We start from the raw sequence: 69,884 nt of genomic DNA on the forward strand, positions 1-69,884 counted from the left end.
GCCAAACAGGAAATAGGCCAAACAGGAAATAGGCGAAAAAGAAATAGGCGGAACAGGAATAGGCGGAACAGGAATAGGCGAATCAGGAATAGGCGAAACAGGAATTTAATAGGCGAAACAGGAATAGGCGAAACAGGAATAGGCGAAACAGGCATAAACCTAGAGAACACCGCCTCGCTTTTGACTATAATGGGCTGGTTTATAATAGCTGTTTTGTAGTAAGGAAGTTATTTCATAGCCAGTTATATAACTGGTTGTGATAACAGAGGCCTATTCACAGGTTGAAACCTTATTACATGCGCTAGTGTGTGCTTTGCGCCTTGAATTCCTTGTCTTCTTATACTGAGATCAGTAATAAATTTGGTTCAGTTTGAAGTGTGGTGTGCATCAGAACTCAAAATGTTGACTTTGAAGAGGTTTTTTTTACAAAAACTCGAGGGCTCCAGCCACTTCATATTTTAAGCTGTGGCTTTGAAAATTTCACAGCTTGCTGTAATAACCCTTCTGCCTCGGCAGCTAATGGGAATTCTTCGAGTTGAAATTATTTCTTTGAGAAAATAAGTATTTTTGATATTGGCATGAATTTCTAGCATACAAGACCAGCAATATTTCAATACGTTTGGGCAGGGAATATTACAACTCCCTGTTTCGGGGAAAATCTGTAGCCCGTTATGTATGGTTGTGATAACAGAGGCCTATTCACAGTTTTGAATCTTTATACATGCTCTAGTGTGTGCATTGTGCATTGTAGCCCTTGTCTTCTTATCCTGAGATGAACCAAAGAGTTTGAAGTGTGGTGTAACGTCGGCGTCGTTTTCTCTGCAGCTCTACAGCATCCATTGTCGCACAGGTTGTCTGCAATGTGGGTACCTCAGTGGGGCTTCATTTATAGGCCTAAGAGGCCTTAGAATTACACAAGAAAACCACAACTCTTAGAAACTTCGATTCTGTTTTCTGCCACGTAGGCCTAGGGAGTCTAAATCTACAAAGTTCAACAAAAAAGAGGGTTGTAGGAAAACAGTGGATGAGCTCCTCGTTTTTCTTCGGAATTTCATGACTACGATCATTGCCTAAATCTCATTTTGCTTTACTTATATGCAAGCGTTTGTAGATTTTCCTTCAGAGTTTCAAAAAGGACTGTTCTGTTTTTGGGGGGGGGGGGGGGTTGGATCAATATAAAAAGTTCTTCAGTTTTATGTGACAAGCTGTATAAACGGTCGGCGAGTGGCCTTACCATTTACCATTCCACATGCGCACTCATTGACCAGTAGGCCCACAACACTTCGAATCAATAGGGCTGCGGTAATAAGCGGTTTAACGTAACCGTGACAGCCAGGCTGAGCCGTCACGAGTTACCGACCGACTGCAAGGGCCAGCGAAGTCACTCATTGGTTACCTCTGGTGAATAGACTCGTGAGAAGAGGCCGATGTAACATCTGTGGTTGTTCCCCATGTGTCAGTGTTTCCAAACAATAGGCAGCTAGAGAGACCACGACTTTTCAATAGGGGGGATACACAGAAAAACTTGTCAATCTATTTTTGAGCGTTCCCAAACAATGAGGGGAAACACTCAAAAACAGAAACACTCAAAAACATTACACCGGGCCTTGAATATCCCGAAGTGGTGTTATTTTCCCGAACATACAGTATCATCCGACGGACTTATTCTGTCCACAGATAAATTTGAAACAAGATTTCGAAATGGAGGAGGGAGATTCAGATTGATTAAATGTTTTAAAACTAATCTCGAAAAGTTATTGTCCAAACAGAAATTTGGGAAAAGAATGCGCTTAAGGAAAGAGACAAAAATTGATGAGAGATGTCTTGTCTATAAGAATTTCGTTTAAAATACAGTTTGATATATCATTCAACTTATAATGTCCACAGAGAATTTTCGGAGAAGGTTTCGAAATGAGAGCGATTACGATTTTATTACAACATATCGGAGCTCTTTATTGTGCAAATTAGTTAAATAACTGAAAAAAACCACATGACAACTTCAACATATCACCTGTTATTCCTGAAAGTTTTAGTTCTCTCTACCAAGCGGTTACGGAGAAGTTGTCAAAATTTGGCTAAAATTAGCCATAAAACATTCGATTTCAATCAAATTACATAATCAATGATAAAAAGGACAATGCCATTTTCGTTCATATCCCCCCCCCCCCCCCAAACTGATACGTTTGTCAAATTTCCTTGAAAAGCTCATAACCGTTTGGGCCCAAGAAGTGATGATACGAATAATAATAAAAAGAAGAAGAAATATTTTTTGGTTGAGTAATTAAAATAACAGTCTTCCCCAGCTTGTTGGCTGGAGAAGCTTGAATACATTTTTCGGAAACTAAACTAGAGGCCTGGCGGCCGAATAGCTACGCTGGCGGAATTTAATAGCAAGGAATGAGATGAATGACAAGAAAATGTAGCAAGTAGTATGCGAGTACCAGAATGTAGGTTTATGGTAGATAGGGAGATGTGGACAGACTAGATGGAATCAAGCTTAGACAAATGGGGCCAAATTCATGAAGGGCGTTCAGCTTAAAACAGCGTTTAACTACTGAATAGACAGATTCAGTTCCTTCATGTAAATCTTCACAGAATATGAATAGGCCCTATAACTAATCAGGGAGAAGTTACACACGTCTAATGAATTTGGCCCCTAGGGTGGATGACAGTTGTGAAGGTTTTATTTGAACTGCAGTGAATGAAGTAGTTGAGGGGTACTTTTGTCACATCCGCTCTTCAATACCTAAGGTGCCTTTGCTCCAACTGTGTTTAAGCAGGCCAGCGCAAAACTGCTCTTTCAATACCTTTAGTTTGATACCATTAACGCGACTGCCTTCCTCTAACGGTGTTCAAGTTGTTTAGTGAGTCATAAAAGTATATCAGGGTAAACCTACTCTTAAACACTTTTAGTTTGATATCAAACACGGATGACACCTTTCGCTGTAACCGTCTCCAAGTAGGTCAGTTGGTAATGAAAATGGGTTAGCACAAACCTACTGTTCATTATCTTTAGTTCGATACCAAACACGACTACTTTGGCTATAACAGTCTTAAAGTGGGGCAGAAGGTCATAAAAGTACGTCAGTGCAAATCTCTCCTTCATTACCTTGCGTTTAGATTAGTTCTTGTGACACTGCCCTATTCCCTCCCATAAGGCTACAATGCAGACTCTAGATTGTAACATGAGACATGATACCGTCTCTAACATCACCCTCTCTACTCGACATATCAATCAGGCTACAATGCGGTATGTTACTTGATTGTGACATGAGGCATGATGCCGTCTCTTTCATCACCCGCTTCTCTTATATCAATCAGGCTACAACGAAGTCTTACTTGACTGTGACATCAGGCATGATAACGTCTCATACATCACGCTCTTCTCTTATATCGATCAGGCTACAGTGTGGTCACTTACTTGATTGTGACATCACCCTCTTGTCTCGTATCATTCAGCCGACAATGCGGTCTCTTACTTGATTGTGACATGAGGCATGATGATGTCACAACCTCGGGGCTAAAAGTGCCAGTGGTGCCCTACAGGTCAGAGCCTCTGGCCAAACTTACTGATCCTCCTTGTCATAAATTATCTCGGCCAAAAATGACGCCCCCTGATATACACTGACATCAGGCGGGTAATCCAATTAAATAAAGTCCAGGCCAACAGTTAAAATATACGGCATCTATTCTCAATACTCACCCCACCCACACCCGGTTACAACATTAATATATACAGGTACATCACAATAGTCAACACAATCGCACATAAATGGTCCCTCATAAAACATCAGGGAAACAGACCACTCATCCGTGGCATACAATAACTTCGGATATACGTCGTCAGGGCAACAGTTAGCAACTGTTGCAAATCAAGGCAGAATGGCAAGGGGTTAATCCTCAGGAGACCGGCATGGAAAAGTATTAAAAAAAAAACCTCTTGGAATAAAACTATTCCAAGAAGAATCAACTGACACCTCGATTCCAGGTGTATACAAGTTTTGCCCCAGCAAAACAGAAAGATTCCCGCAATTGAAGTTACCCGAAACAAGAGATTCATGGCCCGTTTACCAGTCCAACCTGGTGAGCTCGCCAGAAGCAAAAAAACTGGTCCAAAGAAAATTACGCGAGCTCAACACGCATATCGGGAGGTCTAGCGATTTCGAAATGGTCTGCAGTGACCGCAAGGCCCCAGTGATCCACCAGCAGCACGAGGGGTATGCAGAAAAAAAAAGAATTTATATAAGTCAGAGACTTGAGCAAGTCACTGGCCTCTCCACAGACAGAGGAATAAAAAGGGTACCCTCAACTCCTGAAGAAAGGAGGAGATAAAAAAACGTACCAATGCTCGACTCTTAGCAAGAGGAGAAAATCGTCTGCGTCTAATCGCATCTGAGCCGGTCTGCTCGGAAACCCACGCTATCCCATTAAATACCCGAATTCCACGTGACCACATGATAATTCAACTGACATTCCGATCCACAATGCACTGCGCACACAAAGACACCCCCAATTAAAATATGAAAAGATCACCAAGCAACCCGATACAAAAGCCTTCGTTTCCTGGCAGAGATCGCACTGAATATAACTTAAAACACCGTAGTTCGAGGCACATGCTAAGGAGTGATTAAATAAGCTTACGATTAATCGAGATAAATTCCAAATTTGCAAGATAACAGAAGTTTTCGTTAGAGAGGTAACAATGAAATTTTAACTTTAGCGGTGCTGTAGGAAAGGAGGTCATTCGGCATTCCTCAGCCACTCACGTGATAGGAAGAACCAATAAAAATACGAGAAAATTGTAAACAGTGATGGCCGCCGTCCAGGTCACATGACCGATAAAATGGCGACGCATCCAGGAAATTGATAGAAAGAGTTGTTGACAATTTGTCCGAAAATAAACGAAATAAACCGTTGTGCCTGGAACTAGGTTTACATAAAAGGTTACGAAAATGAGAAGGTAATTTTGGTGACCGTTTCACTATCCCCCTCTTTAAAACACAGCCGTCCTCGGCGGACTTAATATAATGCAATATAAAACGTGTGTGGTATGACGAATGTACACTACCATACATTGATACTATAATATAATATAAAGGGACAGTGAATGTGGATGGGAATGTCGAGTAAAACAACGCCCTGGCAAGAAACAAATATACGAACGGAACCATTTACAATCACAATGTTAGAACCACAGCTAACACTACTCATCTGTTTAGCACCCTTGTATAGCACCAGAATGAGAAACTCCAGGTTTAAATTCAATCTAAATCAACTAACTAAACAAACTACTGAACTACATGGCGACCAGAAACAATATGATATGTACATCTAGAACATGGTAAAAGAAATGATATGACAGGAACTGATCAACATGATATATATTTACAACATCGACTGGGTAATCCGGGTGACAAAGGGGAAGGGGATTAACGGCGCTGGAAGTTGAGGTGCTTGCGGATATTACGCATCCTATCGTGATATCCCTCCACAGCGGGGCTAACCTCCGGGAGTCTCCCCCTTGCCACGCGGCCAGTCGAGTGGGCAACTCGAATGGTACTCCTGACGTGTTGTCGCTGGTGTCTCTGACTGCGGGGTCGTGGTGGCTCAGCTGGGGGCGGCATTACTGGGGAGTGTTGGCACGCCCGCTTCTTTGGTGGCAGGGTCGGCTCTGGTCCTGCCATGACAACTTCCTGCTGGACCGTTGGTGATGAAAGTGAGGCAGGGGTGTTTTGCTCATCCCTAACACTGACATTCTTGGCTTCCGCCTGTTTTGGAGGGTCAACTCTAGCCAGCACGTCTTGGAGCATGGCCTGAATGCCCTCTACCTGGGTGCTCAGCCGGAAGATGGCATCCAGCACCTCTAGTTGCTGGGGAGCGGGTGGAAAAGTCGCCTCGTCAATCGCCGCCCCTTGTGACAGATGAGACGGAGCTGGGTTGGCGGGTGGTGGGGTGGCTGCCCGCGGAACTTGCTCGGTCGGGCCTGTCTTCGGTGAGGAAAGGAGGCAATCGAGGATCTCTTGGCCTTCTGGCTGGTAGTCGTCATTCAAGAAGGCATCCAATTCCAGGTCAAAAGCGAGGGCGTCCATCTGGAAGCGAGAGAAGTGAAGCGTAAGCATATTTCCGGACATATTCATCTTTTACATAGGTGAAACACATCATGCGTCAGCCATGCACCCTCGAAGCGGAATGTCATATTCGCTAAAGTACACACCCTGTGTTTAGAGTATCAGCCACAAGTTGACCACGACCCGACATCAGTATGGATAGTCAATGAGGAACAGCAGTTCCTGAGTTGTAATAAGTCTTCTATTTTCCCTTCCAGCTGACTGGAACACCACCCTGGGCTATACCAGTGACCCAGTTGGCCATGAAGACATCATGGGCATGGCATACCCTCACATCAATCTACCATGGATGGCAGCAGTATCAGCCAGCACATCAATAATATACGAAAACTCAACACAGAGGGGGGCCTGGTCAACCCCAAAATACAGATTTATATATATGCATAATAAGTGACATCAACATGACTGTGGTTACAGTGGATATAGTAGTACTAGTAGTTCCAAGTACTGTCAGCCAAAAACATCGATAGAAAGGGCTACTAGTACAGCATTCAAAACAGGACAATTACTGCATGTATACCAGTGGTGTACATGTTCTATACATGACAGCGTATGACATCATTCAGGCAACTTCCGTCTGACGCTCCTAAACCACAACGGCGGACTCTGGCCCTCATATGGTTTCAACTTGTTGTGGTGGACCAGTTTGGTCTTTCCCCGCTTATCCATCTGGATGACGTAGTCAAGGTCGTTCACCTTTTTGATGATTAGATATGGGCCTTGAAATGCCTTCCTTAGTTTTGGGGCTATCTCCAGCTGACTTATATCTGTGAGGTACCAGACGCCATCCCCAACTTTATACTTGTTAAAGACGACCTTGCCATCATGATTCTGCTTGTGTCTTTCAGCCGCGGCCTTCAAATTTTCCCGGGCGACATCATGGGCATGGACCATCGTGTCACGCAACTTGTCCACATACTCGCCATAAGACGTTATCTCATCATCCTCGATGCCAGGTCTGTACGGGAACATCACCTCTGCCGGTAGTCGAACCTCACGGCCTAACATGAGCAGGTTTGGAGTTAACTTCGTCGACTCATTTGGAGTGGCTCGGTAGGCAGCAGCCAGACATCCTAAGTTAACATCCCATTGGTCTTGCTGACCCTTCAGATAGGCCTTGATCATCCGGATCAGGGTCTTGTTGAAACGTTCACATTGCCCGTTACAGCGGGGGTTTGCAGGAGGCGCCCTTGTCTTCCTGATCTCAAGCAACCTACACAACTCTTTGAAGATGTTGCTCTCATAGTTTCGACCCTGATCTGAGTGGATGTCAATTGGTGTTCCAAACCTGGCGATCACCTCGTTGAGAATGAGGTTGGCCGTGGTGGTGGCAGTCTGGTCTGGCGTGGCAAATACTTCCGCCCACTTACTGAAAGAATCAGTAATGACGTGTATGAATTTATTCCCACGCGCTGAGGTGGGGAGGGGTCCAAGTACATCGGTCGACAATCTGTCTAATACCCCCCCTGCAGTCATATTTCCCATCGGGGCTCTCGGGGGTTTTGGGGGCTTCTTGATCTGTGCACAGAGATCACATCGGGACACCCACAGGTTAACATCTATCCGCACCCCATACCAGTAGAATCGCTGCAATGTTTTCTCACGGCATTTCTTCTTTCCCAGGTGGCCAGCCAATGGAGAATCATGCATCTCTCGTAGGACTTCTGACCTCAAGACTCTGGGAACAAGGAATTGTTCGTGGTGACCCGTCCCGTTTTTCCTGCTGAATTTTCTGAACAGAATGCCGTCAGTGAGGGTAAGGCTGTCCCAACAGTTCCAATAATGTCTGGTGGCTTGGCTGGCTTCACATACAACCGCCCCAAATGGCCGTGTGCCTGTTTCGAACCAACTTAGAATTGGGCCTATGTCTGGGTCCTTGGCCTGATGACGTCTTAGGTCCGGTGGGGCATAGGGCAGCGCCCAGCTAGGCTGGGCCTGAGCATTAGGCCTGTTCCTGGCACGCGTTATTCGCCGCACTGGCTGAGTGCCAGGATACATGGTACTTTGCATGTCTGCCGATTTCTTGTCACATTTGGCACATAACCCACAGGGGATGTCCTCGCCATTGGTAGGGCAGGCGCAGTCCATCGGGTTGGGACAGCGACTCATGCTGTCAGCATTTTGGTGCTTTTTGCCTGGTCTCCATTCCAGGGTGAATTGGTAAGCTGACAAGATCTCGATCCACCGTGCAACGCGGCCCTTGGGGTCCTTGAGGGAAAAGAGCCACTTTAATGCCATGTGGTCCACGCGGCAGATGAAGGGCTTCCCCAGGAGATACTGGCGGAAATACTCAATAAAGTGTTTCACGGCCAATAGTTCCCTGTCTGTGACACAATAATTTCTCTGTGCCTTATTTAGGGTTGCACTGGCATAGGCAATCACCCGCTCCCGCCCGTCCTGTACCTGGGACAGTACTGCCCCTATTCCCACATCACAGGCATCAGTGTCTAGTATGAAGGTGTCCTCAGGCCTAGGGTAAGCCATGACTTCCGGGCCTGTAAGTTTTTCAAGCAGTATTTTGAATGCTGCCTCACATTCTCCACTCCAGTGAAAGGAGACCCCCTTCTTGGTCAGTTGGATGAGGGGATGCATCAGGGATGAAAAGTCCTTGATGAACCTTCTATAATATGAACCCAGGCCTATGATCCCTCGGACATCAGTGACATTTCGTGGAACGGGCCAATCTTTCAATTTCTGCACATTTTGCGCATTGGGTTTGACCCCATCTTTAGATACCGTGTGACCCAAGAAATTGACTTCGAGTTGCAGGAGGTGGCACTTTGAGGGCTTTAGTTTAAAACCGGCATCACGGATACGGGTAAAAACCTTTCGTAGCTTCACGATATGTGATTCAAAATCCACTGAGAAAGTGATGATGTCGTCAAGATAGAGGGCGCATACCCCCTCTGGCACTAACCCTTTCATGGCCAGCTCAATTAGCCGCTGGAAGGTCATCGGGGAGCCTGCTAGGCCCATCGGCATAGTCAGGTATTCAAAAAGTCCATGAGTTGTGGCAAAAGCAGTTTTTGGGATATCTTGCTCCCTAATGGGGACATTGTGGTAGGCCGACGTGACGTCAAGGGCACTAAAGTACACTGACCCAGACAGTTTATCAATCAGGGTGTCACATCTGGGGAGGGGTGTCGCTGGAATGTTAGTTGTCAATTTGTTGAGCATCCGATAGTCAACACAATGGCGGACGCCACCATCACGTTTTCGAACTAAGACGACCCCAGAGGCCCACGGGGAGGTCGACTCCCTCACAATGCCTTGGTTCAGCATCTTTTTCAGCGACTTCAACTCCTCTCCGGCAAAGGCCATAGGAACTTTTCTGGGAGCCTGCTTGAAAGGTTTAGCATCCCCAGTATCTATTTCATGCTCAACCAGGTGAGTCCTTCCTATATCGGCATCATCCTTGGAAAAGATATCAGAGAACTCCAGTATGAGTTCTTTTAGTGTGGTCTCTTCCTGGGGTGATTTTAGAGCCTCCTTGGCGCCATCTAGCATTGGCTGTAGGTACTCAGGTAATGTCATGTCTTGGGCGGGAGTAATAGGAGAGCCCTTTCCTACAGCTCGGATTCTATCAGTGACTCTGGGTTTAGGGCACATCTGAATCCGCCTTACAGTATCATTGTTGTCATGGCGACCAGACTCATGCCTTAGCACTGACGCTTTTGGCTTCCCAACTGTCCTGGCCACTCCTATCACCATGTCCTGCTTGATGGAGGCTGGGGCTTCGAAGGGGTTCATTACTCTTACTGGGACAGTGCAATCCTTGGTGGCATCAACAAGTGTTGGAGCAACGGCAATATTGCAATGCTGAACCATCACGGGGTTAGCCTCAATCAATAAACAGGCATCCTTTTTCCTGGTTGTGTTTGCTCTGTCCACAAGGCCTTGGATGATAACCTCTGACATAGCAGGAATAATGAAATGATCTGCAGCACGCACCCGTCGTGCTGTAATTGGTAATCCAATTTGCTTCAAGGGGATTAGTTGGCCCTTCAACATAATCCGGTTTTGGGACAGCAATATGTCCGCTGGGCCATCAGGGTCCCGCTGTAAAATGTCTGCCCCTAACAGCACTTCATCTTCAATGTCAGCGACTAACAATGGCTTCTCGAGTTTCAATGGCCCTAAGTCCATCCAAAACAGCGCTTTCCCGTAGTACGTGATGGACCCCCCATCAGCATTTGTTAGTAGGCCCCTCTTGGAGGGTGGAACTAATACCGGTCGCTCCGGTTCTGGAATTTTCATATAGGTGGCATGGGACATTATAGTCTTGGTCGACCCCGTGTCGACAGTGAATGTTACATCCAACCCCTGGATGTGGCCTTCTATGTATATTCCTGCATATGAAGGCTTTTGCCGCCTGATCGCCTCCAGGTCGGCCTCCTCCCCATCCCCAATATCGCTCTCACTTCCATCACCTTCCTCAACCTCAAGTGCTAACTCTGAGTCTGACAATGCTTCTGTTTCTTGGCCGACATTTACATCAATGCGGGCTGCCCCTTGGCCTACTGGGGTAGCCCGTTGCAGTTTGACGCCTGCTGTAGGGCTTGATCATTCCGTGGGGTAAAAGTGGGCGCATTAGGACTAATGGCGGTCCGTGCTGCCAGGGCAGCCACTGATGGTGCAGATTGCATCACAACTGGCGGGTTGGTGCATTCTCGCGAGTAATGCCCATATTGTCGGCAACGGAAGCAGAGGATATTCTCCTTTGGTTGCCGGGGACGACCTGGCTGGCGGCCATGTTGCCCGCCACCCCAACGGCCTTGGGATGAGCCCTTCTTTTCAAGATTGCTCAGCCGTGACATCACATCTGTCATCATGCTAACAATCTTTGTCATCTCCTCACTAGGGGGAGCAGCGGGTGATGCATCCTGGCTAGGCTGCTGATTACCCGTCCCATTACTGGTCGGTCTCTTGTGAGACTGAGTCTGAGGTTTGGCCCCATGGTTTTTAGCCATTCGCACATTCTCCTCATCAGATTCTTCAGTCTCAATGTCAGTCTCCCGGGTAATTTTCACTGGCTTCTTACGCTGAACCCGCTGTGTGTCCTTGAATCGGACTACCTCATAAACAGCTTGGTCGATATTCTTTGGATCTTTAATGTATTCAACATGAAAACGGACATCATCATCATGGAGGCCATCCAGAAACCTCCGGAGGAGATCCTCACTCCTGGTTTCGGCATCCCTTGACCCATAGGCCTTGCAATACAACCGTTTTAGCTCAGCAGCAAACTCGGAGGCGGACTCTCCTGCTTTTTGGGAGCGACACGAAAATTTGGCTCCATATGATTTTGCTGTTTCAATCCGCCTAAAGCGGTGATTTAGCTCTCTAATCAAAGCCCTATAATCACCCCTGACTGATTTGTCCAGCTGGCCGTAAACAAATTCAGCCGCGGCGCCCTGGAGCTTAGGGAGGAGGTGGTCCAGCTTCTCCTCAACGGTCCAGCCACATCGGCTGGCCACATCTGAAAATCGGTTATAGTATGCCTCCCAAGATTCCTTGGTGGTGTCTCTGAATGGCGGTAGCTTAGGACCCCTTGACAACTGATGACGGGGCCTTGGGGCTTCATCCTCAGTGTCGCTGTCACACCAGCGATCTAATGAGTTTTTCCTAGGCCGCTCAGAGCTTGAACTGGAAAGACTAGCCTTTCTAGGCCGTCGCACAGCCTTACTGGACCTGGGGACATGGGGAGTTTGCTGTGGCTCTTTATTCATACTAGCGCCATCCCCAATTGGTGCCTGAGGCGAGGACACATGGCCCTGGCTTGGGCTGGCTGAATGACTCACAAGCACGGTTGGCTGTACGGGCGGCTGCGGGGTCCATGAGGCATAGCCATAGCCATTACTAGTACTCATCAAAGGGTACTGCTGCGGGCCTAACGACATTTGGGGATTACCCATCCCAAACATTTGGCCATAACTCGTCCCCACCATCTGGGATTGGCCATGAGTGGCATAACTACTGGGGTGTGGGATTTGTCCTGCCGTCCAGGGTGGCATACGCTCGCCCCTGGATGTGTTCAATGCTGGCATCGGCATTGATACGGGATTCAGTAAGGCAGGCCCAGCCACGGACATCATTGTTGATCCGGCCACAGCCCTAGCCATGGTTCGAGTGGTGCTCATCACCACACTTGTACCACTCGTCATCATTACTACACTCGTGGTAGTAGGAGTCGTCACCCGGGACGGCATCATAGAGGGCCCAGCTCCCTGTGCTGGGGGAGCACTAGAACTCAAGATAGGGAGATTACTGGCTCCCTGATCAGGCCTACCTGCACTACTATCTTCCGCCAACATTATGCGTTGGTATACCTCGTCAATGTATTCGTCTGGTATCTCTGTTTCAGCCTCAGTGAAGTATTCATCAGATTCAGATTGAATCTCTCGCGGTAGCAATCGGATCGGGGTGAAATTCTTCCGTTTGGCTCTCAATCCCACTGATTTCCTGGGCATCGTGGTATCACTGGCATCAAGGGGAGGTTCGCATCACTGGACCCAGAAAGTATATCTGGATCCCACAGCTGTCACCAAAAATGTCACAACCTCGGGGCTAAAAGTGCCAGTGGTGCCCTCCAGGTCAGAGCCTCTGGCCAAACTTACTGATCCTCCTTGTCATAAATTATCTCGGCCAAAAATGACGCCCCCTGATATACACTGACATCAGGCGGGTAATCCAATTAAATAAAGTCCAGGCCAACAGTTAAAATATACGGCATCTATTCTCAATACTCACCCCACCCACACCCGGTTACAACATTAATATATACAGGTACATCACAATAGTCAACACAATCGCACATAAATGGTCCCTCATAAAACATCAGGGAAACAGACCACTCATCCGTGGCATACAATAACTTCGGATATACGTCGTCAGGGCAACAGTTAGCAACTGTTGCAAATCAAGGCAGAATGGCAAGGGGTTAATCCTCAGGAGACCGGCATGGAAAAGTATTTAAAAAAAAACCTCTTGGAATAAAACTATTCCAAGAAGAATCAACTGACACCTCGATTCCAGGTGTATACAAGTTTTGCCCCAGCAAAACAGAAAGATTCCCGCAATTGAAGTTACCCGAAACAAGAGATTCTGGGCCCGTTTACCAGTCCAACCTGGTGAGCTCGCCAGAAGCAAAAAAACTGGTCCAAAGAAAATTACGCGAGCTCAACACGCATATCGGGAGTTCTAGCGATTTCGAAATGGTCTGCAGTGACCGCAAGGCCCCAGTGATCCACCAGCAGCACGAGGGGTATGCAGAAAAAAAAAGAATTTATATAAGTCAGAGACTTGAGCAAGTCACTGGCCTCTCCACAGACAGAGGAATAAAAAGGGTACCCTCAACTCCTGAAGAAAGGAGGAGATAAAAAAACGTACCAATGCTCGACTCTTAGCAAGAGGAGAAAATCGTCTGCGTCTAATCGCATCTGAGCCGGTCTGCTCGGAAACCCACGCTATCCCATTAAATACCCGAATTCCACGTGACCACATGATAATTCAACTGACATTCCGATCCACAATGCACTGCGCACACAAAGACACCCCCAATTAAAATATGAAAAGATCACCAAGCAACCCGATACAAAAGCCTTCGTTTCCTGGCAGAGATCGCACTGAATATAACTTAAAACACCGTAGTTCGAGGCACATGCTAAGGAGTGATTAAATAAGCTTACGATTAATCGAGATAAATTCCAAATTTGCAAGATAACAGAAGTTTTCGTTAGAGAGGTAACAATGAAATTTTAACTTTAGCGGTGCTGTAGGAAAGGAGGTCATTCGGCATTCCTCAGCCACTCACGTGATAGGAAGAACCAATGAAAATACGAGAAAATTGTAAACAGTGATGGCCGCCGTCCAGGTCACATGACCGATAAAATGGCGACGCATCCAGGAAATTGATAGAAAGAGTTGTTGACAATTTGTCCGAAAATAAACGAAATAAACCGTTGTGCCTGGAACTAGGTTTACATAAAAGGTTACGAAAATGAGAAGGTAATTTTGGTGACCGTTTCAATGACATCTCTTACATCACAATACCCCTTGCCTGACCTCTTCTGAAAAGGTGCTCGACTTTCACTTGCAAGTTGCGGGAAATTTTCATGTAGAAACAATTTGTTTTCCTGGTATCAAATGACCAGAGGCAGTGCCGTTTTTACACTGGCAGATAAACTAAACATAAAGGACTCCAATTGCGCCGTGGATAATTTATTTTCTGAGGCATTTCCCTCTCTCTCGACCCAAGGTCGGGCGCGACTGTAAAGGGATACGAATTTTAACTCGACCTAAGGTCGAGCATGCCCCTAATATAAGGGTTAAATGTTGCATGTTCAAGAGTTTAGGTTTAATAGGCAGGCTTTATTTTTCAATATTATAACAAAGAAAAATTCAGAGATGCCTATTCAATTTCAAGGCTTCGTTATTCAATCAACTTGTATAATACAGTAAAACAAGACCAAAACGTGAAGGACAAATCAGCTAAGATACAGCGTCTTCTTTCCCGATCCTGTCAATCTCATGGCTGACTGGTTAATTGGTTTCGTGTCACCAGTTCCACAGCATGCACAGCAACACCACGTTGCCAGTGGAGACCACCGGAATGACTCGTAGATTATAGACTGCATCATCCTGTAAACATGAGAAAAATAGCACTTTGTAAAAACACACCATCAAAATAAGATATTTATTATCAACATCCCCGATTATGTTACAAAAACAATGTGTAGTCTGTGCTGATACGCGAAATACGTGAGAGGATATACAACCCTGTATGGCTTGCTGTTCATGTTGGTGATAAGGTAAAACATAAATTAAATGTACAAAAAATATCAAAACTTTTGTGAAAAACTAGTGAACTGGTGGGTGTGTGTGTGTGGGGGGGGGGGGGGGGGGTAAATAAAGTTAATAAATTTGAAAAAGTTCACCCTTATTTACTAACGTTCACCTTGGTAGCGTTTGGACACATGGCTTGCAATGCATACTTTACTTCCCTGCCTATATGTTGCAGTGTATTGCATTTGTTCGTGTACCGGTATCGGGTATGTAACTGTAATGTATGGTAAATAATGTAGGCCCAGTTCATGCAGCTCCTCACGGTTTTCCGTATCTTCTCTTCTTCCGTTAAGGTGAACTTCCTTCATCATATTGAAGATTAATGTAACTGGTAATGTGTGTGCGCAGCGGGTAAATGGCCCAGATGTTGGTGGCCACTTATGAGCCCAGAGCTCAAGATGTTACAGAGCTCTGGGTCAGTTATTGTTTAATGATGGATTTTCAGTCCAGTCTTGAATTGCTCAAGACTGGAGCTGGTCACGACCACCACGGGCAAACTGTTCCACAACCTTATAGACGAGGGGAAGAACGAGTTCTTATAGGTCTCAGCATAGACTGAGAATGGCAGTTTTATTGTTCGTTAAAAATACCTCTCAAATCCAGCAGACTACCTCGTCGCTATTATTTGTGTACTCTGACCAGTGTAACTATCAAAGGTGTACGATATTTTAACAAGAAACATGAGAAAATGCATGAGAAAACGTCAAATTCTTACTTGTGAAGCGGTCCGCCATGTTTGTTCATCTAGCGTTCGGGTTTGTTTTGATTTCGTCGATGATGTTTATAAATACAAAGAGGCTATTCTTATAACAAAGTTTTATCTGGATTTCAAAGTCATTCTCCTGTAGTTGTTATATCTATGTGTGCGCCTAATAGATAATTGTGAAGTATTACGATTATTTCATTCTGATGATTGGGAAGAATTTTTGCAACACCGTTTTGGGTATAAAATGTACTATGGTGTTCATGTGTGCTTTGATCTTCGACTTCTACTCAATGACTGAGCAAATTTAACGAGACAGAAAGCCAAACACGGTAACTATTCCTATGTAAACAAGCTACGGGAGTCATTCTATACTATGACTTTTCAAATAACAGTTGTCATGGCCAATTGTACCTAGCAAATCAAGAGAAAATACAAAGAAAACTCACTCTGGTTTTTTGTCAAAACGTCTACCGTACGTAGATGAACTGAGCGCATGAATCTGGGATTCTCTACGTGTCTTTTATCGGCAATATTAATAAGATTTAGACAAAATAACCCCACAAAACGACATGTTGACATTGAGAATCAAAATATAGGGAAATACCACTTTCTAACTGCTCGTTATGAAAAATTTAGATTGGAACTATGTTTTGAAGTGAACGTACACACTCTATATACATTCGCAAAATGGCCATCACTTTATCAGCCTCGGCTGCAATGCCTTAGGGCAATGCCTTATGTGTAGCGCGTTCAGTACATTACAGGGACAGGTAGGATCGAGGCCGTTTTGCGACTTTTGACCAGACGACAATTTCCAGCTTAAAATCTGCCAATTACTGCCAATTACGGGGCGTTTAGTCTTTCTGCTGTGAATATAATCCTATCGAAACAAGAGTTCAATATTGGTATCCTGGCACATTTTCTGGCCCAGCTACAGCAAATTCGGATGAAAATGCAACTATTTTGCTGGAACTACTTTCGGCCAGCTCCAGTACAAACCATTAGCTCCGCTGGAAGCCAGCGTAGCTAAAAATAAAACAAATATGGGAGATGTCACAGCGTGGAAGGAAATTTCAATGAAACCAAAATCGCTAGAGCGCTGCGAAGTCACTCAAAACATCTGCTTCGTTTCATCATTTTTTCGTTCGAATAATGATCTATTACCACTGAATTGTTCTTCCTCGTCAACACATTAATGCAATGTTACTTCATATTGCGTTTCGTTGACAAAAGATCGTGTTGCTTTTCTAATTTCAGGTACTCTTGAGTTAACGGTAACCAATACCATCAGCAATTCACGTCCACGCCTCGGCGAAACAATAACGCTGAATTGTAACATTGTGAATGGAATCTCTAGTAGTGTTTTATGGTTCAAGGGCAGCGATTTCAACGCAAAGGAGATATATATGTCGCACAATTGTTTAGTTTTTGAAGAAGAGTATAAAACAAGACTAACAAACGTCAAGTGTGATACGAATGATTTTAATTTTCAATTAAGTAATGTTGAAATTTCGGACAGCGGGAATTGGAAGTGTATGGCAAACGGAGAGGAGGCCACTACTTTGAGATTGGATGTTTTAGGTAAGTTTGAAAAATATATAAATCAATGCAGAATACATAATATTGTCCCAGGAACAATGAACCGATGGAACGATAACGGGACGTACGTAACAAAAGACCACAACCAGACTGAGATTACATGTTGGGTAATATACTAGCATTGTACCCGTGGCGCAGGCAGGTTCAAATGGGCTATACCTTCAATAGATTGAATTGCAATAAACATCTAATGCAATATCAAAGGAGCCATATCGAAGAGACAAATTAAACCAACTATTTGTCCACAGACTCGGACCGAGCTGTGGTGTGCTGTATGCGTGCATATAAAAGTATATCAATTAGTCCGATAGAGATGATGAGGCAATGCCTCGTTCCTTAGTCAGCATTATGCGCCTTTTTATACGGAGAAAAGGGAGTATTCTAAAATACCTTGGTACCGTAAAGTCAACTTTTAAATGGAAAATGCATAAGCCTCGTTCTGAGAGTGGAGTGTTTTGGACACGCAACCAAGATGCTCTACCAAAGTTCCCTCGGGTTGCACTAAAATGTGGAACCATGCACACAGCTCACTTCAGAAGTTTGAGGCTCTCAAAACACTGCTTCAAACACAAATCAGCCAAGGAAGCATCAACCACCCTAAGTTTTTTAATGAGCACTACACATATTTGCTGAGAAAAACGCTCCAAATAGCCCATTTGCGCGGATTTTAGCGTCACTTGAGCGAGCCGATCCGGACTTCCTATACGGGCTGCCGTAACATAATGTAAACAACGGCGCTACCGGCGCTCCGGGCAGGCGATGGATGGAATTTGCCAAATTCGCACATATTCAAGTTATTTCGTGGCCTATCTTTTTAAGTTTGAGGTATTTTAGAATAGAAATTGAACCCTCGGCTTCGGACCTTGGTTGAGTTACCAAGACACTCTCGGGTGGAGCTAAAATTTCGTCCAAACCCTCGCCTGTCGGCTCGGGTTTGGACTGTATTTTAGCTCCACCCTCGAGTGTCTTGGTAACTCAACCAAGGTCCTCCGCCTCGGGTTCAATTCCTTAACCCAGATAGGCCTTCACATGTCGGCCTCCAAATGGCTCGAACCAATTGCACTATCACTACTATAACTTTAAAATGTGTGATCCTCCTACATTAGCCAAGTCTCGGGCAAGGCACTTACTCGACAGGCAAACTAGAAGTTCAGCACCGTGAGCAGCTCCTTGATAAGGCCATTTCAGGTTCAGCGCACCTCTTCAGATCAAGTATTGAGAGCTGTGGTGAGCACATAAACATACCATGGTAACCTTCATTATCACGGGTTAGCTCTGGCTAACACAGCACCCATAAACAATAGACCACCAATTTGACCCCAGCTCCTTACTGCGGGAAAACCCAAGTCCAGCGACCGAAAGTACCAAAAATACATTTTTGTTTACATTTGAACTGCACACATACGTTTGTTTACAATTTCTTTCCCCGCGAAATCTCGAAGATCAGGTGACCTACAATCGTGGATTGAAAATAACATTAACCTTGGTTCAGCAGGTCAACACGTGTACAGGCTGTTCCAATCACCCCCCTACAGCCAGCCGTTCAACAGGCCGGTAGTGTTAGTCACCCCACAGGGAGTGCAGGTGATTCATTAATCCCCTGCATAACTAAACAGCAATGACTTGGCTTCCGTGAGTGGTAAGGAGAATTGACAGTGTCCGATTAAAAATACCTCATTACTGCTCCGCTGAAGTAATTTCCGAAAATAAACATGACGTTGCATCAGGATAACATATCACCTGCAAACGTGCAAAATTTCGAGACGAAACACGACCCCCAAATGGCACTTTAGCGAGCCGCCTTATAGTATTATGATATAGATATCTATTTGTTTATTAAAGTGTCACCTTTAAAAGAAAAGCCAGCCTCATTAGGCTTATAAGACACATAAAAATAACAAAATTACATAATTCAGGCGGCGCCCTTCCTAACAGACATGCATCTGGTTACATATTTCGCAACATCTTTAACCAGACGATGGTCTGTTAACATAACATTTAACTTCTGTCCAATCATTCGAAAGTCCGTGTATTTAGCTGATGCTAAGGTATAAGGTTCTTTGCGGAGCTGATTATATGATGGGCACGAACAAAGAAAGTGTTCTTCATCTTCTATCTCATTACTTGCACATATAGTGCATAAACGTTGGTGGATTTGTATATGACGATATCGACCTATTTCGATATTTAGCGGGAAACTTCAATTTCTGAGTCTTGCAATAATAGAGCGCATTTCTCTATTTAGCGATACCTTAACATAGCTTTCAATTTCAAGCGTGTTTTTTAACGATTTGTAAGTTCTCAACTTGGGCATGGTGTTGATATCATTCAACCATGCACTTGCATATTTACCAATCAATACATCGCGGTCGGTGTTAGCTAATGTTCTGGCTTGAAACCTGTCTAGGTTACTACTAAGTTCAATATTGATACGTGTTGACGTTTCCGGCAGCCATTTTTTGGAAAATTTGTGAAATTTTGAGTTCGTTCATTCGTTTTCTTGCCGTTCCGCAGTCAACTCCGCTGATGTGATAATCATCGATTCCGCTCCGGCCGCGCCGAGACGAAATCGGCAGTCTTCACAAAAAAATCCTGGTCTCACATCTCACTTAGGGCTAGAAAATAATCGCCAATCAGGGTAAAATTGTATTTTTTGGTTGAAGCGAGAAAACAAGATGGCGTGAACTCAAACACCTAGTCAACTCACCAGTGTTACACCTACCGGGACCTTACACCTGGTGTCACCCTGGTGTTGCTCAAAGTGTTACACCGATGTCCAACCCAAGCTCGGTGTTGGAGGTTGGGGTAGGCCTCCTACACGAACACTACACGAACACCAACACCTAACACTTTCTCAACCCCAAGACTTGACCTGACCCAATGTATGTTTTAGTTCCAACCATTATCTTCCCGTTTGCGTGCAGGTGCTAACGATCCGGGTTTTTAAAAAAAACATCATTCCATTTTGTAGTATCAGCAAATAAATGCCCTTAAAGGCCTCGGTTTACAATTTTCTGAATATTGCCTACTGCCTATTTCCGTCCAAATATTTTGAAAAGGCGATCGTTTGGATCTGGAATGCACTGATAGCTAAAGTTTACAAAAACAATTTTTTGAATACATCTATCCATAAAAGAGAAGACTTGTGACAAAAATCTGAAAATAGCGCGTGCCGACCGCCAGTTGCAACTTTGTTATTGTAATTAGCGTCATTCCCGCCACTGCCTATAGCTGTTCGGATATTCTGTCGTCACTTGCATTAACTTGTTGTCAATTGCAAACCAGGTCAATGCCAATGGGCTTATCTCTGATTGACCGACCATGAAAGCCGAAAACAGCATCGAAATATATTTTTGAAAAGACGAGGGAATTACATGCATGTAAATGGTGTGAAGTAAGCATTAGTTCGGAGGACCGCCGCTTGTCAAAAATGCTAGCGGCAGGTGAACTGTGAAACGTAAAGAGGGCTGACTTGTCCCGTACGCGGATTAGACTGTTGTGATTGAACGTTGCGTCAATCAGTGTCAATACCGTTGCATTGTCCTGAAGTCGCTGCGTCATCCGTGGATTCGGTGACGTCGGGTTGACCCGTGGCGTCGCTCTTCGTGGAGAGACGTTCCCTTCGATGACGCAATTTGGCGTCAGATTTGGTGGGAAAACTGGGTTGCGCATGTGTCCCCCATAGGTGGCGACATATAGTGTGTTTGCGGGTTTGGCTCGCCGGGTGATGGTTGCCATGAAAACGGTTTCGAAAAGGTGTTTTCTCATCAGTAATCAGTGCGGAAAGACGGAGTATAGTGCAGGTACCAAAATGAACCCTGTGAAATCTTATGTGTGGTAAGACTGTGAGTATGTCCCGAAAGGGTCCATATTCACCAATGTATTGCCAAAGCAGTACACTGAAGGGTTGTGCTGGGTTTGCAAAATAAAGGAATGAAACTACTGAGGTGTCATTCAAAAGGTGCGACAAAGTTGGGTGTGAGGACTTGGATTCTGAGTGATATCCCGGCTGATGCGCCGTAGCATGGTAAAGAAAGGGACCACAGCAATGTGTAGTGGTGTGCGAGACTAGGTATCTCAGGTCCATTGGAGAAAATTAGATAGTGGAAACGCCAGGATGAATAGATCAAGGCTACCAAGACGTATTGTCCTTTATGTTGAGACCGAGAGGCGACAAGGTGCGCAAGCGGTAGATCCAATATGACTCTCTCGCGAGTCTGATGGATTTGTCTGATGGATTTGGAAAGTGGCGCCTCTGGTGGGACATGTAGAAATTCCAGTACTGTGATAGTAAGGTCCGGTAAGCCTGTGAGGGCATGGCGGTTGAAATGATGGCCTATGACATCTGAGTCGATTTTTTTGTTTATACTATAGAAGTGGCCCTGGAATCTTTCAAGAATGGAGCGTTTGGTTTCTCCCATTTACTGTTTGTGACACCTTGAACATTGTATGCAATAAATTAGATTATTGCTCTTACAACAAACGTTGGTCTTCGTTTTGTATGTTCTATCCGTAACATGACTGGATATGTGTCCCGATCTGTTGAGTTTAGGGCAGTAGCGGCATGTCCGAGGGGACAGGCAAGCGTGGTTACCGGAGCCGAATTGTCACTGGGTTGGCTGAGTTTTGCTCTGACCAGCCTAGGTGGAGGAGGCCGCATTTAGGACACTAAACATTAACCAGTTTAAATTCGCGCATTTTTCCAACCTGCGGGATTATATAATTGGTATGTTTTCAGTGCAGCAAGACACGAAATCATGTGCTCTGGCGACATTCATGACATTGATCTGTTGATATCGTATTTATTTCTCACACAAACGGAATGAATTGGATTTAATACAACAATATGATGATGATGTGGATGACGATGATGAAGAGCCACGCCACCCTGACCTCGCTTGAGATGCGAAAGCAGTGTGCTGTAGTTGACCTAGAAGAACTTCTCGCAAAGACTAGCCAACCTCTGCAGCTTCCGGTCTTGTTTTGCCCCCTTGCCATGTTTTAATTCACCATTCACGACTTTAATCAATTTCTTTTTCATTTCACTCCCTTGAGATACAAAATTGGCCTCTCTAAACGACGGGATTGCTGCTAAATACGCTTTTTAAAAAAATCAACAGAATTTTTGACAGCCATTTCGATAAATGTCATAAATTCGTGCACTGCAAAATGCTAAAGTACCGATTTCAAGAACCTCGCCCGCAGGTTGAGAAAATGCGCGAATTTCAAACTGCGTAATGTTGGTCCTGAGTAATGTTTAGGTATACCCAGGACGACATCTACCGATTTGGCTGCACGCGATTGTAAAAAGGGGCACAATGGCTAGCCTCGATTTAGCTGGAGGTAATATAAAGAGTCGTGTTGCGTTACTGGTTCTGACGTTGGGTTAACCTCACTTTCCATGTCTTGGCTGGTAAAATATTCACGGAGCGGAGACGGCGAAAATAGTCCTCCATATCACCGCAAAGTTTAATTTTGTCCAGTTTTGTGGTAGGACAAAAACTTAAACCATGCGATAGAACACTAGATTCCAAATCGGTCAGTTTATAGCTTGATGGGTTTACAACTTGATTGTCCTTCTTTGATGTATTCCCAAGGAACGATGGGGATATTCGTTTCAACTTCTTGTATTTGCGTGCAAGATCGGTTTCAATCCTCTGCTTGTAGTGTTGCTTGATAGCATTTTGAAATGGTAGGTGATAAAGCTTGGAAACAATGAAACCTAGGAACCAGTGATGAACCTTGGAATAGTCAGTACTAAAACGTGGAATCACTGTGCAAGTACCGCGTGAAATCGGGTGCGTTCCTTCCACGATTTATACCCTTCCAACTGCCAATCTCGTCCAAGCTGACTTTATTGATAGCAATTTGCCAGTAGTTCCAGAAACCACCTTTTTGTGGAGGATGACGTCATCATGGAATGCATTAGAAATGCGTTGTTATCGTTAAAAAAAAAACTTATATTCATGACGGGCCGCAATTGCAAATATCTAATTATTTCTCTTCAATAAAAGCAAAAGTAAGTTTTTGTGATTGTTTTGTATTCCATATACTAGAATAAAACGTTTTTTATTAGAAGAAACATTTTGTATATATTATATTATGCTCTGATAAAGCTCGGTGGATAGGACAAACATGCACACGGGAATCACTAAAAGATGTGTCCGCTTTAGAACTGGTGACATCACGAAAACATCTCTACATTCCTTCGATTTGCACATGAAGATGTACGAAATCGCTCACGGTGAAGGAATTTGTTCACATTGTTCATCTCCAAACCCGGCTAAAAATGTTTGGGAATAAACCTTCTTCTACGTTTCTTGTCATGTTTAAGATGATGTACGGATAAGTGCCAGCCAGTACTGCATGATGTAGTCAATCTTCTCTGTATCACCCTGTATGATAACATCGCTCCGTAGTTCAAATAGGCCCCGTGTGGTGGCGTAGTAAGCGGAGAGCTGATTGTTCCATAGCATGAGTGTGTGGTTGGCGTGTCGTCACGTGCATGCCCATATTTGGGAGCTCAGTACTGTACACGCGAGGCGAGGTACGACTTGGTTGTTTTAAAAAATAGATTGTTGAATCGGATATGCCACTGATTTCTAAACTACCGTCAAATTCCGATCTGATCATCTAAAAATAAGCTCCAAATATTGATTCGTAACCACGTTAGGTTCCAATGGCATTACCTCATGTTTTTATGTATTTTTAAGACTGATTCCAAGGTTTATCACTGGTTCCAAGGTTTCACTGTTTCCAAGCTTTATCACCTACCTTTTGAAATGACTCTGTGTTGTTAGCTAAAGTCAATTTCAGAAGGGATTGTTCCTGATTCTGTTTCAGCGACTTCCTCTTGCTGTAGAGGACATGTATAAGACGTTTCCTAAATCTTTCAGAGGTCGGAAGCAAAGATCGTTTGAAAATCGTGTGTTGTGAGCAGTTATCTTGATCTTAAGTTTTTAGTTCACCTTTTTTTGGTTCACCTTGTTTTTTAGTTCACCTCTCATGCTTGTTGTTTTTAATATAATGCGTCATTTCCTCTGTGCAGCCTACTGGTGTTTACTCTTTAATTACCTTATTTTCTACTCTCTAATTACCTCATTTCACACCTTTTTTGCCCTTGTCTACGTTTAAACCTTATTAACCCTGATCCCTTTGTTTTTCTGTGGTTTTCAATCTAGTGTATAAACAATTTTTGTGTTTACTCTACAATTTGCATTGCATGTATTAACTTGGATATTTCACTTTTTGCTCATACTATATTAAGGTACAGTATGTGCCAAAAGCTAGTACCGGTGTAAAAGTAATCCAGGTCCAACCTAGCTGGAGTCCGCCGGACTCTAACTCCTAGGAATCAAAGTCCTACGGTCCTGGACGACTAGAAGCTGGAGTCCTAGGACTTAGATTACTAGCAACCAATGTACTAGGACCGTGACTCTTTAGGAATGTAGGTCCAAAATCTAGTAATCAGCGTCCTAGGCGGACTTTCTTTCCAAGGAATCTAACTCCGCCAGACCTTCTTTCCTAGAAATCTAAGACTGCTCGGCGGATTGACCGCTTCCTCAAGATACTGCAACGAGCTGGATAGGCCTGGTCGTAGAAATGCAGGAATGAAGGCCAATACGAGTTTCCAAGTGCGTTTTATTGGTCTAGAAAGCAGGCTAGACTGATGAATATAGTTTAAATGTGATCGACCCATTCCTTAATTGATGAATCAGTCGAATGATTGTAGTCGATTATGCAAGAGGTGACAAGGAAAAAAAGAAAGAGTAGACCGAGAAGGACTCAAAACCTAGGGTTCTTGCTTAGTAGGCAGGGACCATGACCACTAGACTACGAGTGATTGGCTGGCCGACACCCCAAAACCTTAGATATTAGAACGCATGTTCTATTATATGCCATAGTACATTCTATTGTGTATGCAATTTAAATGGGTACGGACATTGGTTACGGGGGATATTAATTTCTGTCACTGATGTAAAAGAAATCTAAGTCCCCCAGTAATCAGATTCCTACCTACTATATAGGAATCGCTGACCAGGAACGGTAGGGCCCCATTCCTTAGGCACCAAGGTGCGTAGAACCTCGGTTCCGGGCGGACTTGTATTTCTTTTACACCGGGTCCTCGGACCAAATTATTCAGTCTATCATGAAAACAGTGTTACTTTCAATCTTTTCGTTATGGTATGTATTAGATTCGCATAAAGTGCATCCTCGCATTCAATGATTATGTCTTCCAATACCCAAGTTCCAGGTCTCTTGGTGATGTAAATTATGGATTTCATTTATAACCACAAAAACTGTTAGATCAGTCGAGTCGGTGCCAGGTTTATTTTAAGAGATGAAAAGTCGTCTGAACGATCAATGTGAGTCATCGTTTGATTTTGCGAAAATAAACTCATCCAAAAAAATAAGATCAGACTGAGTTCTTCTTGTAGGCCAACTTTTTTCGAAATGACCGGAGGCTGTCTTCTTATAGTGGCTGCGGTATAAAGGCCGGCCACTTTCTCCATTTATTGGGTTCTACATGTAAGAACGATAAAGATATAGGCTTACACGTTTGTTACTATGCCGCCCAGTTGCTGACTTCTCTCTCCTTTTCCTGATTTCAGTTCCACCCCTGACCCCGACCGTCAAAAATCCATCACCGATCAAAGTTGGAGACACTGCAAAATTTACCTGCAATGCCGAAAATGAAAACGTCACGAAACCAGTCACGTACACGTGGGCTAAAAATGGCACCACTGTGTCACAATCTGGGACTAAAGAACCTGGTGCTCTGCTTTTTTCACCCGTCAAGAAGGCTGATGCGGGAAAATATGTCTGTGTTGCGAAAAATGATGCTGGCTCTAAGGCAAGCACTGTACAGGATTTCGTTGTATACTGTGAGTATGATTCATTGTGCGTTTCTGTTTTTGTTTAAGCAAACCCATAATCAAGAGATTTGTGTAGCACTTGATACAGTTGCTCAAAGCGCTTTACATTATAACGCCCAGCTATCGGCCCGTACATTCATGATTTAAGCTCTTATCTACTCTCTGGGAGTTTGACTAGTCCGATATGCCGCTATTTACAGCGCTCAGGACTTGCATTCATATTTCGCCACCTATGCTTGCTAGGTACCAATTTACTTCTGGGTGGTGAGAAGCAGGGTTATATGCCTTCTTAATGACACAAAGACGGAAAAAGTCGAACCCACGACCTTATAAATATGAGCCTGGCACTCCAACCACCATGTAACTGATCTCTCCTCAACTTGACGGCTTGAACAGAGAGATTCTCGGCAAACGATCAACAGGGTTTACACAGGAGAAGAAGGAATTCACAGAGGTCCCAACAAAAGACTGAAAAGTAGGAAACCTAACAGTTTTCATCAGTTTACAAAATCTTCCCCGTATGCATCGCACTGTGCATTATGCATAATGGCCACTGAAAACTTCCTTTTCACCCATAGACTCTCCTAGAATAGATCCAGAGGCCAAAATGAAGTATGACGTGGAAGGAGAGATAGGCAAGGAGGCATCATTCGAACTTTTCATAATCGCCAAACCGACTCCGGCAACAACTGGTTACATTTGGTCCAAAGCTGACATTAAACTTTCAAACTCATCGTCCAAATATGAAATCACATCCGGGTCGACGTCGAGCAAGTTGTCAATCAAAAACGTCACATCCTCCGATTATGATAACTATACGTGTTCTGTGCAAACGAGCGGATTTCAAGCGATGGTTTTCAAATTTAACCTCCTCAAACCAGGTAAGTTGTATCATCTGTTGTTAGTGTTTCCACGAAGAGGGGTGTACTTCAATAATCACAACAAAAGACAGCCTTGGTAGGTGTGGGGTTCAAGAGGAATCTCGTAGTGTGGAGCCACGTGTATCGAATAGTGAAAGAGAAAGAGTTCGAGGCCAATCTGCTCGATCTGTTGTAAAACTTTATTTAAACTGAACTAAAACATGAAACATAAAACCATCATAATTATGATGTGTAAGTAAGGTCGAAAATCAATAGTAGGCTGGAGAAAACCTAGTTATAATAATGAGAAGAATAAGTATTATTTTTTAAGGTGGAAGGCAATTTCAATAAAACCAAAATCGCTGGAGCGCTGCGAAGTCACTAAAGAAAAAACAATGAAACAAAAAAACTGATGAAACGAAGCAGATGTTTATCTGCTCCGTTCCATCAGTTTTTCGTTCAAATGAATAATCCTTAACGCTTAATTGTTCCACCTTGTGAACGCTACATCGACAAAATATCGTGTTGCTTTAATTTCAGGTACTCTTCAGTTAACGGTCACCAATACCATCAGCAATTTACGTCCACGTCTCGGAGAAACGATAATGCTGAATTGTAGCATTGTGCATGGAAACGCTGACGGTGTTACATGGTACAAGGACAAACACTTCGTCAAAAAATTGATTTATTTGTCGCACAATTGCTTAGTGGTTGCAGAAGAGTATAAATCAAGACTGACAAAAGTCAAGTGTGATTCGAATGATTATAATTTTCAATTAAGTAATGTTGTCATTTCGGACAGCGGGGATTGGGGATGTGTGGCTGATGGAGAGGAGGCCAAAACCTTGAGATTGGATGTTTCAGGTAAGTTCGAAAAATACATTTATCTATGCAGAATACATAATATTCTCCCAGGGACAGTGAAACGACGGTACGATAACGGGACGTACGCAACGAAAGGCCACAACCAGGTTGATATTTGTATGTTTGTTAATATTGTTTAGTAAAGGCCACAAACCAGGTTTGATGTTTTCGGTATGTCAAAAAGTCAATACAACACTCAAAATCGCTCTTAAAAGGGAGGACAGTGTCATTAACTCGGATTTTGGAGTGTTCAGTATTATTATGCCGAGTAATTTGTAACGTCAAACCAGGAGGACAACAGTTAAGTGCTGTGCAGACATGTGCGCCTTTGTTGGTATTGTAACTCGCTTTTCTCAACTCCATCAGGGTGTTATCCTTCTAGAGATGACATTGTATATATTAAAACTCACGTAAAGTGCATCCTCGCATTCAATGGTTATGTCTTCCAATACCCAAGTTCCAGGTCTCTTAGTGATGTGAATTATGGATTTCAATTATAACCATAAAAACTGTTAGGCCAGTCGAATCGGTGCCATGTTTATTTCTAAATATGAAAAGCCGTCTGAACGGTCAATGTGAGTGAATGGGTGGTATGCATACAAAAGAAGTAAATACTACTAGCAGAAGCAAAAAGTAAGAGCATTTACTAGTAGTAAAAGTATAAGTAAAAGGTCAATTTCATATGCATAATATTTACCTTTTACTTCAAAGCTGATGCTTTTTGATACTTGACTAGTATCTAGTTGTTTACAACAGTGAGGTCAGCCGATTCAGAGGCCTGGGCAGAAGAGATGTAAGCACTGTTATGATGTGGTAAGCATGTTATGCGGCTTAACTCCTTTGTTATATCTTTGAAAGAGACACAATCTTGTCGTTATGCAAAATGAAGCATGCAACAATTACTCTGGGACCTTTTTTCAGCTGTAACCTAACACGTCCTTGCAGGATAGGAAAACGTTTCTTTAACTGTCCAAAACACCGTTAAATTATGACTCTTTCCTTCTCATGACACTTGTTGTATGATCTTTGCTCTAATAAATTTACCGGGTCCTTGAAAGGAGTCATAAGCCAGGGGGCAATACGGTATCCATTACCCCTAACAACAAAGCATCCGTCACCGATTTGGCCATAAGAGGTCCCAGATCAGAGTATTTCCAGATTCTGCTGTCGTGGATAGATCCTGGCCAATTGGCTGCGACACTTGTAAACTGCTCTCCGGCGTCACATGTTGCTTGTACATTCAAAGTGGCCACGCTTTTTCGACAAATGTACTCATCTCCGTGGTTTTTTGGTTTGAGAACCTGCACATGCATACAATCCTGTGCTCCAATGGCACAAGGAAATTGATATTTCGCTTGCCACGAATCCTTAATAGCAGTCTGAATATCTGCTGCTTAAGTTGGAAACGGAATCCAAATATCGGCTTCTCTACAATCTGGTCAACAATGGCAGCAAAAGACCTTGATACTGTGCACTGATGTATCTCAATGTCTTTGCCAACGCCGAGCTGAAAACCTGGATCCCCAACATGACTCAAAAAAAACCTCCATTTGCTGCTTGAAGAAAGAGTGCCACCCCTAGTCTCAATTCGTTCTCCAAGAAAATGTTCGGCCATCCAAATGACGTTTTCTTCATTAAATCGAAATTCCAATCGATACGTTGCACCTGATGTTGGTCTTCGTGCGTTATACTCTCACCTATAAATGCAGCCATTTCCTAAAAATACGACTTTCCTGTTTGACTTCAAAGGTTGGTCTGGAGCTACCTTGGAATTTTAAAGTATTTACTAGAGGATTGGTAGTAATTACTTCGTTTTATGCATAATGATTGAAGTATCTACTAATTTTGGAGTAAACGCTAGATGAGTAAATACTTCTTCCTTCTACTAGTAGTAAACACTTTTAAGTAAAAGTTTTACTTCATCTTTATGCATACAGATGGCAGTTAATACTAGAAATTTCAAGTAAAAAGTATTTACTAGTTTTTATGCACACCACCCAATGTTCGATTTTGCGAAAATAAACTCATCCAACAAAATAAGATCAGACTGAGCTCTTCTTGTAGGCCAACTTATTTCGAAATGACCGGATGCTGCTTTCTTATAGTAGCTTCGGTATAAAAGGCCGGCTACTTTCTCAGTTTATTGGGTTCTGCATGTAAGAACGATAAAGATATAGGCTTACATGTGTCTTACTATGCCGCCCAGTTGCTGTTCTTGATTTCAGTTCCACCCCTCACCCCCGCCGTCACAAACCCATCACCGATCAAAGTTGGAGACACTGCAAAATTTACCTGCAATGCCGAAAATGAAAACGTCACGAAACCAGTCACGTACACGTGGACTAAAAATGGCACCACTGTGTCACCAGGGACTAAAGAACCAGGTGCTCTGCTTTTTTCGGTCGTCAAGAAGGCTGATGAGGGAAAATATGTCTGTGTTGCGAAAAACTATGCTGGATTTAAGACAAGCACTGAAGAGGATTTCGTTGTATACTGTGAGTATCATTCTTAGTGCGTTTCTGTTTTTGTTTAAGCAAACCCATAATTAAGAGATTGTATAGCGCTTAATCCAGTTGCTCAAAGCGCTTTATATTTTCACGCCAAGCTATCTGCCTGAACATGTACATTTATGATTGAAGCATTTAGTATGAAAGGTCCGACCTCCGCGCTCAGGACTTGCACTCATATTTCGCCACCAATGCTAGCTAGGTATCTATTTACTCCCCAGTGGAGAGAAATCTCACTGGGTCTTGTGCCTTCTTAAGTGCACAAAGACAAAGAAACAGTTCCTTTCCAGAGTCGAACCCACGACTTTATGAATATGAGCCTGGCGCTCAACCACCAGGCCACTGAACTCTCAACTTGATGGCTTATAGGTACCTTTGAGGAGTTTCCTATGTGTTCGTGCGCCTTGCAACCCCAAACCGTAGTTCCTATTCATATTAACATATCTGGCCCATGCCTTCACATATGTGTCTAATGTTTGTCTTGACATGCTTGAGGCAATTTTAAGCATATTTGTGCAATTCTCGAGGAGCTTTGGTGGAAATGACGTTCCAATGGTTTTAAAAAATGTCAGTTCCAGAGCGTGCGTGGTTTTATTGAAATCGGGGTGATGAGCAGGGACTATCATTCTGAAGACTGACCTCGAGTTTAATGTGGTCAACTTTTTGTCAAATTCAAACTTTTAGAGGTAGGAATAAAATAAGCTGACTAACTTTTTTTCTGGTTTAGGAGTGCTTCCAGACAGAAAAACTATTTTTGTGACAATTTACCTATAGTATGGGTATTTTTTTCTGCATGCTCAAGTGACCTTGACCTCGTCGTTTCGGCCCCCTGTCTCCAGTCAGATATTCGAAGGCACTGCCCAATCCTCATCTGTCAAGTTAATGATGGGATGTCAACTGATATGTGTGTGACATTTGGATACAGGAGACAAATACCAGTCAATTGATATACATGTATATATAACACTTCTGGGTCATTTTAATTAATGTTGATCTATCAGGATCAAAGTCTATTGCCTGGCCGAAGTTCGCTGGGGAATGCACCTCAGATTTTGGCTGAAAACTGTTAAGTAGTACCTTACACAGAACCTATCGGCAAACAACCAATAGATATGCTACACTGGAAAACTGGAAGTAGTCGACCAATACTCATGGCTCAAATCCGACGTCTTCTGTTGTTGGCTGTCCCAATGCACTTTAGTGGAAGGCCGGTGTAATTGCCTTAAACGTCCTTAAAGAGTAAGTAGGACAGAGTGTCATTGAGATAATGGATTCCTTTATGCAATTTCAATCTCTAATCCGTCTCCAAAACAATATGGAAGGACACTTTTTCCACGGTTAGGTTGGCATTTGAGACTGCTACACCGATGCGAGTGGTTTTGATCGGAGAAATTACACAGAGTCCGATTATATTCTATTATAAATTATTAATTATATAGGAGCTTCATAGCCTAGTGGTAAACACTGCTGACTACCACGCAATAGGGCCCGGGTTTGATCCCGGGGAGAACCCAGGATTGTGTTGGAGCTTCATAGCCAAGTGGTTAACATTGCTAGCTACCACGCAATAGGGCCCGCGTTTGATCCCGGGGAGAACCCAGGATTGTATTTCTGGATAAACCGGCATGGCTTTCAAGGAACAAAAATTCCTGGCTCTTCATAACACTTGTCCGTGGTCCCTTGTACCTGAGTGTCCTATACTGGGATCATATATACCATATAGCCGCCATACCCCCGGCAAAAATCCAATAGGGTTACGACGCCGGTGGATGATATGATATGGTGATATAATAATAATAAATCATATTTTCCCGTGTTTAGGTTTTTCATTATTTTCTATGAGTTTCAATGGCTTGAGATACCTCAGCTGGTCAACAAGAGAGATTCTTTCTGCAACATATCAAATTATTATTGACTTTGCCTTTAGTTTTCTCAACACTTTCCAACCAACATGTCAAGTTATGGCCTTGAATATAGAGTACATTGAATGTCTCCTCTTTCTAACGTAAACTTCTCATTTATAGGTCGATTGACACTATGGATGACATTACGGGATGACCTGCGTATTTTGTTGTGGGTTGAAACATGGGTGAGGTGGTATTTGGTCGTACAGCTTCACATTATGCAGAGTAATAATTCCTGAGGGGGATCATTAAGGTTGAAGAGAGATTGGTGGGTTTAAGGTGTTATAACGCATAACTTGCTGAAATGGAATCAGCTTTAAAAAGCCTTGCTTGTATTTTAGATGCTCCATCAGTTGCTTTGTTATTGAATAAAACAACTCGGTCTTTTTCAACATCGGAAGATGACATGGAAACGTTTACATGTGAAGCTATTGGCGGCATCCATGTACCGCTGGTGAAACTAATACGCCAAGAGGGGACAACAAAAGAAATGCTGATTCAGCAAAATAATCGTGTTGTAATATTTCGACGGCAAATGATTTGACAGGATAACTAGATCAAATTCTACTGCGAGGCGACTGGACTAGGAATCCCCGAGTATGATTTGTCTTCGATTGTCACATACACCGTGTGTTATAGACAAGGAGCCCGGGGGTTCAACCTAGCTAAAAAGTTAACCAATTTCTATGTGTGTCTACAGGCTCCTTAAGGGTAACTACCAAAGGATATGAACGTCTGCCGCGCTCGTTGTGGTGGGTGTGGTCAGGAGGGGATAAATAATTGGACCCCCAAAATAGGCTCGACTAGTTCGTTTATTAACCGCACGAAACTTGCTGCAAAATGTTCAGCATATTCTCATATCTCATGTACCCCCACCAGACGTTCCTAATTATCCTACCCCTAAAGCTAAGCTAGACTAGCTCATTTACTAACCGCACAAAACATGTTGCAAAATGTCAAGTATATTCACATGTATCAAGAATGACCATCGCCAGATATTTTCAGTGGTGGGGTACGCCCACCAGAGATCCCTAATTGCACCACCCTTACCGAGGTAAGCTAGACAGGCCCATTTACTATAAACCGCACGAAACTTGTTGCAAAGTGTTTAGTATATTCACATTCAAGAATGACCATCGCCAGATATTTTCAGTGGTGGGGTACCCCTGAAAGCTAAGCCAGACTAGCTCATTTACTATAAATCGTACGAAACTTGTTGCAAAATATCCAGCATACTCACATGTATCAAGAATGACCATCGTCAGATATTTTGAGTGGTGGGGTATCCCCACCAGACGTCTTTATTTGCCCCATCCTTCTAAGCTATGAGCTGGACTAGCTTATTAACTAACCGCATGAAAATTGTTGCTACAAATTATCAAAAACATACTCATATGAATCAAGAACAACCACCGTCAGACATTTTCGGCGGTGTCACACATCCCTTCAAAGTTGACTAATCAATAAAGTGTATCTCAACATATCCCAATGCGTCATAAATTACCAAGCTCGAGCATCTGTAGGGGTAGGTGATCTACTCCTGCCATGCAGAAGGACATAGTGACAGTCATGGCAAAGAGACAGCGATGAGACAATTATTGTTGGAAACGAATGAGATCCCGACACTGCATCTCTTAGTGAACTTAGTTGTTCTGATGACGAACCCATGGACAGAAGACTCCGATTCTGATCCTGAATAAGACAAATACTAGTCTTTTAGCTGTCCAGACAAAATGAACTTAGTTATTCTAACATTAGCTGATTTTGCAACAAATTTAAAACGTGTAGTACCAGTCACTGAGGGCTTATACGATTTGGAGTTATAACTTTCCTGAAAAATACAGTAAATATAATAAACAGAAGCTCATATACCAGGTGATTGAATATGTAGATCTTCTACCAGTAATATATCAAACAAGGTAATCATGTTTGTCATCAAGATCAAATCAAAGAATGTGCAAGACACCTCCACACCCTTTGTATATGTATCAATATGCCCAGCATCAATCAATTGATTAACCTCATGTAATCAATATAACAGGAATGGACCAAGTCTGAAATGACAATTTGATAGTGTGTAGTTCTTGAGTATATCTTCAATAAGACATGGCATGCCTACCTGTAAAAGGCTGATGTGAAATAGTACCCGCTGAAGGCATAGCATGGTATCCGGGTAGTGCTCTGGAAAGTCCTGGTTTGCGCTGTTCAAGAACTTCGGCAATATATTGGTACGTTGATATATCTCCGACTGCTTCCCAACCCACAATCCATAATGATGGTCTTCCCAGATCGTAGTTCTTGATGTTGCTATCCTAGTGCACCAATTAGTATAACCAAAACATCTGTGTCTGATGCCCTGACAATGATCTCACCTGCCGAAATGTTAGAAAGATGAAATTCAATCAGTGTGTCGACCTCTCCGTGATCCTCTTGGAGATGTACTGGCTTGGTGACTTCTTCATCAGGGACATACCATCAGCAATATCCCATCCAAACAAAGTCTTCCCACCGAAGATATTCCAGTAATGATCTCGTCTCCATTCGCTCAGGAGGAGTTTCCCAAGTTTATTCTAGAACACTCCATATTAAAGAAGTTTTTCGCCATTTGCTCAGTCCCCCTGATGACGTATGTGTCTTCAACTGCACCTCGCATCTTCATCTATCTTCATTGGAGTTTCCAACATATTCATTCAAACAAATATATATATATATATGGATATGTTTATTCGTATAAGATTACAAAATCAGATACACTTGATAACTGTGCAGTGCTTAGATTACATGGTGCAAAAATTTACAATTCAACTGACAAGTGTTACATTTTGTGTCTTCTCCGCTGGCAAATAAATATCACATGAGTCCAGGTTACAGCTATGAAACGCAAAGAAATTCTATCATATCTGAAATCTCGTCCTTGGATAATAAGGGGTGTCCATAGTCTCGCATGGAAATTAACTCTCTAACTTGAGCACCAATTAATACATTGCCGTCATTTTCAGCGTCATTTAAAAGTCCAATGCTGATGCCAGCCCTAACTAGCTCAAATTTGGACTTATTGGCAACCCTACTGATGTAATTTAAACTATTGCTGAGAGGCGAGCCACTCCCATTTACCATCAATTTCGAACAGAGTTCAACGTACATGTTATGTGAAGCATAGATTGTCCTGATGAAGTTCAGTGTTCGCTTTATGATTACAGTTTTTACATCGAGATCGTCAATTATATTGGGAATAAGGCAGTTGTGAGTTCTGTACGGGCAACCCATGATACGTCGGATACATTTTCTCCACGCGATATAGAATGAGTCGACCACTGCGGGCTTGGACTAGTCCCACATTTGGCATCCGTAAAGTGACATACAACAAGTCTTGAACAGTGCATACTTGACATCAGTGCTGGCATGATAAAACTGACAAAGAAGAAGATTGGTCCTAGCGTACAGGTCATTGATACTAGACTGTATTCGAACCCGGCCGGAATCCGGTCCAAACGGAATTCCCAAGTGTAGCTCACTGTTGTTGGGTGTTAAAACAACACCACTGAAAAATACCGTAATATGTCCAACATTCTGAAGGCAGAACACCAACAGCTTACTTTTAGCGGCATTGAACTTTATCTTGTATTCAACTGCACACTCATTACAGATTCCTAGTAATTCATTCAGCGCAAATAGTGCTGGTGCAAGAATAATTATATCGTCGGCGTAAGCTAATGCTGCGAGGGGGATATTCCCGATCCGACAGCCGAACTTCGATTTACCCAGGTTATCAACGAGTTTTCCAATGTAGAGATTAAAGAGAATCGGGGACAGGACCCCACCCTGTTTAACCCCATTGGAGACAGTGAAAGGAATCGATGTATACCAATCCCACCTGACACTCATTTTCTGAATACTGTATAGTGTCGCCAGAAAGCGAGCTATAAGGGGACACAAACCTTTGTTAAGAAGAAGTCTAAATAGTTTGATGAAATGTACACTGTCGAAAGCCTTACTAGCGTCCAGCATTACACAGTAGACGGGGGTGTCATTATTGTTGTAGTGACGTATTACTTCTTCAACAACGAAACTGCAGGAGGTTGTTGAAACACCTTTCTTGAATCCGAACTTGGCATCAGAGCACCGTATTTGTCCAAGATGACATAATCAAGAATATTTCCTATGATACTACTGAGAGCGATACCTCGGTAGTTATCAGGGCTTACTGGACTTTGCGCAATATTTCGCCAAAAAAGTATTCTACGCAACGGTCCCTAGGTGACATTTTCTATTCATAATACACAGCCTGTCCATCCCAGATCGTGGTTACATGGGGAGTAATCGTTGTAAAATTAGGCCAGACGCAAAGACAGTTAACCCGGGTACCACTATGTTTACGATGCGAACAAGCCGTGTAAGTCATTATCAGCATTTTTTTCATTGAACATTTGCGGGTACAGCGCCACAGGGAGCAGCATTGAACGGTAAACAGGTTCACATCATATTCAGACAACGACTTGTAACGGCTATACAGGAAACGATTCGTATCAAAAACCGACGATCACAACTATTCGCTTGCTGAGAGTATACATTACGCGCATACATTACATTCTGACATTTGAGCTTCCAAGCTTTGAGAAATAACAGGTCATGTGCGAATTTGGCATGTAATTTTGGTAATTTACGTGAGTACATTTTCAACCCCGAAAAGTGTGAAGTGAAGTTATGCTTTCATTTGGACCACAAAACTTAGGCTCCTAAACTGAAACGTCGTCATCGTTTTCTTCTAATGGAAAGGAAATTCATGATTTTATTTTTAAAAACACGTATTCATAATGGAAAACACATATATACTGGTGACTGACACCATGTATCGAACTTGACGTACCGGGGTAAAACATAATGGTCGCTCCCCCATTTCGCTCGTTTCGTTGCGTTGCGCAAAGTCCAGTAAGCCAGTTATCAGAACTATTAAGCGACTTCCTTGTATTCTTAGGAATAGGTACAATGACTGATTGTGAAAAAGCCCCGGGACAGAAACCATGTGACACCATAGCATTCAATAAAAAAGACAGATAAACGCCTAGCTTGTGGCTTGCATGAATGAAATGGTTGGATGATAAACCAGCGGTACTGTCCTGCTTGCCATTCTTAAGTTTTCCCATTCCTGCCATCACATTATCTATTGAGATGCTGTGTCCCCCCTCACAATCACGGCCACAACATTCATCGGTAACCTTCTCCAGAATATCATTAAACAGCTGATGCAATTCGATTTCATTGTATGATACAGAGTTGTACAAAGTTCGAAATTTATCCGCAAACAAATCACCAATTTCCGCCCGACCGGATCTAGCATCAACAGTAATCGGACTTTCTTTGTTTTTACCCTTAACCTTTTTAACCTCTTTCCAGAAGTCATCAGTCTTTTTGCCATGAAGAGAAGTTGCCAGAGTGTTTGCTGAGGTTTGATCCCTATTCTTTTTCACATTCTTGACAGCTAAGTGATATCTTGCCCGCGTTTGTCTCATTATATCAGCCACAACGCCATTTCTAGGGCTTCCATTGTCCCTCCAAATGTTATGCCAGAAAATTGATGTGTTCCTTAATTCCCTCACATTGTCATTCCACTCAGCAATACCCATAGCCACCTCATCCGAGCGATTGACACTTGGTATACTATCTGAACCCGCCTTCAAACAGGCACTTATGATACTGTCATGGAATATCTCTATGTCAGTTCGATGGTCATCACAGGTACACAGAAAGTCATTGCTAAAAATTGCATCGAACGGAATGTTAATGTCATCAACGAAACTATCCAGTTTATCTCTGTACTCATTCAGAGTCTGAGGTGTAGCTTTATCCCAACACAGGCTTTGAAAAGGGATAGGCTGTTCAACCGCCACCGCATTTGAGGTTGTTATTTCTATTGAGATTTGCAGACTTGAATGATCTGAGAGATTTGCGCCACTATGATTAACTCTATACTCCTTTATAGCCGCAAACACATTCTCAGAAACAATGAAATTGTCTAATGTAGACCGGGAACCTGTGATTTTGCATTCAAACGTGAAATCAACCTCATACTTTTCATGCGTCAGCCCACAGTGTAGTGATTCGAAGTTAATGAAATGCTGCAGGGCGAGAGTTTCTCCAGATCTAGTCCTACCAAAGTCAGTATTATAATCACCACCGATACAAATATAATCCATATCTGAGGAAGCACATATTCTTGAAATTTCATCAAGTACATCACTAAATTAAGGAACGTTTTCTGCACTGTCGGTTGGCATGTAAACATTTATGAACAGAAAGCCATAGTTGTCAAATTTAACGGATACCGCACATAAGCGATGGGACTCGCATTCAATAGGATTAACTGATGCAGCAATACCTCTCTTCCAAATAAAAGCACAGCCCCCATAAGGTCTCCCCCGTAATAATGTTTTGCCATCCATCGCAGATGTGCCATACACACGCACTTGACAACCAAGCTTGACAAGACTATTTTTGAAGTCTGGGAATTGATCTTGGCAAAGCCAATGCTCCTGTAGATAAAGAAAGTCAGAACTTTCAAGAATATCGCGTATGTGTTCTTTACGACCAGCGCCAAGGCCGTTACTATTGTATGTTGGCAGTTCACATGTTTGTTGACATCGAACACGGTTAACATGCGCCACACTGTTGTCCTTACGTGATGACAAGTTCTGAACACTAGCACACATAACAACAAGTAGTACAATAAGGCGTATTCGCATGAACTTGATTGCTTAGGTAGTGGACTCCCCACCGCGCGGAGTGACATATTTCCTAATTCTTACACCTTCTGGCCACAACTCAGTGTCAAACAGGTCCTTGTATTGATTGACAGCTACCGTTAGTTTGTACGACTTATATTTCGATTCTGCGTGAGAAACCTGTTGTAGTTCTCTGACCACAATGTTATTATCTTCGATATACTTTTTCATGTCACTAAGATGTGGATCACCAGCAACGCGGCAAATGAATAAATGACAACTGGGAGCTGGAGCTCCCTTGAAGGCCACGCTGTCTTGGCGTTTGGCCTTCCCCTCTATGACTTTCTTCCTCTTGGTCTCAGCTCGTCGCTCCTTACGCTGATGATAGCTAGACTGACGGAAGCCATCATCACTTTGATATGTTCTCTCACTACATCCACTCAGGCGATCTAGTGAAATGTTACTGCCACCATGAGTATCGATCAGTTTCGATACCGCCGGTGGTTTGAGTGACTGTCGCGTTGGGAATGGTCCGGGTCGACGCCCCCTCCCGCTGGCCACTCCACGCCGATCAGGTCGAGGTGAAATACCCCGGCATCCTGCAAGGACACTAGCAAATGAGCGTGGTTGTTCACTTTCATTTTTCGAACCCGACTCAGATACCTTTTGAGATGCTGGCCATACAGACTCGAATGACTCAACGTTCATATCGTCCCAGTTCGCAGTATCATCGTTGCCCTTTGATACCCCCTTGTTTTTAAGGGCGCCGATCGACTCCTTCAGGACACGATTTTCTTTCATTAGCATATCGACACATTCCTGAATACTTTTCGTTTTCTCCTCCACATCAGCCATGCGATAGGCGATCGTCATATAACTGATATCCTACGGGTGAATCTTTGGCAGGGCACCCAGCTGCATTGCTGTAACCACTATATTCGGCATGGCACCAGCGGCATCGAGCTTTCCCATCGCCTCCATGATATCACCGATATGGACCTCCTCTGCAGTTCTAGTGGCAGATGACTGGCGACTCTTTTTGATACCGATTATATCCTTGCCAGCTGCTTCCCACAAGAGGTCCTTCGCTTTCGTAACATCATCTCCCGTGAAGTTCTGGACAGCCACCTTTTTGATATTGCTCCGTGAGGCTGATTGCATCGTGTATGCAAGATATGCTAGTAGGGCACTGTCTACTACATGAACTCCACCCTTCTGGGATGCGGTATTTTCAGGAGTATCTGCAATCGTCTGAGCATCGGAAATTTCAGCCTCACCATCGGCATTGACAAGGTCTCTTCGGGTCGTTTTTAAATCTGGACTTCCTATTAGGCTTAAAGCCCTCATGTGGCGAACGTTGATCGCATTTACACTTTTCCCAAGCTAGTCTGGGCGTTCAAGAGAAATGTTCAGCAATGGTCTTTGAGGCCATTGAAGCTTGACGAAAAAGTTCGGCTGTGCTCGTTGCCCACTGCTAATGAACATACATATGTACACGTACATGTATGTTCACACTTAGGACAGTCTTTCAGCAACAAACCACAACGGTTTTTGCAAGAAGTAGGAATAAAACCTTCTTCAACCAACAATCACTGGATACTCTCTCCTCAGCTCTATCTTACTAATGTCTTTTCATCGTCGAACGATAGTTATTAACTATGAAAAAAACGTGATTTTGTCGGAGCAGAAAAATTAGATTCCCTTCACACTCGTGACGTCATATCAACCCAATATGAACCTCTTAAGCCACCCCGCCCCCTCCCCCGCCCCAGAACACCGACTTGAAATAATTGTCCTGGAAATTGATGAATAGAATGCACCAGATTTAGTTCATGACTTGACTGAATGCATAGAAAGGCGTGGATATGAGTGCAGTTTCTCGGAATCTCGGAGTCAGTGATGGGTTCAGTCTGCATGGACTATACGGACAAAAACATCAATCTTTTCAGCATTAGTCTTTGCCATCTGCAAGGCAGGTGACTTTGCTTTCCTCGTTTTCGTTTTCTGAAGCAAAGTTTTGCACTTTTGTACGTTTCACTCTTTCCAGGCTCCCATTAAAGTTCAATTGTGCAAAAGTTTTGATAGAAAAGACACTTAACCTGTGTCCAATAAACTTCTCAGTTGTCATCGATAATCGTTCGCGCGGGTCGAAGGGGGGGGGGTTGATAATATGCGTCTGGTGGGGGTAACCCACCACACAAAAGGTCTGGCATTGGTTTTTCTTGAAACGTGAGGATATGCTGAACATTTTCCTACACGTTTCGTGCGGTTAGTGAATGAGCTAGCCCAGCTTAGCTTATGGGGTGGGGCCATTAGGGATGTCTTGCGGGGGAAAACCCCACCACCCAAAATGTCTGGCGATGGTCATTCTTGATACATGTGAATATGCTGAACATTTCTATTATGTAGAATTCTCATCGGTTGTTTTGATAGAGATAGAAATGTCTTTCCTGATTGATTGCATGGTCTTATGATAATGATAATCAATCATTTAACTGCTATTTTCCAAGGAACGTTATTTTGCTCCAATCGTTTCGTATTATTGTTTTCAACAGAAACTCCAACAGTAACTGAAAGTGATAGTAGGCCGGTAGGAAAGCCAAAAGTGACTTAGCTAGGAGTCGAAAACATGCCTAACAGCAAGTGTGACGGTGGTATTTCCCCCTTATTAACTAAACATCTCTGGCTCGTGGGGGATGCGCAGATGTATGATGCAGATGTAGCGAGTTGAGTAGTCCCGCTTCCATTTTCTGTTCCAATTATCTCTAATAAACGTTGTGAAACGGAACACCCTGATGTTCGTGTTGCATTGCTACCGGGAGGACAACACGGGTGTCACAGTGGCGCCTGACGAGTGGGCCTGAATCTGCGAAAAGAAGGATAAATTTGGACCGAAATCGTGGAAGTATCGGAAAAATCATGGTTAGTTTCGAGTTTTTGATCATGACAGGTCGGAAAATATCAGGTTTACGAACCCGCTGTGAGGTTACAACGTGATGTCAGCTACTGCCGATGGCATTATGTGTACCTTGGAAACACTTGGAAACTAACGTGAGGTTACCCTGCTTGTTATGTTTTTCTGCGAGAAACGGTCTGAATTAACACCAAAACGATCGCTGTCTCGTTCTATTCCGACGCTTCGTTGATTTTATTAATACTGAACCACAAAGCGATGTACGTGCATGCAATGCATTGGATGCTGAGTAAGCGAACCACGAGAAATGACGTCACGAGAGTCTATTACTATTAGGCCCCACGGGTGGCGCTGAAGTGGCGGCTTACCGGGGGCCTAATTCTTAACGATTTTTGACTCACTTGGCTAAGTGATCAATTAAAGGGAATGGCCCGCCAAAAAATGGGGAGTTTTGGACGGCCCGGTCAAAACCTTAGGCGGGAATAAGGTTTCATTGATAAATATAAGGAGTTTCAAGGCCCCCAAATCACTTGTAAGGTTCAATAGATACTGGCCTTTCATTGGTTTACCGTCTGCGTATCATTTACATACTCTCATTTTGAAAAATATGACAATATTTACGATCACGTTATTGATTTTTGCAACATTTTCGGTAACGCGCCCCTTGCGGATCTGTAAGGTACCATTCGGATGCTTGAAAAATGCTTGTCTCGTCGATTCGCTCGCGGATAAACGCATCAGGTTGACTGCAGCAACTTTTAATTGTTGGAGACAGAGAAGGAAGGAATATGATTATCAGTTTGATGAAAACTTTACAAAGTTTCTTCTTGGGACTCGAAATCCATACTACTATTCTCTCTATTTTCCATTTTCTCCTCTCTCCAACTCACTACTATCGCTATTGACTGCGTAACATACACTAACATTCTTTCGCTATCATTGCTAACTTCATTTACTAGAACACTGGCCTCTTTGTAGCCGATTATGTAACCCATAGTGGAAACACCTGACAGCGCCGCCCGGCATGATCCACGTGCTACTGGCATATTTATAACTCATAGTAAATAAGGTTGTAAAAATATGCAAATGAGATGCCGTATATGGAAACCATGACGTCACTAAGCAGTTCTTATTTCTGCTACGGGTGGCGCTGTTGCTTGCTTCTGGAGGCGCTATTCAACCTCTTTAAATCTGCGCGGGCTATTTTTTGTGACCTGATTCCTCGGCGATGGTATAACGAATATTTGTGCAAGGGGTATCGTTGCGTTTGTGGTGATGTCTATATGTGGCTCGTTGAATCAGAAATGAACTTTATTTCCAACAAATATGTGTATTCGAACTCTTGGAAATCGAACCTAGAAGCAGGATGCAGCTGTGTCCAATGCTCGTGTACTTGCCTTATGCAAATAGATAATAAAATAGCCATCTGTGGCGAGCATGAAATTTTGTGATGCGGATTCACTGAATATGGTAAGTTATGCATTGGATGTATACGCGCAGAAAGGTGTCTATTGAGACTGAGAGTATCAACAGTAAGCATGTCTATAAATAGCATGTACATTTATAATGTATCGCGCTCGTTGCATTGTTCATAGGGTATTGTGTAGTGGATCATAGTCAGGCGGTGGTGGTCTCTGAGGTCACTTATACTGTTTTCTGACCTTTCTTAGCATTAGTTGGCATTGCTGTCCTTTTCAGCAGCAGGGATTGCATTTGGACAGTGCCCTGTGGTTACCATAGTGCTAGCAGACGACAACAACAAATGGAGTAGTAACGTACCTGTTTTGTCTGTCAGGCTTATATTCTAAGTAGCAAGCATATATTTTAAAATCTATGCCTGTTAGCAGTAAGAGAGGATCCCAAAACTAGTACTGAATGCGCAACCCTCAAAATGATCCACCACTGCTTGATATTGAGCATGACTAATCAACCATGTTTTCTAAATCTCCCAATACCACACAAAGAATATTGGCCTCGATCATTCCTCGCCACAGAATGCAGGCGACTAAATACCGGTGTTGTCAAGGTCACCATCTGGAGCGGCAACATTGAACTATCCACCCAAGTGAGCTAATGTCGCCAAATGGCTTGTATTTTTGTATATTGGAAAATACGAATCTTTGGCTAGGAATAAATGTTAGTGTTTTAACGACCCAAACCAATGTCTTTAGTTAATATATGTTTCGTTAATATATTTAGTTTTTCATATAAGGTGTCTTTTTCAGTCGTAAATTACACACATTTGACTGTTAGAATGGACTGGCAGATTTAATTGAATAAAATATTCCATGTTTGAAAATCGACGACCAACTTCTGTACAGGTGACCAGTGTGTAACAGTTCATTTCAAAGCGAAGCGGGTACTGTAGGTGATTGCATTTAGCATCTGTCGTGTGGAACCACTATTAGCCAGTTCCGGGCCACTCTCTGTAAGTTAATCAAGAGAGTGGTTTAGTCACTCTAACGTCACGATCGAGCTTTGCGCGTATTGGTATACAGGTTTCAAGGAGGATACCGCGGTGACGTCATATCACGTGATCACATCCCATATTAGTGATCGCTATGGCCAATCAGATTCAGTCTACTGACAGCACCAGCACTGAACATACCTTTACGTCCCACTGTCTGGTGCGCTCCTGTACACAAAAATGAACACATCCTAAGCGTCTTCCATTATCTCGCTGAAAGTATTGGGAGGAAAACCTGAATATCAACCTGATACTCAGGGGCGAGAAAATAAAAGACCGCAAAGGGGGGGTGGGGTGGGCAAAAGGATCCTCCGATCCCCACAGCCCAAAGTTCCAAAAGACAACGTAAGCTAATAAAATTGGGGCCGAGGCGACCAACATGGCACCCAACGGCCATACGCTCAATCCCCGTAGAATACGGGGCAAAAGCTTCTGCCCAGAGATCCTAGAAAGCGAAATACGAAGTGGTCTCTCCTTGGCCCGGGAGCTCAATATATACTACGCTCGACAATAGAAGACGCTTATGGTGTGAACACATCCTAAGCGTCTTCCATTATCTCGCTGAAAGTATTGGGAGGAAAACCTGAATATCAACCTGATATGGATTCCCGAAAACATTCCATATCACCATTCCAGCTTTTTCCCCCAATACCCCATCACCCCATCACCCATCACCCCACAACACCCAAAACCATGAACAGCAAATGGATGTCCACAGGCAAAGCTCATGGTATCATGGGATGGCAGGAACGACAACTTACATAGACTGAAGAAGAAACTTTTATAATATCCGCTTTAATTACAGAAAATATAAACCTTCAACCCATTTGACAAGAGTTTATCAATTACAAACGCTACCTTAAAAGTGATACAATTATGGACACACTCGACAGAAATGGATTATCAGAACCAAGACCAATACATTAACAAAACGACACCTAGATTGCATGATTCAAAGTGTTAAATGTTGCATAGCGTTGGTAATCAGATTCAATCTTTCCCGACAAAGCTGGTGACGAAGCTAACCTCTGAGCCAACTGCGCCGGCTCTTTCAAAGAATCCTCACGACTGTAATAACTGCATGAAGATTCTTTGAACCAACCAACATGCCTCATAGTCTGGGAATTGGAGTCAGCCGCCCCGGACAACTTCAACGTTATGGCACAACCCGACCTGAGACTATGAGGTGTCTCCCCCTCGTAGATATTGAGCGTCGTCAAATACTCCAACAAGCGGGAATACATCACTGCATATGAGACACATTGATCTAATACCTTACCCGAGTCACTTACTAGCCTAAAGAGGTAACCTAGCGAAAGATCTACCCCAGCGCTTTTGGCCCAAGCTGAGTAGCGCTCCAGTGCGCTTACGGGGCATAGAGCCGCGTTATCACATCTCTTGATAACAAAGGTGTTACACCTCCCATCTCCTCTTATGACTTTCGTATATGTATGCGAAACAGCCATGCCAGTGTTATCAGCAAGATATCTAACCGATTGACTAGGAGCGCCCGATAAATCGGAAACCCTGTCACCCGCAAAAAATTGTAACTTAAAGAACGCCTGGTCTCGAAACAAAACGAAACGCTGACGCAAAGTGATATCTGGCCTAGACAACTGGTTATCTATGTAAGAAGAGATTTTCTCCAATTTAGAGAGAAATAACGGCTTGGCCTGTTTTGGAACTATCTGGGCCTTAGCCTGCTCTTCCGAAATTTTCTTCAAGTACAGCTTTATGACATTTGATTTTGCGGGATTTCCGGTTTCCTATTTCGTACACCATTCCTTCCCCCTGCCTTCTTCCTCAAATATTTTTGATAATCTTTGAACAATGGTTATAAGAGTACCATGGGCTAATCTTGTCGGGCAAAGACATGTTGATAACGATTTGTCTCCCAAAAACAGACACTTTACATCATGAACTTTTGTTTTGCCATCCACATCCCTCCAAACCAAATACCGCCTTAGATGTTGAGGAGTACAAGACTGAATATTGACATGAAAAGGCAACAATGAGAAAAAATGCTCCAAACTAAGCTGCTCACTCGTTTTCCTTTTAACCATTTCGGAGTTCAAGTGTCGCTCATCCAAGATATCCAAACGATTGTTTATGCCCTGCAAATCGATGCCCGACAAAAGACGCCGCCGACCCGCCATCTGAAAAATTAATTACCCTTTTTAAAAGAAAGCCTATAGGCAATTAAAGGGTATTTTAAACCATCACCATCAAGCTTATATCCCAGCTTTGAAGGAATCTTAATAACTCTTTTTTGACCTTTTTGACCCAAGCATATCTTAGAGATAGAGTATGCACGGAGGATTGGCAAAGCAATGGAAGCCTCCGGCGTTAACAAAACAATCATAGTCAAAGCAGACACTGTTTGCTGAGCTAAGAACGACAAAAGAGATAATACAAGATTATCTGGTGGAAAAACGTACGGGTTGCCCTCCTTTGCCACATTCTGAGCAAAAACATTGATGCCAGATGAAAATGGCGAAGGTGAAGGAGTAAAATGTCGCAGAGACAACCGATTATTATCCAACATGGCGTTGGAATCCAGCGCCATGAGATCAACAGAGTGCGGGCCAAATGCCTTTTGGACAATGGTCCAAACCTCGTCTGCGAGCGTAATGTCATCGGAACTTAGTGATCTAGATGGAGCATCTGCAGGGTTGAGCTTAGATGGCACATAGAAAAGCCTCAAATCTATACTATTTTGAAAGACGAATTGAAATATGAGCTTCAACAAATCATTCAAAGGAGAAGATTTTGAACCTTGGTTTTTCCATGCAAAGATGAGCGGCTTATTATCCGTCAAGATATCCACTCTTTTGCCAACCAAATCAGGCTGCATGGATTGCAACGATTTTAACAAAGCATCAGCTTCTTTTAAAATTATTGGCCGCTTATCATCCTTGTCCCAGAAATCAGAAAAGCTCAAACCCGCATGCTCACCCTCTGTGACCACCGCCCCGTATTTGAAAAGCGATGCATCTGTTGCGAGAACAATCTGCTTATGTGACTCCCAACGCCACTTCAAACAACCACCCCACGAATCTAAAAATCTCCAATGTTCTATTTCAGCGCGTAACTTGCCAGAAACTTGAACATCCCTACTATTTTTTAGGCCCATTGATATTGCCGCATTTACTTCTCTAGTGTAGAGAGCAGCTGCTGGAACTGCCAACAACATTGACACACATTTGCCTGAAAATCTTTGCAACGTTTTGATATTGATCTGCTGGCACGACAGGATATAATCACGCAAAGCCCCAAAGCTAACTTTCTTATAGTCCGGGAGAATATAAGCTAATCTAGCTGAATCAACCATAAACCCCAAATATTTGAGATACGTCCCAAAGTCGAGCTTACACTTGTGAATTGCAAATGTGTAACCCAATCTCGTTAATAGCTGCAACAAAGCATAAGCAATTACCTCTATTGGAAGATGCTTTACGCTAGAAGTAGAGAACACTGCCTCTACGGCTAATCTATCATCGATATACTGAGCATTGCGAATGCCAAATGTGCGCAAATACGTTGTTGCAACCATCCCAACCATTTGATAGATATAAGCGGAAGACTTTCACCCGAACGGCAAAGATCTACAGCGGAAAACCCAACCCCCAAACTGTACGCCAAAGTAAGATGAACTGGAAGGGGACAGGAGAACATGATCATACCCGGATTTCTCATCCGTTGAGACCATTCTCGCATTTTCATCAACTAGCCTATAAACATGTTTAAGCGTTTCCAATTGAAACGGAGAATCCTTAATCCATAAATTTAAGTATCGGTTGTCTATGCAAAGCCGTGGTTTTGTAGGCTCGACAGTAAGCGGCATGATGATGGATGGTAATTGACACTCGCCCACCCGACCAACTAATTCCATTGCCCCCGTTTTAACACGCTGCTGAAGCTCCGAGGCTATAAACTCCCCAAACTGCTGACAACTGTTGGAATTCGGGTAGTATCGAGAAGGCGGGGTATCCGAGTCAAACGATTCACCTTTAAAGTTGCCCTTAAATGGCCTGAAAAAATCATCCACATTAACACCGTCTGTTAGCCATGATAATACTTGGCTAGAAACAGGACAAGTATCAGAAACATGGCCAATGACTTCCCGCCATTGATCTAAATTTTGATGAACTTGACCTGCTACAAAATGATCAGGGTTTCGTAGTGGCAGCTCGTTCAAATCAAAACATACACCGTCATTTATAACGCTTTCAAAATCCGGGCATTGGTGGGTGGAAAGCCGAGGTTCACGCCCATCCAGAGTTGTCCACTGCGGCGACAGATGCTTGGATGCTACAGCTCTCTGCGGATCAAACGGAATCTGGAATTCCCAATCCTGGATTTCGTAACCCAAAATGTCCATACCCTAAAACAAAGAGAGCAGTAGCTTTAAAAGTCGCAGCAGACAAATCCGACGGACGCGAAGCCCGGCCCCCCACCCACGTGAAGATGTAAATCTCCACTAGAGCAGAATGCTCCGGGAGGGGACCTACTTCGTTTTTGCCATCTTCGATGCCTCTTTCATTTTATCGCAATCACGATAAAAATGATCTGGTGAGTTACAAAAATAACATTGATAATTATTTGGAGGAGAGGAATCCGTTCCCCTACCCCTGCCGCGCCGGGCACCTCTTGACGCCCCACCCCTATAGGAATCAAAGAGCGGATTCATCATCTGCTGCAAAGATGCAACCGCAGCAACCTGGCTATACAAATCCGTTAAAGGTGACCTATGTTGAATGGACGGGCTTGGGTTTGGGCTCTCTTCAGGTTTCACGGTTTCAATCGGCTTCGGTTCGACTACCTTTTTTAGCGACTTACTAATGGCCTTGGTGATAAGCTCACCCGTACCACCACCCAACACCGTCAAGATAACATTAGCCATGTCCACCTTTCCTTGGTAACGCCTTGCCTGACGATATAAATCGTCGAACAACTCCATGTCCTTATGCGAAACAGAAGTAGCAGCCGCCGCTAAATCCTCCAGGTACAGCAACATCAACGACTCATTGGGCTCTTCATGTAATGCCAAGGACCTCACCTTCGCCTTTGCCTTCTGCACTGGATCAGCTACGGTCGCCTGGCACGCTATCCTCTGCACCTTCCTCGGTGGCTCACTTACATCATCCGAAACACCCGGTGGAGTGATGGGCGGGTCCTGAAATAGCAAAACCATTGTTATAACACAAGCACCGAAACATAACATTCTACCCATCCGAAATCATACCACCCAGAGCACACCAGCCGCATCTTATACCACATGCTCACATAACCATTTCCAGAGACCATGAACATAGCCGACAGATAATCACCCACTTTAACCGCACAACCGATAGGACTGAAGCTATTGACTTACCCTAAGGGGCTGCCCTACTGGCTGGCCGATTTCGTTCGCTAGCACAATTGCATGGTGCAATAAAGCCACTCCAGCTCCACTTTGTTTGCCGAGGGCGGCAAGGACGTCTCCGATGTTTTCTCCGGTGAGTTTCTTGAAGGCTGTGGCGATACCATCGGAATCCAGATTCTCCAAAGGTTGATCCTTGTCCATCCTAGCCAACTCTCTGGGCTCATCAGGGCTACCATTGAACCGTGCGAACAGCGGCAGCAAACTTTTCCCCACCAGGGAATGCTTTTTCTTTAGGGTAGTCGGCTGAACCATCTGCAACACAAGAAATAATACATTACAAAACAAACCCCTGATATTTGAGCACTCAACAACCGCACTCTGCTATACTGGAGCCGCATATGGCTTGACACAAACTTTGACACGTTTATACCCCACGCGCCGATAGAGCATCCACGAACTATACTTCCATACATGGCACCCCCATGGGCAACAACTATGCAAGCCACACTGCACCCCCACGGGCCTGCCGATACCTACGGAACTACAATTTGAGCTTTACACAGCGTACCCCAACAGGCCCGTTGATACCAACGGACCAACAACTCAAGCTTACACATTGCACCCCTACGGGCTTGCTGGTACCCACGGACCAACAATTTAAGCTTTACACATTGCACCCCTACGGGCTTGTTGATACCCACGGACCAACAATTTAAGCTTTACACATTGCACCCCTACGGGCTTGTTGATACCCACGGACCAACAATTTAAGCTTTACACATTGCACCCCTACGGGCTTGTTGATACCCACGGACCAACAATTTAAGCAGAGACAAACAGAACATATAAAACATAGACATAAACGAGAAATACGGGAAAAGACGAACACCAAATCCAAGAGAAGCAAGATCCGAAAGCACAGAAGCCTAGTAGAGGCCAGAGCACGTAGGCCACAAAGCGGAGACTACACAGTAGGCGTAGCCGAAATACGGACAAAGGAAATCGAAAGCACAAAAGCGGCAGAAATTCTACTTACACCGAAGAATACCAAAGGAATAAAGCCCGGTCCGAGTGCGACGAAAGCGAAATACGAAGTGGTCTCTCCTTGGCCCGGGAGCTCAATATATACTACGCTCGACAATAGAAGACGCTTATGGTGCACCTATAGACATAAAATATTGCAATACCTAGTATGGATTCTTCCTGTGTAAAATAAAATTTACAGAGCAGATTAACTTTTGTTGTTTGTTTGTTGTTGTTTTGACTTAGAAGCCCGCCCATATCATAATATATTTGTTTGTTGTTGTTTTGACTTAGAAGCCCGCCCATATCATAATATATTCATGTATTGATGAAGTATGAACTCATTTCTGTCCCATACAACTCTAAGAACAGTCAATTTCTCCTTTAATCATCACCTAAACCGCGATATCCGCAGGAAGATTTCGTTCTAGTGTCCGAAAATGCATGATCTTACAGGGGCGCTAACTCGACAAATAGAGGGGATCTATGGGGATCTATGCGAGTTTTAGGTCCTACAGGTCTCGAACTTGTAAAATCTGTAAACATGCCTCCAAATCCCATTATGATAATGAAGAGATTGCCCCATATCTGGGAGACTGTTTTGAAACCATCGCTAATTTTGGAAGATCGGTGCCCGGCTATTTGGTTTTAAAAACCCTATTTTTCCCCATCAAAACAGCACTTTTCATTATTCAAATGATAACTTATTGTCTGAAGACTTATTTCAGAGCAGAAAAATACTAATAACTCTGATTAGATAATTTCTAACTTTGTTTGATGACTTGATTTTCCCTTGGCCGTGGATCGAGTACTAATAACTCTGATTTGATGCGAAAAATCTAACTTTGTTTAATGACTTGATTTTCCCTTGGCCGTGGATCGAGTTTGTTTACAATATGCAGCGCCATCTTGGAAAAGCCGTGACGTCACCGCGGTATCCTCCTTGTACAGGTTTGCAGCATTTTCCAGTTTTATAAATATAGAGGTTTAGAAACTGCTTACGGTGAAGGAGGTGATAAGAAAATTGCGTGATTAGACAAGATGCCCGCTATTATTAGACCACCAAGGCTTGAACCATTGTCTGATGATGCCACCCAGGATATCGTTACATGGTTTAAGCGGTTTGACCTGTTTAACCCTCAAGTACCAGATGATGCTGGTGCCGATGTTCTAAGAAGACATCAATCGCTGCCATTATATTTGACTAGGCGAACCTTTGTCATTTATGATGATCTTACCCCAGCTCAGAAGGGTGATTATGAGGAAATCAAAGAGGCATTGAACGGACGTTTGGACCCAGCTGAGCATGCATTACTCCGCCGACATGAGTTTTCGGGTTTGCAGAGGGCACATGAAGAGTTGTTAGATGATTTCGAGCTGAGAGTTACCCGAGCGACTTCCAGGGCGTATGCAGAAGTTCCTAGACGACACGACAATTAATGGCGAGAGAACATTTTATGAGGAGTGTTGGAGATAAGGCAATGCAGTACCATCTTCTCACTCATAACCCCGCAAATATCAGAGAAGCGGTACAAATGGGACAGCAGTATTTACAGATTCATAGCATAGTGAATCCAAATGTGGATCGGGAGGTTAAGCCAACGCCGCCAGTTGTTTGGATGCTGCAAGATCCCGATGGGTTGGGCGCACCCTCTCACTTGGATTCCGCTAACCCAGCAGCTGGTGCAATGCAGACTCGAATAGATGCCCTGATCTCAAATATGCAGAGCTTGACAGACACAGTTAGTATTAGGTTAGCAATTCAACAGAAACTCCAAGTCCCACGACAGCAGGCCTTGAATGATAGTGTTCAGGAAGTCGCATCCCAACATCAGGATGCGACTAGGCGTGGTCACTCTACATATAGGACATTGCTTTGGGGGCGTGGACGTTGGGAGCCCCCACACTACCGCCCCCAGGGTCAGCAGAGAGATCTCAATGATGGATTTGGTGCCAACTAACAACCGCTTCATCCTCCGCCAGATTCTCATTATCAAGCTGGACCTCATAATGATGAACGGTACTACAGGCGTAACTCCCAAGATAGGCGATACCCCGAGAGAATAACTGGTCATATGCTGACTCTAGATGGGGAGAAAACACCCATCCAGCAGATAGACGTCGAGTCCAGCCTCAACAATAATGATAATAATAATAATGAAGTTTTTGTTTAGCGCTTTTCCATGGATTTGGTCCGTGCTCAAGGCGCTCCCTCTCCGTGTGATCTTGTAAATAAGTGCGTTTTTAGGATTTTGAATTCAATCCGAGCAGACACTGGGAGCCAGTGTAACTCGCGCAATGTTGGGGTTATGTGCTCAGATTTCTTCGTCCTGCACACAATTCGCGCCGCAGTGTTTTGTACACGCTGCAAGGGCGCGATCGTCTTCTTTGGAAGGCCGTACAAAATGGCATTATTGCAGTCCAATCTGGAAGTGACGAATGCATGGCTCATGTTATCACTGTGGCTACTATATATAGACACTGCAGTGCCTACTGCCCTGAGTGGAGTTCGCTAAACTGGAGCGAGCTGTAGATGCGGGTCGGTCGGCAGCTGCTAACCAGAGAAGACCCCAGGAAATAGTCCACGGATCCTAATGCAAATTAGGGATAACATTATCCCCATTCTGCTTCACACCGGGGCTGATTTATCCGTCATCCGAGCAGATGAATGGAATGGTGTTTATAGACAGGGAGAATGTACCCCGTTGTATGGAGAACAACTTTCGGTTCTGGGCAGTTCTGGTTGTTTAGTGGTTTTAGGGCCTTTGAAATTTAAACACGCGTTCAAAGTGTGTGAAAATTTGGAAACCCTTACGATTCTCGGTTGGGATTTCATGTTGGCTTACGATGTAGCCATTAGCCCACTTCAGAAGAAACTCAATATCCGCGGTCATGATTTCCCACTAATTGATGAGGTTTGTATGCCAGAAGTTTGTAAAGCCAGACTGTTGACAACAACCATTGTGCCTCATTGGACTGACGTGATCGAACCAGCGTACTTGATGCACGAGGGGGGTACCACCGGTGGTTCTTATGAGGGAGTCTTGGAACGAAACATCCTGACTGGAGGAATGGCATACAGAATCGTTGCCACGACACAGGGTGCATTGATTCCTGTCCGGATCATGAACCCAGATGATAAACCGCCTTTTGGATCTGAGCAAGTTGGTCGCTACGAGACCAAATCGTATTTCTTGGCCTTCACATCAGTAAGTCAGGAATCAAGCCTAATCCTGGTAACATCGAAAAGGTGGAGAGTTGGGAGCGCCCACAATCGGCACGTCTTGACAGACGTTTTCTAGGCCTTGGCTCGCACTACCGACGCTTCGTCCAAAACTTTTCGGAAATTGCGAGGCCATTAAGGCGGTTAACTGAATCATACGTACCCTTTGTGTGGGATAGTCAGTGTGAGGATGCTTTTGAAATTTTGAAATCAAAACTGACTACAACACCGATTCTAGGATTTCCCTGGTGGGGTGAACCCTTCAAAATGTACATTGATGCATCTGATTTTGCAGTACGGGTTGTCTTCGCGCAGGAGCAAGATGACGTGAAAAGAGTTATCGCCTACTACTGTAGTTCTCTTGGAAAAACTGAGAGAAATTGGTGTACCTATGACAAGGAGCTATGGGCCATAGTTTATACTCGCAGATCACCGCCCGTTGTTGCATCGGAACAAGTTAAGATTGGATGCCGATGTTACTCAGAAACGGACAAGGTGGATGAATGAATTAACAACTTGGGGTTACATCAGCATCGAGTATAGGTCCGGCGTGAAAAATTGTAACGTGGATGCGATGAGTCGTAGAACAGATACCAAGACAAGTAAAAAACTACTGGCTCTGGCAACAGAGCTGTTCGCGCCCCATCCGAAGGATGAGAGCCCACCAGTAGTCCAGCGAGTGGTAAAGACTACATCCGTAGAACGTGTTTCGAGAATGAAACAAACGCCACCAATAATCACGGAAGAACAGATGTTAGAAAGATTCATAGAGTTCCCTACCATACAGCCTGTGACGGAAATTGCCTTACAGACTGACGTCACCAAGTCAAACGAAGTTTGTTCCACAGCCCAGTCAGAAGCGGGATTGTCCTAGTTGGCTGAAGCTGAATGTGAGCAATTGCTGTCTCTGACCAAAGCAGCTAGGAAGAGGAAGAACGGAGAGATGAGGAAAATGAAAGAGAGTGCTCTGTGGGATGGCGCTTTTGCCAGCTTGGGGATAACCCAGCCTGGCAAAGTCTCTCAAAAGGACACTAAGACTAATACCACCGGCTGATCGCTTGGTCCCTGAAACAATCGATGCCGTTACGATAGGACCGCTTTCATCTGCAGCAGGCGCTGGTTTAATAAGTACCGAGCAACAAGTCGACCCTACAGTTTCGCAAGTGTATCCCTGGGTGAAGGACAACGATAGGCCAATGTGGGAGGCTGTGAAGGACCGAGGTCGGGAGTTAAAGAAATATTGACATTTATTCGATAAGCTGGAGATCCGGAACGGATGTCTAGGCAGACGTTGGACACCCCCAAGCCGCGACAAGGAGATCGTTGCACAATTCATTCCAGTGGGATTGAGACCTCAGGTGTTGGAGGAGTCTCATGCAGGACTATACGTATATACGCTGCACATTTTGGACGAAACTTGACCAAACTTCGAATGTTGATACGATTCTACTGGCCTAGAATGGATACAGATGTGGCCGAGTACTGTAACACGTGTACCACCTGTGTTGCTCGAAGGAAACCCAAGCCAGGAGTGAAAGCGCCATTGGTCAATATTGTCGCTACGTGGCCATTTAAAAAATCGTAGCAATGGACATAACTGAGTTACCCATAACTCCATAGAAGAATCGCTATTGTTTAGTTGTCGGAGGTCATTTTACAAAATATGTAAATCTCTACGCGATGCAAGGAGGAGGAGATGACGATGTGCAGCCCCCAAGATTGTAGCATGACCTGGAACCAGAAGTGGAAGTGTAGCCTGAACCAGAAGGGCTGCCAGGACCGGTATAGAAGTGGTCATAGTCCCCTGGAGGTATAGTCCAGAGACTATAAGTCCTAGGGACCATAGTCCGGGGGTCATCGTGCACTAGGGACCATAGTCCGGCGGACTATCCCCACTAGGTATCATGGTCTTAGCACCAGGGATTAATGTCCGACCTGGACTATGAGCCCTGGGGTTAACGGGGGTGATAGTCCGCCTTGACGCCAAGAGGAGAGAAGTTTTTCAAATGCAATAATAAAGATGGAGGCGAATTTTCTCAATGAACAGTGTTTATTTTCAAAGAATTCACATTATATCTAAACGTTGTAAACTTTAAGCTGGCATGCGTTTACGCCTACTTTGCTAGTTTTTCCTCCTTTTGATATTATGTAAGTTCCACTTTCGTTCCTTTTTTCTACTGTATATGGGCCCAGCCAAGGTTCATCCTGCTCCCCCCCCCCCTTTCTGTCTGCCCTCCTATTGTTCTTTTTAAGCACCAAAGTCCCAACTTGGAAGAACTGAAAAGATATAACCATGTATCACGTACAGAATATCTTGATATAATGGCCATGAAATATCGACAGCCGAGCTTTGCATTACAGACATTTAAGGATGGTTAATAATTAACACTCTACAGTGCACTAATTAATGCAAAGCATAATCGCCCCTGCCCCAAGCGTCTCTTTTCTTTTTCGTACCTGTTGTACATCTTGGCGACATCGCCGCTTGTCATAGTTCTTCTTTTGACGGGTCTGGGCAGCTTTAATGTTAGCCATTGCTTTTTCTCCCACGGCGCTTCGCATTCTAGGTACCCTGGCTGTTATCTCAGTGCTGGTCGAGGGATCTGACGTCTCTATTTCCTCCATTTCTTCATCAGTGTTCTGGGCATCATCTTCGGGTTCGATTGGTTCGCTGGATGAAAGGGGAATAGTATACAGTGGTATGAATAAAAACTGACACAGGAAAATATCTTTCTGATGTAGGTGCGTAATAAAGGAGCATTGGTAGAAGGCGTCAACAGTTTTTAAAAGTATTTCGTTAATATTACTCACCGCCCGAACATCAGATAGAATGGCTGAAATCCTGTTGACGCATGTACAGAGGTATTGTAAGCAAACACGCACTCTGGTAGAAGGTCATCCCAGTCGTTTTTATCATCATTTTGCAGCTTCAGAATCTGTCGCTCGAGAGTTTGGTTGTGTCGTTCTGTGTAACCAAAACAGAATGCACCAATCAAACCAAGTTTCCACACCGTTTAAGTTGGCCAAGAAATTTTCAAGCGAATTCGTTATCCTTTTATTAATAAATATTCGGCATGGATGGATCATCAATTTGCAGTAGCCGTGAGATGTCGGTGCAAAGCATTCCCTATGAATTAAAACTATGTAACCTACCTGTAAGGCCATTACACTGGGGATGATAGGCAGGGGTGTGTCTGTGAGTGATTTTGAGTATTTGTGTTATTTCCCCTACGACAGCATTATTAAATTCTCTTCCCTGATCGGACAGGAGTTTTTTGGGGAATCCAAAGCTAGAATGAGATGGAAAAGAGTAATTTCGTTTGGAGGTCTTACATTATGCAATTCAGTTTGAAGCGGTTAATGATTCCACATCGGAGGTAGCTTGAAGGGACAAAATTAATAATGTAAAACCTATTGGCAGGTTGAATTCTCACACTAAGAACAGTTCGTAAAGTACGCATCCGACACCGACCGCCTTCTTCGACTTCAATGGTTTGGCCTGTGCCATCTTGCTGTAATAGCACGTTACAGTGCATATGTATTTATTACCGCGCGGTGTTTCAGTGAGAGGGCCAATTAGATCAATTCCGATCTGAAATGGAAAATACATTATCTGTCACATATCGGGTTTCATATTTAGTAGTTACAGGAATTTTCAAATCATAAATACATGTAAAGCGTCAGGTTATGATTACTTACGGATAACCAGGCTTGTGGGGTCTTGACAGGAATTGGATGAAGTGGATTACCAACATTCGGTGTCTTCTGGTTGACTCTCTGGCACCTGTCACATTCTTTAATGAATGACACTACGTCTTCGTAGAGGGTTGGCCACCAGTAGCGCTTTTGAACTCGGGCGACAGTCTTATCACGCCCGAAGTGACCACCTATGGAGATAAGATCATTTATGGTATTACTGTTATTGAAATGCAACCTGGTAACTTGACCTGCACGAATGACTAACACGTTTTATGATAACTCATCTATGCTGACAAATCGAATATAATCCAAAAGTGGAACTTTTTGATAGCATATATTGTTCAGCTTACAAATCAGAGCTTTCGTAGCAATCAGCTACTTCGTCAGTGACGATCTGCGCATGCGCGGATGCGTAGACTAACAAGTTGCTTTAACAAAGTTTTGAAGATGGCACTGGACCAATGCAGTCGATGCGGTCATTTAGGCACAAGAACAAAAAAAAAATAAATAGAGACCTCTACCTGGAAAACTGAAGCCAGAGAAAAAGAAGCTACCAGTAAAAGAGTAACAAGTTTTCCGAGTAATTACCTAATTTGCCGCCGTGAAGTCCATGTAAAATGTCGTTTCTCTCATTTTCTTCGCGCTAGACCTTACGCCAGTCACCATCCTGATTTGGAGCCTCATGATCATCTGACCCCGAGGTCCCCTCAATATCTGGTTTCGGTGTTGTAACCACTTTGTACCAAAGGCTGCCATCCTGCAACTAAAATTGACACAGTTTAGATTATCTTAGGATTTTACCTATCAGCTCGGAAATATTTCATAATGCGCGGTTTCGGTCTAATTCTCACCAAAAGAAATATCTAATTTGCGTTGATTAGGTCCAGCTACATGAAACTGCAGTTAGCAATGATAATATGTCCTTATATCAAAGGGGTTGTTAGGGGCAATGTCCGCTGGACTATAACATCTAGGAGTGGTAGTCCATTGGACTATCTTCTCTAGTACTGGTGGTCCATGGACTGTAATTCCCCGGGGTTATAGTCCACCGGACTATAATTGCTTGAGATTATAGTCCAGCGGACCACAGTCACAAGGTAATAAAGTCCGGAGGACAATCATCCCTACGTAAGTAATAGTTGCAATCATGATATCGGGAGAATAATATCATAGGTTTACCATGTAATTCCTGGCTGCAACTCTACGAATACTACGTTTGTGGTTAGCGGTAGCGTCTGCGCCGTACTTCCTTTCAGTAAAGTAAAGAAACACTTCATCGGGGTCGACAGTTTGTCGGGTATTGCGAGTAGTAATTGTTGCTGAAGGTTTCGCCATTCTTCCGACCTGGTCCAATCTAACTTGCAGGCATATGAGGCAGGGTCAACCTTTGCAACGATTTTATACTAGGCAATTTGAATGTCATTACATCAATCCTCTTAGACATTTAAAAAGAAATTGGGCGCAGGCCCGCATAATTTGTTCAACTCCTGTCTGGCCCTTTGAAACAAAAATGAATCAAATGCGACACACCCATGATATAGGAAAATATTACATAAAAAAGGTGGGAGCGCCCGGAGTCGAACTCGGTCCATGGTACTTATAAGAACTTCACCTTTACCACTACACCACGGAGCGGTTGAAGGTCGGCTCCTAATGTTTAACCTATTTGTTATTGCGATCATGAATGAACCATAGCGTAATAAGTATTGATTATGAAAAGGACATGCGGACTATGATTTCTGTCATGGTTGTAAAAGTGTATATACATGTAGTCCGCTAGGGATTATAGTCCGTTACTTATACTATTATTATTATAGTAATCTACTTATAGGAAGGTTATGGATAGAAGTCCGGTTAAGACCACTATCCCAAGGGACAAGGGTCCGAAGGACCCCTCTCCCTTGGGATCATGGTCCTCCGGACCATGACTCCAGGCGGACTATATCATCTGTCACACCGGCACTAGATGTGCCAATTCAGGATTTGCCTGTTCTTGGGCAGGAGTTACCAGAACCAGGACCCGTCTTAATTCCTGGAGATAACCTGGATACGCCGGTGAGGACAAGATGTGGTCGTCCTATACATCGCCCAGGACACTTTCAGGATTACGTGGAGAGACTTCAACTGGGAGACCATACAGCAATGTAGTGCAAGAGTTTGCAATGATAGACAGTGATAATTATGTGTTTCTAAGTGTGAGGATTTCAAGGATTACTAGTAAATTCATTGTGGATATATTCTATAATGTGAGACTAAAAACTGGCAGCTGATGCCAGTTTTTTGTGTTGATCAATAGGATTGAGCGCGTCGTGAACATGTCAGGTGTGGTCTGGATAATAGACATTTATGGTTGTGCTAGGGCGATTTTGAATCACAACTCGACCAGTGTTATCAGACTGTTCAGATATTTACTACTGCACTTCTGCAGTTATTTGTATTTAGTAGTGTCGTGCGAGCTTGGAGACTTTTAACCTTCACCTTGTCTGTAATCGTATAGTAAGGTACAATGCATGAAGCCTATGGCAGTAGTGATTCAGTTTATGGTTACATGCAGTATACATGCAGTAGAACCTTTTGTTTGTGGTTGAGTGAAGATATGGGACACACCTTTTCTTACAGGGGACGGATGTGACGGTGGTATTTTCCACCTATTTACTTAACCTCTCTAGTGAAGCTGCGCCGTGGGGATGCGCAGATGTGTGATGCAGATGTAGCGAGTTGAGTAGTCCCGCTTGTATATTCTGTTCCAATTATTTCTAATAAACGTGATGAAAAGGATCACCCTGACGTTCGTGTTGCATTGCTAGCCAGAACACAACACGAGTGTCACACAAGCATCTCCCTCAAAATAACAAACTGTAGTAATTCTGGCCGGTGAGTTTCAAGCCAATTTTCAAAAATGAATACATGAATTCGATGATGCATGCACTTGATTGTAGAAGAGGGGACAATGGATAGCCTCGATTTAATTGGAGTTTACATAAAGTGTCGCTACAGTTTTGCCTCAAAATGCAACACCAATATCTCTTTTTCTCAACACCAAAACCTTCTCTTTTCAGTTCCGCTCAACGTTCAAGTCAAGATCAGTAAGACGACTGTGAATGAACATGAATTCGTGCGGTTTGAATGTGCCACCAGCGGCGACAACCCAGGGGTCATCGAGCGGTACCAGTGGCTTTGGCTGAAGAATGGCTCCCCCGCGAAACAGGTCATCCAAGACACCGCGACCAGCACGCAGAATGGGAAGTTCTTAGAGTTCACTCGCATACCGTACGATAGGAGTGGGACATACACATGTAAGGCTTGGATCCTTGGTAGGATGGAACAGGAATCGCAATACCTGAATGTGCAATGTAAGTTTGGTTCTACATTCTTTGTCATACATGCTGAGATATTGTATTTGAAGAGGGTGAAACATTGTGAAACATCCGTGAAGGCTTTACACAGGAGAAGAAGGAATTCACAGAGGTCCCAACAAAACTGATATTTCATATGATATTCCTTTCCATTGATTTTGAACAACTGGTATTCAGTAGCTCACCTGTCTAACCATAATCATTTGAAATTATTGCTAAATACATTGTAATTGAAGAGGGTGAAACATTGTGAAACATCCGTGAAGGCTTTACACAGGAGAAGAAGGAATTCACAGAGGTCCCAACAAAAGACTGAAAAGTAGGAAACCTAACAGTTTTCATCAGTTTACAAAATCTTCCCCGTATGCATTGCACTGTGCATTATGCATTAATGGCCACTGAAAACTTCCTTTTCACCCACAGACTCTCCAAGAATAGACCCAGAGGCCAAAATGAAGTATGACGTGGTAGGAGAGATAGGCAAGGAGGCATCATTTGAAGTGTTCACCATCGCCAATCCGGTCCCGGACACATCTGGTTACGTCTGGTCTAAAGATGACAACGTTCTACAGAGCTTTTCTTCAGGTTATAAATTAATTTCCTGGCCAAAGACGTATAGCAAGTTGATAATCAAAAACGTCACATCCTCCGATTATGAGAATTATACGTGTTCTGTGAAAACAAGTGGATTTCAAGCGAAGGTTTTTACATTTCGGCTTCTCAAACCAGGTTAGTTGTATCATCTGTTGTTAGTGTTTCCCCGAAGCCACCTTAAGAGTCAATTCTGAAAGGCCTTGGTTACAGAATATGAGTATGGAAAACACGTTGGGGGTTCCAGAAGAATCTCGTAGTGCGGGGCCACGTGCATCGAATAATGGGAGAGAAGGAGTTTGATGCCAATCGGCTCTGTTACAAAACTTTATTTAAACTCGACTAAAACATGAAAGATAAAACCATCACAATTTAATGTGTAAGTGAGGTTAATGATTGGTCGAGCTATTATACAGAGAGACGTGACCTGATAGCGACCCGGGTTCCGGCAGTTGGTCTGAAATTCTGAATCAGCAGCCGAATTCTTTTCATTGTCAAGTCAACATTTAACGTCAAAGTACCCCTCAAAACCCATTACCTGAGATTATTCAAAATGTTCTGGTGAAGTTGTAGGAACTCTAAAGAATCCATTTGCGAACGCAGAAGAGGTCAATGACTATCAACATCAGAAGACGATGGCCTACAATAACATTGTATCTTAGCGTATTATCGCATACAAATTGTCCGAAGGGCAAAATTCCTTGATTTCATCGATAAATACGCATGAAGTGCATATCAAACACCTAGATATCTATCACAGCCGTTCATTACCCTCTCAAATGAAGCTTTAGTGTCTTAATTATACAACAAAGGACTTTATGCTCGGTATCAGCCTTAAATCTGAGTCATTCTCTAACAAAAAACATACTGTGACATAATGGAGTTGCCATCCAATCAGCATGGGGAAAAGATCTGGCTCGATCATGATTATTGATGAATCATGTGTGGGTAAATGTACTAAGCCCACTAATGAACACTCCCAACCGGAAGTATTAGACCGATGTCCAATTGCATGCATTTCATCGTGTTTCTGAAAAGGCATAGAAATAGGTACCACTTTTTGGGTTTCCCCCATTCATTGCGCTGGGCGAAATGATTGCGCTGAATACGGTAAGCTGAATCTAACAAAAGATGACGTGAATGTCGGTATTTTCCAACTTGAGATTATATCTAAAAAAGCCTTAAGATAGAGTTGTGGTCGTTGCCCTGTTTACCCTTTGAGTGCAAGATGACGTTTTAGGGTTGCTATTTAAAGGGAACTGGAACTGCCGAGCGATTTATTCAACTTTTCGACTTTCACCGCCCGAGAAAGTCAAACTTCCAACTTCCTATTCGAGTTCAGATTTGTAGCTCCGCCCCCAGTGCCCGAGCATGCGCAGTTCAATTTGTTATTATTGAGAATCATGTAAGAATCACGTGAGTCATACGATCTTTCATTCATTAGTTTTCGTAGTAAATTCCATAGTAGTGACGTCACTCAATGATTGACAGCTGGGCGCCATGTTTCATTCATGCCTCGTTCTGATCACCCGATACGCGGGAAATGAAAACGAGGTCATACGAACTGGCTTGGCGGTTTCAGTTCCCGTTAAGGCTGTATAATTATGTGTCTATGCTGTCAGAAAGTGACAGTCATCACAGAAATTATCGATGACTATATTCTATAAGCACTTGTAGTTCATGATTCCAACTGAGAAATTAAAAAACCGAATCTGCACATCTATCTCATCCACCCTCTACATCCAGCAAACGCAAAGTAGTCAACACAACTGCGGTAGCAGCACAGCGACTCTCGAATGGATCTCAGATTTCAATAGCAAATTGAACACTCAATTTCTTCAGCTGTTAGTTCACACCTGAGCTGCAATCTCTGCGTCTTGAGGAATACCTCTGACACTTGTTATGGCTTTCTATGAATCTTTACTCTCAGCAGTGCCTTTAAATAGGATGCAAAGCTGAGATGCCCTCCCCCCCTCTCACCGCCTTAAATTGGTACACCACTTTGGGTGCTGATGGATTCGATCCAAAAAAGCCGTTCTGTATAACAATGACTTCCCATACCCTCATCATATCCTCAGCCGTTGTTTGAATCATTTTTTCAAATTTGTTTGTTTATTTACTTTGCAGAGAAACCCGAAACGTCTCTCATGGGTGTGAATCGGATAGGTAAAAAAGTAATCGAAAATATTCAGGGCTAAAGATCAGATACTGCCAGACTAGTATGGACGGCTGCATGACATACACCGTGCCTAAACCAGAGGATACATATGCATCCTTTTCCGCTTATCCCGATAAGTCATATTATCATTATGTGGTGGAAGGTGGTGATGTTGTGTACAGATGCGCGAGCTTCAAAAATGAAGTTGATCACGAGACAAATTTAGCTGAGTCGGGTTGGCTTTAGCTTAATATGAGTATGACGATTATAAACACGCCAGATAAGCTCGACATGTCGAACATAGAAACGTCGCTGTGAATGCAACATAATCCGAAAATCTATTCATTCATACTTCATGCTGGCTTAAAAGGCTAAGTCTGATGAAGATTAAATCCATATTTTGTTCTTAATTTCTTTACAGCTGTTGTTGCTATAGTTTGCATTCTGGCCGGAGCAGGCATTGTAGCGATAACAGGCGTCATTCTGGCTGTTGTTCTATGGTAAGCTACTCTGGATACAGGTCTGTTGGTAAAACGACGAGTACTCAACAGATTTCGGTGAAGTTGAGGGGGGGGGGGGGCATATAGTTGTTGACACTGGTTTCATGATCGAATCATATACAGGATCTACAATAAATATCCCAGTAACTATCAACACATAAAGCTAGCTGATGGAATATTAGATAAATAATCTTCAAGATTCTTATCAAACATTGACGGTTCATAGCGTAATGAATAATTGTGTCATACCAATGTGAAATTAACCTGCCATGTACGAGTGAGGTTTTGATTTTGATAGCTATTTCCGTGCAATGACGAGAATCCCTACTTCCAAATCTTAGCCTCGCTGATAAAACTGTATTTACTTCTGTAGGCAACGTGATATGCTGCGATGGGGGAAGAGGCCGAGTCATCGACCTGCAAATGACACCGTTGATTACGATGATACCAGGGTTGAATTCACAACAGCCGGAAATCGCCCTGCACACACCAACGCCAACATTCAGACTGATTACGTAAATGATGTGCTTGACCCTGTACGCTGGCGTGGACAAAACCCCTCACAGCCAGTGCCTTTAGGGCACCACGTTCCGGTTTACGGGGTCCATGGGAATGAGCCAATGGACTCAGACGATGACGTGGGTGCGAACGACTACGCGACATGGCGGCAAGGTGTTCTAGGTCAAAGCCCAGTTCCTGAACCTCAGCAGAATCAAACGGAGTATGACACATCCGACGAAGAGTATGGGCAGAACGTCTTAAGCGATCCAAAAAGCGAGCAGGAGAGACAGGAGCCTGAAGGCACATACAATGACCAACGAATCCTCGTAGAAGACGCACATATCGAGCTAAAAATCCTCGTAGAGGGACAGCCTGACCAAAGCGCAGCAGAGAGCAGTTCAAGCCAAGCCAATGGGGCCCATGGGTGGAAACCAAGTCGCTCGAATGTGGCCCAAGAGTTGACTCCAAGACGCTCGAATATGGCCCAAGTGTTGACTCCAAGTCGTTCGAATGACGATAAGTCAAACGAGCATGAGTCACTATATGCGCACTTAGATCCAGTAGCACCAGTAACTCATGGTGGAGATTATTTGGACTTCAGACAACTAGATTCGGAATAGGGTATCAACATCCCAATAGGCGGCGCAGATATTTACCTATATATGCGTAAAAAATACGTCGAAATGCAGTCAAGATTAACGATACGTCTCTGTCACGACAAGGAAATACCCTAGTGACAGTCAGTGCCACGTGGAAACGACCGTGGTTTTGCTGGAACCCTATTAAGAACTATCAGAAAGCTCTTAAAGGGACACGAGTCGATTTGTTTGTCTGTGCTTGTGATATCATCGACAAACAGGTGGCGCATGATATATTGTATTGTAAACGTATTCTACAGGAAGGTTGTGACCGTCGGTTACATCACGCCAGTTTTCGTGGCTACTTGGTTCCATCGAGGCCGCAAAATTCCGCTGTACGCTTTAACAAATAAAAGCTATTTTTGCCGCAAAAAGTTCTTACCAGTATATCTTCTAAAATGAGTGGTTTTGTAATATATTGCGTACATTTGAGCACTGACATGACTGAAGTACTGTAGTAGCGTACCTGGGGACGACAAAATTCGAGCTTCGTGACGTAACCGAAGGTCTCCACCAGTCCGGTCCTATAACGTATCGATATGTACGATATCCATATATGGGCGGTTATATCCGCAATAAATGGAGGTTGCAATTTTTATATTGACGTTACCAATTTTATAAGAAGGTTGCAAATTTGGGTGGTTAAATTAAAGACGTTAGAATTTATGACATTAACAAATTTAAGACGTAAGTAATTATAGACATGGCGATTTACGGAGGTTGTGAACTAGGGTCGTATTGTTAAAGAGACGTGGTTTTATACAGACGTGGTTTAATACAGACGTTGTGTTATACAGTCGTATGTTTAACAGCCGTTGGGGAAATGAAAGAAGTAGTTCGGCCGTTGTTTACCAAACAACGACGACAACAACGACCCCGTTGTGCATTTGTATTGTATACCTTGCATGCTTGGAGAACATGAATGCATTCTCGGTTCTGGGTGATAGAATTGAAAGAGTCGTCGGTGAAATCAAATTTGCAATTGAACATGAATCTGAAATTGACGATGCTGTCGATATTCGATTAGAAAGTGTCATGCGTGACCGTATTGATTTTTGTGTTGGAAATGAAACCACAGAAAATATTTCGTGGTATTATCAATGATCAGCAAAGTGACGCCGGTGAGACTGCTGCTGCCCAACCCCAAAGAAATATTTCGCAAGGGCCTAGCGGTGGAAGACCTCGTTTTGATATCCCTAGGGAACAGATGCAATATCTTTTGCGTAAGTGTCCGCGATATTTCGATAAGCCTAGGCCTATGTAACTATAATAAGAAGAATAGGCTAGTTCAGATTCATCTATCACCCAGAACCGAGAATGCATTCATGTTCTCCAAGCATGCAAGGTATACAATACATATACACAACGGGGTCGTTGTTGTCGTCGTCGTTTTGGTAAACAATGGCCGAACTACTCCCATCATTTCCGACACGAGCGACACGAGCGCAACCCAACGGCTGTTAAACATACGACTGTATAACACAACGTCTATATTAAACCACGTCTGTATAAAACCGCGTCTGTTTAACAATACGACCCTAATTCACAACCTCCGTAAATCGCCATGTCTATAATTACTAACGTCTCAAATTTGTTAATGTCATGAATTCTAACGTCTTTAATTTAACCACCCAAATTTGCAACCTCCTTATAAAATTGGTAATGTCCATATAAAAATTGCCACCTTAGTTATTGCGGATATAACCGCCCATATCCATAGTCTTCAATATATATACACCCGGGAAGAGTCTAGCTGCCCTAGTGGTGGGGAGGAGAACTATAGTTTGCACAACTTTTATGGAGACATCAAGGTTTCGTTGAAGGAGAACTTTCTTCCATTAGATTTTCTTTTGAAAGTGTTTAAATTCAATTCGGATCCTATTTGTTTCTGCGGACGAAAAGCAAAAAGTTAGACCAGAATGAATTCTGATCCAATCTTTAATTTACCGGATCAAAAATATGTGTTTTGCAAACGCCACTATAGTTTTCACAAAATAGATAGAGTTGATGTTATGAATGTATGATTGCATGAGTTTCGGTTCATTTTTATTGTAAAAAATGTCACCTCGTTTTTCAAAATTAGCCTCTGAAAGCGTGGCGTTGGCCAAAATTTAACCACTAAAGTCGGCACAACTATTTATCGAACTTACTTCCAGCGGAGTAAGTTCTGATAGTATCGAAGAAATTCCCATTTAGACTATCTTATTCTGATGTTGCGGACGAAAAGCAAAAACTTAGACCAGATTAAATTTTGATCCAGTCTTAAGTTGGTTTATGCCTGTTTCGCCTATTCCTGTTTCGCCTATTCCTGTTTCGCCTACAAAATTCCTGTTTCGCCTATTCCTGTTTCGCCTATTCCTGTTTCGCCTACTTTCCAGTACCCCTACAATAAATCGACTCTCCCACGGGGAACCTTAGGGATGCATGTCCATTTTATGGGGAAAATGTGAGGGGACAATTGGATATGTTAACGATGTGATGACAATTTGACTAATCAAATGCCATCAACTTTGTTATGCCATGACCGTTTTGAAAGAGTCACCTTGAAAGCGGGGACAGTCCGGGACTTATTTGACCATAGGACCATAGGACCATACTGACACACAGTAAAAACTAATAGATTAAGTAGAGTAAAGCAGTCGTTTATTTTATGAAAACTGAATTCATGAGTTTTTGATAAAAATACATAATATTGTACATTCTCATAATTATTTGATCAAAATCAGCTGTAAAACCCATGTCATAATATACATGTAGGTACAGCACATATAAAGTCAAACAAGGTGGAAAATACATATCATGATATTATGTCAGACAAGGTAACTGATGGCATCAACGTAACTCATTATGTCCCTCTCTCCATTGACGTATTGTTTCAATGCGTACATTATGTGGCTCTCCTCGGGTTTGGTCGGTCAGTAAGGGACGGTTCATATTCCTACGTCTGTGGGGAGGTTAGCAATACATTTGAATAGGCGAAACAGGAATTAGGCGAAACAGGAATAGGCGAAACAGGAATAGGCGGAACAGGAATAGGCGAAACAGGAATACACCCTTAAGTTACCTTATCAAGGTTTAGTATATACAGTAGAACCTCTCTATTAAGGACACCCTCGGGACTGACAAGTGCTGTCCTGATTAGAGGTGTCCTGATTAGAGAGGTCAAATTGAATGGAAACAACCAATTTGGGACCAAAACTAGTGTCCTTAATAGAGAGGTGTCCGCTAAGGGAGGTTCTATTGTATATGAATTTTGCCAACACCAATTTAAGTCTGACAAGAAGACATATTTGATATTGCTAATGTATACCAGTACATGTATAAGCTTCTATTCATTATCATTGTAAAATGGTATGCTACATCTGTTTCAGAATAAGCTGTTGAAAGCTTGGCGTTGGCCAAATTTTGGTGAAGACCACTTTTAATAATCCAATTGTAGACGAATGGACTTATTTACGTATTTGGACGTATTTTGATTGCATGTGTCCGAGTTGGCAAGGTTTGATCGTTTAGAAGGTTTAGTTTTTAGTTTTGCATGACTGTATAATAAACATTGATAAAAAATAACTACTAAGAAAAATAAATTGCCGTGATTTTTGATTTAGCTGACTAAGGAGATTTCTTACGCGACCTGTGTATTTTCGTGGATGTAAAAAGACCGTGGAAAAGTTAGCTGTTTTATGTTAGTATCGTACGTCAACCCATCAAATACTTATACTGCTCTTAATGATGATGAATTAGGTGATAACATCAGAAAGTCATCAGGTTCTAAGAAGAACACAAAGACGAAACAGTGGGGATTTCCGTTTGTGAAATTCACGACCCCCTATAAATCAGGAGCCCGGGGCTCTCGCCACTTTGCCACTGATTCCCAGAATCTAGATTCAGAGAAGGGATGGGAGGGTACAATTATAGTATAGATACTATTCTTAACCCCCTACATGACCCTCAGAACAGCCTAGTGCACACATCATGTTGTACATTTGGATTAATGGGTGTACCCTTCGCAGATCCAAATGCACATTACAAACATTCCATAATATACTTGGCTTCGGACTGATCCGTGCTCATCCGACCGTGGGCCCGAATCATTTAGGTGACACTGATAGGACATATTTGATCCGTCAGCTATAAGTCATGAGCATTTTTATCAAATCTAACGCAATCGTCTAGTTGAGGTTTTTTATTCCATATCGAGCTACTCAGATTTAATCAGGCTAGCTATCAGGAAATCATATCAGGCGAGCGACTCGCTTGTATAACTGGTAAAACTGTGGCTCCAAAACCGGCCAAATAGCGTCTAATTCACAATATATTTCCATTCCCAGTATTTTCGTTCATGTTTTATTAGTCTCTGGACATTCTAAATTGCATTCGCACAGGGAAGTACCGAAATATACCGAAATGGCCACGACCACTTATTTGTATTCAGGGGAATTGCA

General features: G+C 43.3%; 1 protein-coding gene, 1 long non-coding RNA gene and 1 pseudogene across 2 annotated transcripts; 1 reads left to right on the forward strand and 2 right to left on the reverse strand.

Annotated features, from left to right (window-relative positions):
* The first annotated feature begins 25,618 nt into the window (after positions 1-25,618).
* Positions 25,619-27,862, forward strand: LOC135502653 (roundabout homolog 1-like). The gene is made up of 4 exons (XM_064795609.1): positions 25,619-25,643; positions 25,890-26,162; positions 26,732-27,034; positions 27,816-27,862. The coding sequence occupies exons 1-4, from the start codon at positions 25,619-25,621 to the stop codon at positions 27,860-27,862; spliced, it is 648 nt and encodes a 215-aa protein (XP_064651679.1).
* A 17,031-nt stretch (positions 27,863-44,893) lies between these two features.
* LOC135502572 (uncharacterized) lies at positions 44,894-50,832 on the reverse strand (annotated as a pseudogene).
* A 5,755-nt stretch (positions 50,833-56,587) lies between these two features.
* Positions 56,588-57,468, reverse strand: LOC135502266 (uncharacterized). Its single transcript, XR_010449747.1, has 3 exons — positions 57,434-57,468; positions 57,153-57,289; positions 56,588-56,670 (listed from the first exon to the last, which is right to left on the reverse strand). It is a non-coding gene; the product is annotated as an uncharacterized LOC135502266 (long non-coding RNA).
* Between the last annotated feature and the right edge of the window lie 12,416 nt (positions 57,469-69,884).

The sequence above is a fragment of the Lineus longissimus genome, chromosome 18, assembly GCF_910592395.1.
Source record: "Lineus longissimus chromosome 18, tnLinLong1.2, whole genome shotgun sequence".
Lineage (NCBI taxonomy): Eukaryota > Metazoa > Nemertea > Pilidiophora > Heteronemertea > Lineidae > Lineus > Lineus longissimus.

Excerpts from the sequence above, each read along its gene's own strand:
- LOC135502653 (XM_064795609.1), top strand. The coding sequence starts at position 25,619 with ATGAAAAGTCGTCTGAACGATCAAT. Across the intron at positions 25,644-25,889 it reads AAGTCGTCTGAACGATCAAT|TTCCACCCCTGACCCCGACC; the intron begins GTGAGTCATCGT and ends TCCTGATTTCAG. Across the intron at positions 26,163-26,731 it reads ACAGGATTTCGTTGTATACT|ACTCTCCTAGAATAGATCCA; the intron begins GTGAGTATGATT and ends TTTCACCCATAG.